The sequence below is a fragment of the Physeter macrocephalus genome, chromosome 9 (assembly GCF_002837175.3).
Source record: "Physeter macrocephalus isolate SW-GA chromosome 9, ASM283717v5, whole genome shotgun sequence".
Lineage (NCBI taxonomy): Eukaryota > Metazoa > Chordata > Mammalia > Artiodactyla > Physeteridae > Physeter > Physeter macrocephalus.
Genome location: NC_041222.1, coordinates 28,945,141 through 29,012,407, shown reverse-complemented (window position 1 = coordinate 29,012,407; position 67,267 = coordinate 28,945,141). Strand labels below are relative to the sequence as shown.

The 67,267-nt window shown below is 50.1% G+C and overlaps 5 protein-coding genes across 29 annotated transcripts in view; 2 read left to right on the top strand and 3 right to left on the bottom strand.

Moving 5' to 3' along the window:
• Positions 1–12,100: 12,100 nt before the first annotated feature.
• On the top strand, positions 12,101–30,013 carry NPR2 (natriuretic peptide receptor 2). 4 transcript variants are annotated; one of them, XM_007108566.4, is made up of 22 exons: positions 12,101–13,550; positions 14,376–14,581; positions 20,399–20,512; positions 20,816–20,951; positions 21,196–21,290; positions 21,518–21,650; positions 21,875–21,959; positions 22,200–22,320; positions 22,483–22,557; positions 22,769–22,846; positions 23,075–23,179; positions 23,297–23,368; positions 25,132–25,291; positions 25,473–25,628; positions 25,706–25,874; positions 26,034–26,180; positions 26,680–26,803; positions 26,993–27,061; positions 28,835–29,009; positions 29,081–29,179; positions 29,447–29,538; positions 29,672–30,013. In XM_007108566.4, exons 1-22 carry the CDS (start codon positions 12,884–12,886, stop codon positions 29,735–29,737), a joined length of 3,144 nt encoding a protein of 1,047 aa, XP_007108628.1. In that variant the 5' UTR covers positions 12,101–12,883; the 3' UTR covers positions 29,738–30,013. The 4 variants fall into 4 exon arrangements, with proteins under 4 accessions (XP_007108628.1, XP_007108629.2, XP_023982059.1 ...); XM_007108567.4 differs by lacking the exon at positions 29,672–30,013 and having other exon boundaries at positions 12,101–13,331; positions 29,447–29,656; XM_024126291.3 differs by lacking the exon at positions 29,672–30,013 and having other exon boundaries at positions 29,447–29,656.
• A 78-nt stretch (positions 30,014–30,091) lies between these two features.
• Positions 30,092–33,077, bottom strand: SPAG8 (sperm associated antigen 8). Of its 2 annotated transcripts, XM_028493828.2 has the most exons (7): positions 32,322–33,077; positions 31,418–32,219; positions 31,141–31,315; positions 30,927–30,972; positions 30,728–30,842; positions 30,543–30,605; positions 30,092–30,433 (listed from the first exon to the last, which is right to left on the bottom strand). In XM_028493828.2, exons 1-7 carry the CDS (start codon positions 32,357–32,359, stop codon positions 30,236–30,238), a joined length of 1,437 nt encoding a protein of 478 aa, XP_028349629.1. In that variant the 5' UTR covers positions 32,360–33,077; the 3' UTR covers positions 30,092–30,235. The 2 variants fall into 2 exon arrangements, with proteins under 2 accessions (XP_028349629.1, XP_028349628.1); XM_028493827.1 differs by lacking the exon at positions 30,728–30,842 and having other exon boundaries at positions 30,261–30,433.
• Positions 33,078–33,147: 70 nt separating this feature from the next.
• On the bottom strand, positions 33,148–35,328 carry HINT2 (histidine triad nucleotide binding protein 2). 5 transcript variants are annotated; one of them, XM_028493829.2, is made up of 7 exons: positions 35,197–35,316; positions 34,905–34,976; positions 34,118–34,162; positions 33,834–33,974; positions 33,632–33,736; positions 33,455–33,527; positions 33,148–33,334 (listed from the first exon to the last, which is right to left on the bottom strand). In XM_028493829.2, exons 1-7 carry the CDS (start codon positions 35,275–35,277, stop codon positions 33,243–33,245), a joined length of 609 nt encoding a protein of 202 aa, XP_028349630.1. In that variant the 5' UTR covers positions 35,278–35,316; the 3' UTR covers positions 33,148–33,242. The 5 variants fall into 5 exon arrangements, with proteins under 5 accessions (XP_028349630.1, XP_028349632.1, XP_023982173.1 ...); XM_028493830.2 differs by having other exon boundaries at positions 33,256–33,345; positions 35,197–35,319; XM_028493831.2 differs by lacking the exon at positions 33,632–33,736 and having other exon boundaries at positions 35,197–35,328.
• Positions 35,329–38,621: 3,293 nt separating this feature from the next.
• Positions 38,622–46,696, bottom strand: FAM221B (family with sequence similarity 221 member B). The gene is made up of 7 exons (XM_007108569.3): positions 46,014–46,696; positions 43,823–44,444; positions 43,501–43,644; positions 41,113–41,223; positions 39,328–39,525; positions 39,017–39,136; positions 38,622–38,659 (listed from the first exon to the last, which is right to left on the bottom strand). The coding sequence occupies exons 2-7, from the start codon at positions 44,442–44,444 to the stop codon at positions 38,622–38,624; spliced, it is 1,233 nt and encodes a 410-aa protein (XP_007108631.2). The 5' UTR covers positions 46,014–46,696.
• A 144-nt stretch (positions 46,697–46,840) lies between these two features.
• TMEM8B (transmembrane protein 8B) overlaps positions 46,841–67,267 on the top strand; it is a 61,616-nt gene continuing 41,189 nt past the window's right edge. For 11 of the 17 annotated variants that reach the window (XR_008618206.1, XR_008618207.1, XR_003681209.2 and 8 more), the window contains exons 1-11: positions 46,841–47,577; positions 51,984–52,173; positions 52,552–52,759; positions 58,671–58,804; positions 59,096–59,364; positions 59,971–60,293; positions 62,977–63,099; positions 63,273–63,366; positions 63,524–63,647; positions 63,726–63,868; positions 64,082–64,260. Coding sequence is in view for 12 of the 17 variants with exons in the window: in XM_028493822.2 (XP_028349623.1) it covers positions 47,052–47,577; positions 51,984–52,173; positions 52,552–52,759; positions 58,671–58,804; positions 59,096–59,364; positions 59,971–60,293; positions 62,977–63,099; positions 63,273–63,366; positions 63,524–63,647; positions 63,726–63,868; positions 64,082–64,260 (2,313 nt within the window). In the remaining 5 variants the exon portion in view is untranslated. Of the gene's footprint in view, positions 47,578–51,983; positions 52,174–52,551; positions 52,760–55,653; positions 55,702–56,565; positions 56,941–57,075; positions 57,435–58,670; positions 58,805–59,095; positions 59,365–59,970; positions 60,297–62,976; positions 63,100–63,272; positions 63,367–63,523; positions 63,648–63,725; positions 63,869–64,081; positions 64,261–67,267 lie in introns of those variants that run through there. The other 6 variants (XM_028493818.2, XM_024126404.3, XM_055087097.1 and 3 more) reach the window with 4 other exon arrangements.

Genomic DNA, 67,267 nt, shown 5'->3' with positions numbered 1-67,267 from the left:
CCTTCACTCAGTATGAAAATCCCTAGGTCCATCCATGTTGCTGCAAAGGGCATTATTTCGTTCTTTTTTATGGCTGAGTACCAATAGCTGGTTCTAAGACGATGATGGCCAGTGGTGGTTTTGATGGGTGGTGCATAAATAACTCCTTAGAGACACATCCACTGTCTACCTCACCACCAGCAGGTGAACCCTGCACATCCTCTTGCTCTTTCAGAGACTCTTAAGGTTGGCACTCCAGCTCACGTTCCCTTCTAAAGCCTACAGTTCCCTCTGGGCCCATATGAATTTAAGAATCCCTTCTCTCCACTCCTGGGTCCTTAGGAGACTCAGCCTTCCAGCATCCTGCACCCCCCATAATAGTACATGCACCATCCCTGAGAGGCTGGCCACTGGAGCTCTGGACAAGGCAGGCTGCCCGGGTCCATCACTGGATGATCCAATGGGTAGACTAGATGTGTGCTTAGGGCACCAGCAAAGCAGGGCCACAAAATAGATTTGGAGGAAAAGATTTGGATATATTTTTTTTAATGTGAAAGTAGTTACTGTGGGAAAAAAATCAAATTTATTGTACTTCTTTATATTTACATTGTATTATATTGTAAGTGTAAAGGACTGATTTTATTTTTATTAATTTTTTTTTGGCGGGTGGAATACCATAATCTTTCAGTGTTTGGGGTTTCTAAAGACCCTAATTTGGCCCTGTGCAGGTCTAGTCTCCTCTTTGACTCATCCGAATTTTAAGGGGGGGATTGTCCTTGCTCTTGTCAGTGGCCCCTTCCCCAAATTATCCTGAGGACAGGGAAGTAGGAAGTCCATAATGCTCCTTTCTCTCTCTTTTCCCCCACTCTTTTGCTCTCCTGATTTCCTGTGTTCTTTTGGAAGAAGAGGAAAATCAATTCTGTCTCTTCATTCCTCTGTGTAACTCAGTCTGAACCCACACCAATAGCAGTGAGCTTTGAATTTAGCAATGTGGGAATCGGGGTCTTTGCTCTCAATAGCAGTCAGTTCATTTTTGGCTTAGCCGCCACATTTCGAGTCCAGCCAGGGAAACAGAAATCACTCTAAGTATTTAAATCAGAGGGAATTTCAACCAGAAAATTAGCTATAAAAGTGAAGGAAGAGGAGCTGGGAAGCCATTCAAGGGAAGGCGAGGCAACCCAGAGATTAGCAACAGCAGGAATCGTTTTATCATCCCTGGGCTGAAGGAACAAGGATGAGTTAGAAGCTGGAACTTGGGAGCGCCTGCCTGAGGGCGGCTGCAGCCACAGGGGACACACAGCTTCTGCGGGAGATGCTGGCCAAGGCAGAGGGAGAAGGGGAGGAAACACTGGCTCCGGCTTCCTTCTGACATTCTTCTCTCAGTGCCCCTCGCTGACGGCATTCAGCAGGGATCCGGGAGCCAAGGGCTCAGTCTGTGAATGTCAGCCTCGCTGGAGAGGGAGCGGCATGGATCTGATAAGAAACAGGCCAAGGACTGAATGGGTGGGTTGGGCCAGTGGGCGCAGGAAGGAGCACGTCACCACTTTGCCACATAAACTGGCTTTTGTCCCTTCCTAGTTAGTACACTTCTTCAGGGTGGGTGAGGCAGGGAACTATATTCTGACTTATTTTTGTGTCCTCTGAAGTCCTTTCAATAAATATTTGTTATATTGAACCGAATTTAACCGAATTTCTAAACTCTCTTTTGGTCATGTATCACTGATTGGCTCCTCTTCTTAGACTTTTCAGTGAGGAGATGAAAATTTTGAAGACCTTTGCACAGTTGCTATGAAAACAAGCAGACTCATTCTCTTCAGACATTTCACCTTTCCAGACTGTGACCTCAAACTGCTCATGGTGGGGTCTAGTTCCTTTTTGGGTAGGAAATATCCGTAATAATTACCATAATAATTAACATTTATATAATGCCTTACAACTTACAAAGTACTTTTACATTTATTTTCATCATAAGTAGGTTTTAATCTGGGGATCCTGGAATCCGTTTATTTGTCCTCTGTCAGACTAGCGTAAAGCTTAGATTTGAAAGAAAAACATCAGGGTTCTTTTCTTGTTCTCTTCTGAATCGCAGATAGTGGGCAATCTTCTCGGCCCTTTTTGTTAGACAGTTTAGTTACTTTCAGTAGCTGATGGACATGTTCTCAGCTGCCGTTTGTTGGGAGAGACTGGCATCACATTACTGCTCCATTTTTCTCTCTCAGGGACCTAGCAGGTGTTTGAAGACAGTGACCATCTCATCTACTCACATGGGGTCTTTGCAGTCATATGTAGCACACCTGTTGTTTTTAGAGCCCTATTCTCATCCAAATATGTATATATGTACAGTTGACCCTTGAGTAATATGGGGTTTAGGGGCACCAACCCTCCAGGCAGTCTAAAATTCATGTATAATTGTAGAGGTGGCCCTCCATATGTGGTTCCTCATCTGCGGATTCAACCAACCATGTAGTACTGTAGTACCTATTTAATTGAAAAAAAAATCTGTGTATAAGTGGGTATCATGGCATGATATGGAAAAATAAGTTGAACAGTGTTAACCAATCAGAATAGTTTGGACTAAACATGTCCTTTAGAAAACTGGCATCTGGTGTGGACTGCTTCTGGGTGTATGCACGTCCCTAAATGTCTGACCTTTCAGGATTTGCCTTATCTGCATAAATACCACTCCTTCCCCTTGCACAGAGAACACTGGACTCTCACCTCCTGCTTGCTTTCTCTTAGCCTAAGACTTGTTAATCTGGGGTCCTTTGGCCTTCAAGGGTCTTAGAAGATCCTGGGTCCATGTGTCCCCAAAATGATATGCAAACTTTTGTGTGTAATATATATATATGTGCCTTTTGGGGGTGGGGGGTAGGGAGAGAACGTGTCCATGGCTTTCATTCAGTGTTCTACCCCCAGCCTGTCTCTGTCTTCTTTCTTTATTCTGCCTGAACCTTCAACTCCTAGTTCTTTCCCTCACTCAGAAGATGATTTTGCATCTTCATTTAGGCATGCAGTGGAGCCCCTTATTTCATAGAGCTTTTCCTTCACTTCAGCATATTGTAGAAGATATTGAGTCGAATTTTTCCTGTTGCCCTGGAATTGGTGACTAGGGTCTAAAAATTGGGACAAAGAAACACTAAGCACCACACATTCTGTAGAGAGCTGATAATGGCTGGGGTCAGTCACCCTCTCGAGGGCTTACAAAGAGATAGCAGAACTGGCCCTGGTACCTCTAACCACTAATCCCACCCATCCCTCATCACCTCACCTTGTTCCCAGTCTGTGTGAGGTGTAAGAAGACTCAAGGGAGGGAGTCATGAGCCTACCAGGGAGTACCTCCCCCTCCTTTTGCCCCCCAAACCAAGCAGGAGGGTATCAAAGAGAGTCTACATGAAAGAGAGACTGATTTCTCATTCCCTGGCTAGACTCTGTGTTTGGACAGTGGACTTGTTTAGCTCTGCATTTATCTGAGAAGAAGAAAGGCAATTAGGTGTGAAAGACAGGGGCTTAGCGGTAGAATAGCCTGTATTCCTTCTGTGTGGCTTAGCAAGGACATGTGAGTTTCTCGTGGTTCCGGGTATACTGAGGAAGATAGCTGGGCTTGAGCCATCTTGCTGGTAGTCCATGCAAGAGGCTGCCTGCTGGACAGAAGCTAGGAGGGTTAAAGGAGGTGACCTAGAGCGGGATTGTTTCGATTAGGGCACAGCTCAGTGGAGAGACCTCACAAGTGCCCTATAAGAGAGCTGGCATTTTGACATCTGTCAAACAACAGGCTCGGGTGGTCTGTCATCCACAGCCAACAGTGGTTTGTGATGACAACTACCTTATTAAGTGAGGAGACAGTTATCTCTTCGCTCTCTGCTCTCCTCCTGGTTCCCAACCCCTGTAGAGCTAGACCCCTTGTAGAGAACCTTCTAGAGAAGTGGAAGAGGAGGAGAAGCCACAGGAGGGAGCATGCTCTCCTCCCCAGTTCAGGTTCCTTCAGCCATGGCTCAGGCTTGGGCTGGAAGAGGGGAGGAGATGAGTTCTGTGTTGGACCTGAGATTGGAGTTTAAATCAATTGGATTGGACTGAATTGTCACATAACTAAAAAGGAGCGGAGAGCTGTGGAATCTGTCTGTGCTATTGTGAGGAGTGGGAAGGAGACATGTCAAGGCACAGATGAAGACTGTGATGGGGTGGGTGGCAATGTTTATACCTAGCTGAGTTCAGTGCTCAACCAGTAGTTCCATTTATCTATCACTAAATCCATCCCTGAATTCATTGTTCCATCTTCCCCTGCAGTCTAAGAGGATATATTTCTTTTTCTGTAAAGTGAATCCCTTCATCTGTACTCTTGTTTGTTCATTGAGAAAACATTTATTTGACACCTTAAATGTATTGCCCCTGTTGAGGTACAAAGATTAAACATGAAAGAATTTTTTCCCTTGTAGAATACACAAACTAGCTGGGTAGGGTAGAAAGTAACTACCTGCTTTAAAAACAACATCTTAAGGGTTATAAAAAGTGGCCTGGGGCTTCCCTGGTGGCACAGTGGTTGAGAGTCCGTCTGCCGATGCAGGGGACACAGGTTCGTGCCCCGGTCCGGGAAGATCCCACATGCCGCGGAGTGGCTGGGCCTGTGAGCCATGGGCGCTGAGCCTGCGCGTCCGGAGACTGTGCTCCGCAACGGGAGAGGCCACAACAGTGAGAGGCCCGGGTACCGCAAAAAAAAAAAAAAAAAAAAAAAAGTGGCCTGGAAGGCTTCAAAGAAGAGTAGTAGGTGGAAGGCAAAAGAAGGGAAGACATTTCAGGTTGATGGAAAAGCAGTGGGCATGGACTAATGTGGCCCACTTAGGGTACTACAGATAGTTCTGTATGTTTGGAAGGCAGATGTGGCAGCAGAGGAAGCTGGAGAGAAAGGTAGGAGCCAGATCCTGATGGGCTAATGTGCTTGTTCTCTATTCTGTAGGCGAGTGGTTCTTCACAGCAGTGGTACTGCCCCTGGAGGGGCATTTTGGACATTTGTGGGGCATTTTTCATTGCGATAGTGATTGAAGGTGGGTGCTACTGGCGTTTCAGTAGTTAGGGGCCACAGGTGCTAGACTCTGCAATGTGAGAACAGTTCCACATAATTAAGAATATATTGTTTTAGGGCTTCCCTGGTGGCACAGTGGTTAAGAATCCACCTGCCAATGCAGGGGACACAGGTTCGAACCCTGGTCCGGGAAGATCCCACATGCCGCGGAGCAACTAAGCTCTAGAGCCCGCGAGCCACAACTACTGAGCCCATGCACCACAACTACTGAAGCCCACGCACCTAGAGCCCTGCTCTGCAACAAAGGACGCCACCACAATGAGACGCCTGCGCACCGCAATGAAGAGTAGTCCCCGCTCGCTGCAACTAGAGAAAGCCTGTGCAGAAATGAAGACCCAACACAGCCAAAGATAAATAAATAAAATAAATTAAAAAAAAAAGAATATATTGTCTTTAAGTAGATACCTGCCTACCCCACTAAGTCATGTATTTTATGAGAGAAGGCCCTTTTTTTTTTTTTTTTTTTTTTTTTTGGCTGCACTGCACAGCACGCGGGATCTTAGTTCCCTGACCAGAGATTGAACCCGTGCCCCCTGCAGTGGAAGTGCAGAGTCTTAACCACTGGACCACCAAGGGAAGTCTGAGAAGGACTTTTTATCTTGTTAATCTTTGTACTTCAACACTGGCAATACATTTTGGATGTAAAATGACTTGAGTTCTGCATGATTTTTGAATGTTCCACCAAACATTTGTATAGGGTGTCATATATAAATAAATCTGGTCTGTTGTTACTTATCCTAACACTGGTGTTTAATCTGTTTTGTTTTTTTTTTTAATGGAATGGCTTCTCATCTTACTTCTCTTAAATCCTAACTTACTCATTCCTTACAATTAGGTGCAGGAATCTGAGTGCTTCGGTAAGTCTTCTATGATGGTCATGTCCAATCATTTATGTATTGAAATACCTATTATTTTATTATAAGTTATTGGTTTTTATTTCTCTTTTATATTAGATTTAGGACATTTTATTGGTGTTTTGAAATTATGTGTATAGATAGCTTGAATTATCTATGAATTTCATTTTAGGTTAGTAAAGGTGCTGTTATTTAAAATATTTATTAGAAGAAGGGAGACTTAGGTCTGATAGGATCGAGAGCCACTATGTAGCCATTGGTTTCCAAAGTGTTGTTCGGAGCCACAGAGCTCAGATGTTTTGCTCATGAGCTCCCTAAAATAACAATAACCCCCTCACACAGTTTTAAGTTGAAACCTAACATTTATTATCCAAGTTTACATTTATATATTGTTAACAGGAGATAGAAAATATTAATCATTTTATAAGATGAAATAAGCTGAAGATTGACTGTAATCATAAAAAATATTTCATGATGATTTGACAAAGTAGACTTTGAACTATCTTATTGAATAGAGCACGCCAAATACAAAATACGTTACTGAATCTTTTATCCATGGGTTTTTCAGTGTATCTGAATATTTTCATGGCCCGTAAGACTTTCCAATTACATTTTTTTTGAAGTCAGGTTATTGAGGTATAATTTATATATGGTAAAATTCAAATGTGTACTCCAGTTACTTTTAGAAGAAAGTGTGTCACTAATGTATTTTCCTTTGGCTGTGCCAATTGTAGAGAATCCCAGCATGGGCTAAACAACCCCATTTCCAATGCCAAGTTTTACCCTTAACAGAAGTGTGTATATGGTAAGGAAGGCAGGAAGCCCCATTAGTTTAAGGCCCCTTGATTAATCTTTAAACATTTCCCTAGACCAATATCTTCATTTATATATCCCTTTGTTGGGTGCCCCAGTATTTACACTCTAGAACAATTCATCATAGTAAGGTTTGGCGGCAAGGGACATGCCTTTCTTTTGTAAAGTGGGGGAAGGACTATGTGAGCCCAAGTTCATAATCCAGAAGATGAATTTTAGGAAAGAGTACATGTGGAAGACTAGGGTCTGGAAATGGATTCCCTTGAAACGATCTGTATATACATAGCCCTTGGAAAATCTTTCTGTACTCCCCTTGCTTGAAGGCTACCACCCAGAGGTTCAGGGCTCAGAAGCTCTCTCTGAGAGAGCACGAAGGGCAGAGGATGTGGATTTCTGGGCTCACTTCTACTACTTCTCCTGGAGCACCTGGGCTTCTTTTCTGTTTTACATTTAAACTTTTGTTTGAAGGAAGGGTTTTGCTGCTAAAAATATCACTTTGAAAAGCACAGCTTCCATGGGGAACCATTGAAGAAGTTCAAGCAGAGAAGTGACATAATTAGGTTTTTGTTTCAAAAGGGTCATTCTGGCATCTGAACATGTCATCGCAGAGGATGGATTAGAGAGAGTGAGACGGGAGTTCCAGAGACCTGTCGCAGAGGCATTGAAACAGTCCAAAGGAAAAACTGTAAGAACTGGCGACTCTGGGCGTGGCAGCATCCACTTTAGATGGAGCAGGGCCTTCATGATTTGTAAATCCCCATCCAGCTGCCTCTCACATTTACACTTCCTGTGTGGCCCTGGAGGGCCTGTGCCTTTGTGACCCCAGCCTTAGAGGAATCTTCGACTCTTTCCTCTTCACCTGTGGATCCAGTCTGCCACCAAGTCCTGTTGTTTCTTCCTTCAAATCATCTTGTATTTGTTTCTCTCTCTCCATTACTATTCCGTCATCTTAGACCAGCTGCTTAGCATTTCATGCTTAGATTTCTCCAGGAGCCTCTTAACTTATCTTCTTGCTTTCGGTCTGTCTACCAACCAATCCTACATTGCCACTGTAGCTACTCTTTTTGTTTTCTATGACATAATTCAGCCATGTAAAGAGAGTATAGTTTTGTCAAATCTTGCTTCAGATTTCTCCTCCTGTCCCAGTCTTTGGCTTCTCTAGAAAATTCTAAGCAGAGCAGAAGATTAAAATAGGGATTAATACATTTCCATTCTCTAGAAGCTGGTGTTTAGATCTAGAAGATTATGTTTCCTTTGCTTCTTTTTATGTGAGATATTTGTAAATTGAGCAGGACTTAAAAGGTGAGGGAACACATGCCACTTTTTCTCAGTGAAAGATTTTGCAAAGAAAGTATAATTTTAAGTAGAGAAGGAAATATAACCGAGAATATTATATTTAAGACTTTATGGCATCCGATGCTCCCAAGGGGTGGTAAGTCATTACTGGGGATGTTAACAATGGTGAAGGGTGGGAACAGGAACATAGGGAAACAGTATATAAACCTGGGAGAACAGGCCAAGCGTGGAAGAGCAATGGGAACCACTGGGACCTTCTTGGACACTCACAGAGGTGCTGGTCCAGGCTTGGAGGGAGCAGATGGGTGAAAAAATGGGTTCACCTGGAGCTTGAATCATCCTGGAGATAAATGTATATGGTGGCTTCTCCTGACAATTCTTAAATTGCTTCTTAGGAATCGTTGGCTCTCCATGAAGCATTTTCCATGGAAAAAACTGCTCTTCTGGACCTTCTTTTCACAAAACTGATATTTGTGGCCCTCACAGTATGTATCATTTCAACTTTTAGAATACATATCCAGACAGGTAAGTTAGAAACTGGGATTTGATTTGAAAATATTTAAAATTTTAAAACTTTTAAAAATTATCCAAGAAAACTGTGTGTGAATTCAAAGTAAAAACCCTTGACCCTGTAAACAATAATAGCAGCTCTTTGGGGATATTGAATAAGATGAGAAGGTGAACCCAAGGTCTAGAACCACACTGTGTGCTGCTGTGTGGAAGGGGAGGGGAGTCGGGAGGGGGAGGGGCGTGGGCCACATGAGCAATAATGGGGGTTTGACCTGTTTTCAGGAGTCTCTCTTTCCCTCACTAGGGCTAAAAGAAATAATGCAGAATTTTAGTAAGGTCTTTTTTTGCCTTTAATATGTTTCAGTATGTTGTTTTTTTGTTTTTGTTTTAAAAATTTTTTTTGGCTGCAGCCAGTGGCTTGTGGGATCTTGTGGGATCTTAGTTTCCTCACCAGGGATTGAACCTGCGCCCTCTGCAGTGAAAGTGAGGAGTGGACCACTGGACCACTGGACCGCCAAGGAATTCCCACTGTTTCTTTTTTATACTGCCTCTCCCTCTCCCTTACTGAAATGCTGCATTTGAAAATGTATCTTTTCTGCCTTATTTTGTCTTACTTTCCGCGGCTGCTCTCTGCCCTCTGTTGGCAAGTTCTCTTGGACCTGTCTTGTGTTCAGGAGACAATCACATATAAGTCAAAACCTTTTTCTGCAAGTCAGGTTGGTTAAGCAGAGAGAAGACTGGAAGGTGTTTTGTTTCTCTGGAATCCTATAGGCTTGGAGGCACAGTCTTGGTGTAGAGCAAACCGGAGGGTCCAGAGTTAGCTGTGAAATCAGGGAGGTTACAAGTTCAGTACTGAACTGGGAGTTTGTTTGGAGCATCAAGGCTTGACATGGAGATTGGCATGAGCCTGAATCCTATGTCAATCTCAGAACTCAGCAAGTGTCTTGAGGCTCCTTTGGCCTGAGTGTGACAGGCCTCAGGACTTCTTTGCACTAAGAAAGAGGGCAACTTGGAAACTACCATAGCTTCTAGCAGCTAGCTAATTGATGCTCTACAGTTTAGTTCTGGATCAGATATGAGGTGTTTGGGCTGTCCCTGTCCCAGAAGAAATTATAGATGGTGTCTGTGAAGTAGTGGGAGGCATTACCAACTCTACAGAGATAAAGTTGGCTCCTAGCTGGGTGCTGCTCAGGCCAGCAGGACCTTTAGGCTTCCCAGGCTTTGTATGGGTAGCAGTAGGGCCACCAAATACAGACAAAATCTTATTGTCCATATCAGTGAGGACATAATTAGATAGTTGGAATATATAGATAATCAATCTCATTTATCTAATATTTTCAGCCTCTCCCTACAAATAAAACAACAAAACAAAAAACTTTCATTGGATGTTAATAAGAAACAGCATTAAGTGATTAACCTTTACTTCCCTGACCTTTCCCACTTTCTAGTCTTAGTGGCCAGTTGGAAGGAAGAGGGAAGGGGCAAGATGCTTGAAATGACATGTCATGCATTTAAACTTGTCTGGGGAGTCTGGGCAACAGTGGTGTCTGGTCCTCACTTGGGTCTGCAGGTGTTCCAGAGAGACTCTTCTGGGTCTTTAGTGACCATTACCCTGTAAGCACAGCCTCACATGGTAAATTCCTTGAGTCAGCAGAATATCTGTACAGAGCCCCACCTTAGAGACCAGGAAACCTGGATTCTAGTCTCTGCTCTGCTATTAAAAAGCCATGTAGGACTGGGGGAGAGGGGCGGGGGAGGAAGCTATGGGACTTCCCTCTCTGAGACTCAGTTTTCAATTATCTTTAAATGAGGGGAGTGAACAATATTACTTATAAGATTCCTCCTAGCCGTGAAATTCTGTGATTCTGGCAGAGATTGTGTCATTTGGATTTGCTTCTCTCATTAAACTGTGTGTAGTTGCTTGAAAAGTATCATTTGGTGGATTGGGTCTGAAGTTAGAGCCATGTCTTTTTCAGGTTGTCCCGTCACCCTTTTGACTGGTCTATATCCTTCTTTTCCTTGCTCAGATAGGATGAAATTTCTTTACACTAACAGTCTCAGGAGCTGGAACTGGAGTTAATCCATCTGTGTTAAAGAAAGAGCTGCCCTAAGGTTTCCATTTCTACCAGGCTGAGGGCAAGAGACGTTGTTGGGGGGCTTGCCTTTGGCCTCTGTGCCCCAGGGATTCCAATTGTATGCTCCTCAAAGGTAAGTCTGTATCATTCAGCTTTTTGTATTCACCCCCATAGCTTGTGCAAGGCAGCCAGTGTTCAATAAAGAAGTATCGTACCTCAGAATAAAATGGCATTGTCCTTAATTTCCCCCCAAACCACTAGGTGTCGCCTTCATCTCAGAGAAATTACGCCCCTCCACTCCCTGCCCGCCCACCCTCCTCTCTCTACTCCAGCTTTCTCAGCTTCTTGGCACTCTGATTTCTGGAGAAGTGGCTTGAAGCAGGAGACAAACTGTGGCTCTTGGCAGGGGGAGGAGAATGGGTTTATGTGCATCTCCTTTATGACACTTTGAGGAAAACTCCCTAAGGTCCCATGCAGCCCCTCCCAGCAACCATGATATCATCCCTCACAAGCTGTTCCTTGGGATCAGATCAGCACTCCAGATATGGGGTGTCTGGGGTGAGCCTTCTAGGATGGAAGCTTGGGAGTGGGGTGGAACCCAAGGGGGGCACAATGGGCTTCCACTGCTGGGGAAACGTTTTGCTTAATTAGTCTCTGAGCCTTTATCAGGTGCAAGCCCAGGCTGTGCAGGAAGACAAAAGAGAGAAGAGGCTGCTCTGGGCTCCCACCCTGGAGCAGATGGTGTGGTGGGAGCCCAGTGGGCTATGGTGGCCTCTGAGGACACGGGAGGGCACAGAGGGGGCGTGGGGACAGGAAGAGGGAGATTGGAGGGTTGAGTCCTAAGGAAGAAGGAGACTCATGGACTTCGTAAGGACTCAGGAAAAATCGGTCACCGCGGAGCGCCTTGGTCCCGGAGGGGCTTATCTTCCAGGGAGCAGGCATGTCTTACTGGTGAAGGAGGGACAGGTTCCCGTCAATGAGAGGGGTGCTATCGTCTACTAGGTGGAGGACAAGTGAGGATACCAAATATGTGGGGATCCCTGACTGTTTTCTGGAGGCTGGAGTGTTTGAGGGACTCAGGGGAGTTAAGAAAGGAGACCCTAAGAAGAGCGGGTTAAGCGAGGTGTGGGTAGGGAGGCCCTGGGCTCGTGGGAGTGTGTGAGATTGAGAGCGCGCGGCGGGGTGGCCCAGGGGCCTGGGGGAGACGGGGTAGGCCTTCAAGTGAGGGGACGCCCGGAACCTCGCCGGCCTGAGAGGCCCTTGCGCGGAGCCCCCGGGCTGTCGCCGGGTGGGTTGGAGACCTGGGAGGTCCCCGGGCGCCCGGGTAGGAGTGCGGAGTCGGGAGGCGGGGGAGACAGCAGGCGCCGGAGGGTGGGGCCGGGCGGGGGAGGAGGAGGGGCCGCGGGGCGGGGGCGGGGAAGGCGCGGGGCGGGGGCGGGGGCGGGCGGCCTGCCCGGGGAGTCACACTCTGCAGCCGCCGGCGCAGCGAGCGGAGACGGCCGGGCCGCGGCAACCTGACCTGGACAAGCAGCGCGCCCGGGGGCCCAGGCGGGGGGCGGGAGGAAGCGCGGGGCAGCGCCGGCCGCCCGGGCCCAGGAGAAGCGGAGCAGAGGAGCGGGGACACGGGCGGGGCCGCCGCAGCTCCGGATGGGACCAGCGCCCTGGGCCCGTTAGTCCAAGCAGGAGCTTCGGGAGAAGCCTTCACAGGGAGATTTACCCCTGCCTTTCCTTCTCCTCCGGCCCAGGCCTCGCTTCGCTGCCCGCCTGCCCATGGTCCCAGTCCTTCCGCCGCGCCGGCCCCCTCCCACCTTATCCCCTTGGTCCTTCTTTTCGCAGCTCTCTGCCCTCCTAGCCCTTTCAGCGGTGAGGTTCCCCCAGGCCTTCTCTTTGTACCAGCCTCCCCCCCAACCTCCACCCCATACCAGTCTCGGATCCCCTTTTCCTTCTCAGCTTTAGATTCATCAGACGACTTCACCTCTCACTCTCCCCATCCCAGTCACAGGCCCCCTTGGTCCCTCCCTCCTCCTGCCACCCTACTCTTAGCCCTCCTCCGTCCCTGCCCTAGGCTGGTGGACCCACTCCTTGCCCACTCCCCGGGGCTTCCTCCCACCTCCTCCTCCCCGATTCCTGCCACTTTCTGTATCCCAGCCTACCTAGCTTATCCTCACTTCTCTCCCTGGCTGCCTTCCCCAGGTTCCAGGCTGGGCGGTGCTTGTGGCTCCCCTGTAGGCCAGAGTGGCCCCAGGTTCTGGGGGGGGTGGGGCCGCTGCTTTCTCCCCATGGCACTGCCATCACTCCTGCTGGTGGTGGCGGCCCTGGCAGGTGGGGTGCGTCCTCCAGGGGCGCGGAACCTGACGCTGGCGGTGGTGCTGCCAGAACACAACCTGAGCTATGCCTGGGCCTGGCCACGGGTGGGTCCCGCTGTGGCACTCGCTGTGGAGGCGCTGGGCCGGGCGCTGCCCGTGGACCTACGGTTCGTCAGCTCTGAACTAGATGGCGCCTGCTCTGAGTACCTGGCCCCGCTGCGCGCTGTGGACCTCAAGCTGTACCACGATCCCGACCTTCTGTTGGGCCCCGGTTGCGTGTACCCCGCTGCCTCTGTGGCCCGCTTTGCCTCACATTGGCGCCTTCCCCTGCTGACTGCGGGTGCTGTGGCCTCTGGTTTTGCGGCTAAGAATGAGCATTATCGTACCCTGGTGCGCACTGGTCCCTCCGCTCCCAAGCTGGGTGAGTTTGTAGTGACGCTACATGGGCACTTCAATTGGACTGCCCGTGCTGCCTTGCTGTATCTGGATGCTCGCACAGATGACCGGCCTCACTACTTCACCATCGAGGGCGTCTTTGAGGCCCTGCAGGGCAGCAACCTCAGTGTGCAGCACCAGGTGTATGCCCGTGAGCCGGGGGGCCCTGAGCAGGCCACCCACTTCATCCGGGCCAACGGGCGCAGTGAGTGTGGCCCGGGCTACTTAGGGTCAGGGGAGGAGGGTCGCTGTGTCCCTGGAGCTGAGCGCTGGGGAGCTGTAGATGGAGGTAGCCGTGGAGGAGCCGAATGTGGTGGTTGGGATCAAGAAACACGTGTGGATGGAGCCCCTGGGAGGGGCTAAGGCGTTCTGTTTTGGGACTTGTGGATGTCACAGACAGATGTGAAGAAGGAGTGAGATGGCCTGAGGGGAGAAGCTTGTGTCGGGGAGAGTGTGGGATTGGGGGAAGTTGAATTTGGGGAGCAGTGAGAGTTCCCTGGAGTAGTGAATGTGGTTGATGGTCACTCCAAAATATGTGCCTGTCTGTGAGCAGAGACTTCTCAGACTGGGCCGCCAGTACCCCTTGGTGGCATAAAAAGCGTGAAGACTCCATAAATGGGCTTTGCGGTGCAGCTCATTAGGTTGGGAAAGACAGGTAAAGCTCACACGGAGAGAAATTCTGAGCAGTCAGTGCCTTTGAGCCTAGGGAAAGACAGGGCAGAGTGGGGGAGTGAGGAGGGCTCGCGGGGAGCAGCAGGCAGGGCTCTGGGAAGAGGAGGGTCTTGAAGGATAGCTCCCTTTCTCTGGGGTCTGGAGTCAGGCTCTGACCTCTGCCAGATGGTCCATACGGTCCCAGGGTACTTATGACATAGACTCCAAGGGGGGAGGGATGGGGAACATCTGCTGGGTGGTTGATAGATTAGGGCCTCTCTTCCTCGCTAAAGATGGAAATGCAGATGGTCAGAGAGGGGGCTGTTTAGGGTCCTGGATGCTTTCTCAGAGTGCCCCTCTGTCATGTACCTGCTCCCAGTTGTGTATATCTGTGGCCCTCTGGAGATGCTGCATGAGATCCTGCTTCAGGCCCAGAGGGAGAACCTGACCAACGGAGATTATGTCTTCTTTTACCTGGATGTCTTTGGGGAGAGTCTGCGTGCGGGCCCCACGCGCTCCACAGGCCGGCCCTGGCAGGACAATCGCACCTGGGAACAGGCTGAGGCCCTCAGAGAAGCTTTTCAGGTATCATTTGAGCCAAACTTGAAGGGAGGGGGGAGAGGAGCTTTTTGGGGGATTCTCTGTCTCTCACAAGACCCCACAGAAACCCCAGCAAGAGGGCAAGAATTCTGAACCACAGGGGTGAAATGGACGGAGGCTTTCCTAGTCTAGTCTCACCTTTGTGGCTCTTTCTCAGTGTGTCTTCCAAGGCTACCTCCCAAGATCCTGGAACACTGACTTTCCTAAGTACCAATGGTAGATATACCGTGGGGTGGGGGGGAAGTTCAGGAAAAGGTCTAGACCCCGCCCCTGGGAGGGCTTCCACCCTTTTTGGAGAGGCAAGGCATGATTGTGGTGCAGTTAGATACAAGTACAAGAAAGGATGTGATGATGTGTCCTGGAACAGACACTAAGAACTTGAGTGGTTCAGAGGAGAGAGTCACTGTGGGCTGGGTTTAGGGAAAGCTTTTATAAAGGAAGCAAGACTCTATGGTGACTTTAAAGATAGATGTCAGATTCCTCATCAGAGTGGCAGAGAGGATGCAGGCAGCTGGAGCAAAGAAAAAAAGATGGGGATGGACATGTTTGGGGATCCAAGAAGATACTGACCTGACAAGAAAGAATGGTTCACTTGGAGCAGATTATAGGAAATAATGCTGCAGAGGTAGATTCAGATTAAGGAGAGCTCTGAACCTAAGACTGAGGTGCTTGGACTTGAATGGTGGAGTGTTTGAGGGTTTTTTGTGACGAGAAATATACTGACAGAACTCAGGTTGGATTAGAAGAGGAGGAGACAGTGAGGCCACCTGCAATAGGTTAGAATGCGGTATGGAGGTATGGGCTTGAACTATGGTGATGATAGCAGGAATGAAAAGAGATGGATATGAGAAACAGTTTGTAGGGAAAATTGACATGACTGTCTTCACTTCTCTGCTCAAAACTTTCAATGACTTATTTCCTACAGAATAAAGTCCTGACTCCTTATCATGACATTTAAGATTTTATACAGTCCTCAACCCACTTTTAAAATCTTACCTCCCAGTACTGCTGAGTACTCCAACCGGCTAGACCTCGCTCAGACCTGCTACCTCGGGCCTCCCTGCCCCGCTGCCTTTGGGCTCTTTGCTGCTTTTGTCCACAGTGGTCTTCCTCCCCTTACCCCAAATCTCTCCCTCTCAAAATCATAGCCATGAATTGCTCCCCGATTCTCCCACCAACTTTTCACTTACTTATGTACATAAGTACTTTTTTTAAATTTATTTATGCATACCCCCTTCTTATCCCAAAAAGGATTTGAGGTGGCGTATAGGATAACCTTAAGGTCTTTTCAACCCTGAGATTCTTTGACTCTAAGTAGATGCGTATAAGGGCTGGACTTGGGTGGCCACCTTCTCCAATGAGTAAGGTTTTATGTGGCTGTGATTATATATTTGGTAGTGTCTGACTGTGAATGACATATCTGTTTGCATGCCTGAGTATGAGTCTGTGACCGTCACGCTTGAACACGGGCAGTGGCAGGACAGGTTTTGTTACTGCTGAACTTTGGCCTAAAATGACCTTCTCACCTTTGTGTGTCTGGATAATGCTTGTGTATTCTATAATACTCAGATCAGTTATTTTCCCTTCTAGGAAACAATCCCTGAATCCTCAGGTTGGACTGACTTTCCCACTCTTATGCCTATCTCTATCTCCTCTAGAACTTACAACATTATTCAGTCAATGTTTGATTCATCTGAAGACTGACTCATTCTGTTAGTGTTTACTGAGCACCTGTTATGTCCTAGTCACTGTGCGAGGTGCTAGTATACAGCAGAGAACATAACAGATGTCCCTGCCTTTTGGAGCCTACATTCAGTAGAACAGACAGACATAAACAAGCAATAGATACAACATAGAACAAACTGTGATGTGTTACTTAAAAAAAAAAAAAAAAGCATAGCGTGGTATGAGAGGAGAGTATCAGGGGGATTGTGCTTTAGCTAGTGTGGTCACGGAAGGTCTCTCTAACCCTCCCAGATGGGAAGACTCCACAGCCTTCTGGGCCATACTCTCTTTGTGGAGGGAACACCTCTCTTCTTGTGGGAGAATTCCTACCAGCCAAGGGGCCCCAGCACTTAGGGTAGGAGGAGGAGGGATCTAGTCTGCTAACAGTTAGTTTACATACAGTTGACTCTTGAACACTGTGGGGGTTAGGGGCACCCACCCTCCGTGCAATTGAAAATCTGAGTATAACTTTACAGTCAGGCTTCCCTCTTGGAGGTTCCATCCACATCTTTGGATTCAACCAACCGTAGATCATGTGGTACCATGGTCTGTGCTTATTGAAAAAAATCTGCATATCAGTGGACCCGTGCAGTTCAAACCCAAGTTTTTCAAGGGCAAACTGTAAATTAATTCTCAGCTCTCCCACTCACTGTAGGCATTATTCAGACAGAAAAACAAAGAGAGAGATTTTGTTACAATATAAGAGAAGGGGCAGTCAAGAATATGCTGAGGGGAAAATCAAAGTGGTGGGGTGGGGTGAGGGGGTGATGAGGTATCCTCTGACAAAGCTACTCTTATCCTTTTCCAATCCGGGAAGGACAAGAGTAGCTTATCCTTACCCTGGGCAGGGGGTTAGGGAAGTTGTGTGGTCAGCTCCAGACAAGGACGAAAGAGCAGAGAGCCCACACCCCAGAGATACCTGGCCCACTGGGGTCCCAGACCAGGCCAGCCTGGAAAAGGTGGCAACAGAGGTGAGGAGTCCCTGATATAGATGCCCACAGCCTTTCCAGGAGGGTGTCATGCCCAAGGAAGGGGTCCCAGCTCATGCTGGATACTAGCTATTGGGGGAGAGGACTCTGAAATTAAGTATGTTGCTATGATTTTTCTCCCTTATTGAACCATAGCTGCTTGAGAGCAGGGATCATGCTTGTCTTTGTATTCTGTGTGCCTAGCACGTTTGCTGAATTGAATCAAGGTGTGTGTTGGGAAGAGGGGGGATGGGGTTAGGAATTCATTTAGACAGGAGTAGAGCTGGCAGGTACTGTAAACCAAGATGATCAACCAGGAAAGGGAAGAATAAGTAGATATGGTGGAACTAACCAAATGACTACGCTCTAAGGATCCAGAGGCTCTGTCTGGACATTTGAGGACATTCTACAGGGTCAGAAACCCAGGCAGAAGCCACAACCTAGGTGACCAGCATGAGACTGGGTTACAGATGGGGCACACCAGTGGCTAGAATGGAAGTAAGCAGTAAACCAAGGGCCGTGTAAGGCAGCATCTCTTATGGAGACCATTCTGTTAATTTAGGCCACTGTTGACAGCGCCTCCTGCGGCAGCCAGAGTGGGTCTGGGTGTGGGTGGGCCCACAGGCGGAGCCAGGCATCCGCTGCCCTTGCACATTTCCCAGGTGCCCTCCTGGCTTCCACCCACCGCTGTACCCATTTTGGCAGCCTTTGCTTTTTTTTTTTTTTTTTTCCCTGCCTGGGGTCCCCTGTGGAATGGGACACGGTTACCTACCTTTACCTTCTCTCTAGCCCCTGAGCAAGAACAGAAATTCTTTGGAAGTTCTTTTGCTTCTCTCTCTCTTTTTTTAGTAGCTAGTAACCACAGCAAAACAGAGTCGAGCATAGCAGTTCTCAAAGTGTGGTCTTGGGATCCTGGGGGCCCCTGGAATCCTTTTAGGGGGACCACGAGGGCAAAACTATTTAAAAAATAATACTAAGGTGTTATTTGCCTCCGTGACTCTCATTCTTCCATGATTGTACAGTGGAGTTTTCCAGAGGTTATGTGACGTGATGATGTCATCATTCTGGCAGCTATAGGAGGTGTGCTTGTATATTCTTGTGTTTTAAAACTTTGTCAGTTTTAATTTCTAATACAGTAAATATTGATAGATATAATCCAAACAAATAAAAGCTCCTTGGGGTCCTCAGTAATTTCTAGTAGCGTAAAGGGTCATGAGACCAAAAAGATGGAGAACTGCTAGTCTAGGAAAGAAACAAACCTAGGCAATTACTTTTTAAAAAGCATGGAAAACTTATTATCAACCTTTATAATGAAATAGAAATTGTGTGAAGCCTGATCTTTTCAAGTTTTTTAACTAACTTTGTACATTTTTTGTCAACCATATCCTACCCTCCTATTTTTCTTTTATTCTTTGAGTAGGTGTTACTGAACGAACCTTTCCAGCCCCACCCTCAGTCTCCCTCTCCTTTTTAATTCTGCCTGACAGTGGGAGAGTATTAGCAGTGTGTGATCAAGCATCCAAACGCTCCAGTAAGAATAATTACATCATGAAGTAGACTCCAGTCTAATATAATCAATGTGTATTAGAAACTGACTTCATTATTTCCTACCTGGAATGAATTGATCTATAATAGATCGTAAGTGATATATCTAGTATCACTATGGTACTTTCTATGACAGGAATTAACACAACTGGTAGAAACAACTAGTTTTATTTTTTTTTAATTTTTTATTTTTTTAAAGAATCAATTTTATTTATTACATTTATTTTTTGGTTGCGTTGGGCCTTCGTTGCTGCACATGGGCTTTCTGTAGTTGTGGTGAGGGGGGGTTCTCCTCGTTGCGGTGCACGGGTTTCTCACTGTGGTGGCTTCTCTTGTTGCGGAGCATGGGCTCTAGGCACGTGGGCTTCAGTAGTTGTGGCACGCGGGCTCAGTAGTTGTGGCTCGCGGGATCTAGAACACAAGCTCAGTAGTTGTGGCGCACGGGCTTAGTTGCTCCGCGGCATGTGGGATCTTCCCCGACCAGGGATCGAACCTGTGTCCCCTGCCTTGGCAGGTGGATTCCTAACCACTGCGCCACGAGGGAAGTCCCAAAATGACTAGTTTTAATCTCTCATTTCACCATGTCACGTTTCACAAAATATATTGATCTGAAGTCTTTCCCCAAAGTTGCAGTGCCAGTTTCCTGATGAAGGCAGAGGCTGGTCTCAGTGACTGTGGAGGCCTGAGGTGGAGGCAGAGGCCAAGAAGCGGGAAGTGTGTGAGGCCAGTGGGAGCCAGGCAGGCATCCCAGTGAAAGACAGAGACATGCTGACTGTGGCCAGTGAGAAGTGTGCGTGACTGAGAGCATGTGTGCCACCGGCTTATCTATGAGATGTGTGTGGGCATGTGACTGTGTGTTTTCCTTGTGACTCATGATGTGTGGGACTATGCCAGTATGCAAGACAGTGCTGCATATGGTGGGTGTTCCACGCACATTAAAGGAGCCGGCTCATGGCTTTTTACAGATGGAATCACTCTCTCAAAGTATTTCCCCCAGTTGTCATAGGACCTGAAATCTCTCATTCACTGGGTGGAGGCACTGTGCTCAGTGGCCCAAATGAAAATGTAAACATTTTACTGATAACATTAGCAGTAATTAACACCAGGGAGAGGAGCTGTTGCTCAGTGTTGTCCTTGCCAGTAAACAGGTACCCAGAAAGGATGGGACAGAGGAGTTGTGAGTGTTATGGCAGCCCTGCTGGGAGGCCTGGGTGGTAGTAGGGGCTTCAGGACGATGAGGAGCCCAGTTTGGGGGATGGAGTTGACTTCATCTATTTCCCAGTCTCCACCTTCCCAGAACCATCCTATCTATCTATCTTGCATGGAGGAGTGCCACCTGCTCTCCCCAGAGTATTAAACATACACACACACACACACACACTCACACACACACACACACACACACACACACACACACACACAGTTTAGTATCCTCTCGGCCTTCAAAATCACCCATGTACATTTTATATCATGTATATTTCAGCAAGTTTCCCTGTCCTGCTTCCTCTCTTCCCCTAATACCCATCTTGAATCATTTCCACTCTCCCATGTGCTGTTGGTACAGATGGTATTGGTCATCACATATCGAGAACCCCCAAATCCTGAGTATCAGGAATTCCAGAATCGTCTTCTGATAAGAGCTCGGGAAGATTTTGGTGTGGAGCTGGCCCCTTCCCTCGTAAGTAGATCTCTCTTTCCCCGAGAATCAGGCCAAGCTTTGAGGAAAGCCTCTTCTCCCTAACTCAGAATCAAGCCTTGGCCATGGAGCCAGCCCTACTTTGGGGGCTGTCCACTTCCATTCAGGATTTTCTCTCCTGCCTTAGTGTTCAGTGAGGTAGGGATGGCACCTTAGGAATGAGAGGAGGGAAGAAAGCAAACCAGAAAGAGGACAGGTAGAAGGAGACCCCAGAGATGGAAAAGGGGGCTGGGGAAGGGGCCTGGCAGGACCTTTGGAGAGCACTGCTGAAGTTACCACCCCCAGATGAACCTCATTGCTGGCTGCTTCTACGATGGGATCCTGCTATATGCTGAAGTTCTGAATGAGACAATACAGGAAGGAGGCACCCGGGAAGATGGACTTCGAATTGTCGAGAAGATGCAAGGAAGAAGATACCATGGTAATGGAGAGGGTCAGTTGGAGGCCAGAGTGCTGCTGTCACGCTCAGGAGTGGAGTGGGCAGAAGAAAACACAGACACCAGGGGCAGGTGGGAGAGTTAGTAGGGGTCGGAGAACATGGCAGAGGTTGGACATATATTAAGAATGGGGGCAGGGATAGACTGTGAGGTGATTGGAGGGATTGGGAGGATAGGAGAGGGGCCTAGGGTAGCTCTCAAAGTAAGGGGTACTCTTTTCTGTCTTAGGTGTAACTGGACTGGTTGTTATGGACAAGAACAATGACCGGGAGACTGATTTTGTCCTGTGGGCCATGGGAGACCTGGATTCTGGGGACTTTCAGGTGATGGGGGACGAGGCAGGGAGGAGAGTGGGGGGCCTGCAAACCCAGCTTTCAGGGGGTCAACGGGGGCAGAATCACAGGTTCTAGAGGCAGGGACTTATTTCCTCTGCTGGAGCCGCATGGTGGGTGGACGGTAGGATGGGGAGAAAAGCACCCAAATAGCTGGGTTTCGGGGGAGGAGGCTGGTGGGAGCAGGCCTGTGGGCCCTGTTTTCTCCTTCCTCACAGCCTGCAGCCCACTACTCGGGAGCCGAAAAGCAGATTTGGTGGACAGGACGGCCCATCCCCTGGGTGAAGGGGGCCCCCCCCTTGGACAATCCCCCCTGTGCCTTTGACTTGGACGACCCATCCTGTGATAAAAGTGGGTGTGTGCAGGGACTGGGAGCAATCCTTCCTCCCTTGGCTTTCCATTCTTTTACCTCCTCACGGGCTCCCCCACCCTTAGCTCTATATCACCTCTTCTCCTATGCCCCCTGCCTACTTCTTTACCTCTAGAGATCTGTCTGCTCCCTGCACCTAAGAGCATGCCCCCTCCCCGTTCACAGCACCACACACAGTCTTTCTCAGGGCCCCCTCTCCCTTCAGCCCCACTTTCCACCCTGGCAATTGTGGCGCTGGGCACAGGAATCACCTTCATCATGTTTGGCGTTTCCAGCTTCCTCATTTTCCGGTGAGTTCTGGGCTTTCCGCTGACCTACTCCCTCCCTCCCATTTCCACACAGCCTTCTGGCTGAGGCCAGGAGGTCCCTAGGACACGGGGGAGGGAATGCATCCCTCTCTCTCAGTCCTGTGTCTGGGGTGTGACAACTGCAGCTTCAGGAGCTGCCGAGAAGTCTCTGCAACCCCGCTGTTGGCTTCGGGGGTGGTAGGATTGGGCTTGCCAGTCAACTGAGGTGTGCAGTCCTTACAGAAAACTGATGCTGGAGAAAGAGCTGGCTAGCATGTTGTGGCGCATTCGCTGGGAGGAGCTGCAATTTGGCAATTCAGAGCGATACCATAAAGGTGCAGGCAGTCGCCTCACACTGTCGCTGGTGAGCCCTCGTCTCAGCTGTCCCTCTGCTTCCCTCTGAGTGCCTGTCCTTTCGTACCCTGGACCTTTCCCAGCACATCAGCCTGTAATGATAGCACCTGCACTACCACCACCATCTAATGTGCCTTTCATCCTTCCGCCTCCATGTTGCCCTTGGCCCCAGCGGGGATCCAGTTACGGCTCGCTCATGACAGCCCATGGGAAATACCAGATCTTTGCCAACACCGGTCACTTCAAGGTGAACAGTCGTCCACTTGTTCTGGTCCCCACCATTTCATCCTGTCTCATCCACATCTGTCACCTCTTCCCGTGACCCTCTGCTCCTCATAACCCTCCTCTCTCTGTCCAGCTGAGCTCCTGGATGCTCCCACAGTTCTCCATCCTTTCCCAGCACCCAGAGACCCTTTCTGATATTAACGTCCCTTTTCCCCTTTCACTCCCACCATCAGGGAAATGTTGTTGCCATCAAACATGTGAATAAGAAGCGCATTGAGCTGACCCGGCAGGTTCTGTTTGAACTCAAACATGTAAGTCATGGTGTATGGGTTGAGGGCCAGGGGTAAATAAGAATGGGGGAGGGGAAGGGGAGGACTAGGGAATAGTAAAATTGGCTAGGAGGGCAATGGGTTTATTTATAAATGATTTCAAGTTGTAAAGACAATTAAGAGAAAGGTCCTCTCATGTAGTGGTAGATTTCCATATCTAATTTTTAGCTCTTTCAATTCTCTTTTTCTTCCTTTTTTTTTTTTTCCTAGATGAGAGATGTTCAGTTCAACCATCTCACTCGCTTCATTGGCGCCTGCATAGACCCTCCCAACATTTGCATCGTCACCGAGTATTGTCCTCGTGGGAGTTTACAGGTGAGGGATATAGGTGGGGATTATAGGGGCAGGGGAGATAGGCCCAGAGTTACACTGACTGTGCAGGTAATAGTGGGGCTAGGAAAGTCACATAATCTATTCCATGTCACTTACCAGGATATTCTGGAAAATGATAGCATCAACTTGGATTGGATGTTTCGTTATTCACTCATTAATGACCTTGTCAAGGTGAGTTTTCCCCCACTCCTCCTTGAGTTCATCTACTTTAAAATGCCTCTCTCTTTCTATCTTTGCTTATGATTTCTCTTCCTAGTCTAAAAATTCCATCTCTCCATTTCCCCTTATTCTTAAGGTTGGGTAACAATGGGTAAACAATGGATTTGGGGCTTTTAATTGGGGGGAATGAGTTTTATCTGCCACAGAGAGTCCTGTACTTGTAGAGAACTTTTGTCTTCCTGCCCTATCTCAAATCTCAGATCTCAAATATCTAAAATCTCTCTCCATCATCTTTTCTTTTTCCTCCAAGAATTTATATTAAAGTCTCTTAGCAGGGAAAAATTAATGGGGTCTCCAAACATATTTATTTTCTGTTTTTTTTCTCATCATTTACTCTCTAACCAATATTTGGCGTATCTGCTCTTTTGTTCAGAAAAACTGAAATTCGAAATGAACATTTATTAGTAAAACTAAGAGAAGCCAAGGAAAATTATACTAAATGTTTGGTATCTTCTAATATACTAGGTTTCAGCTATTTTCAAGTGACCCGGAGGTCCGTGGATTTGTGGAGGCATAAATTTGAATCTTGCACAGGTGGGACAGGTGTTTAGAAGCAAGTCCCCTAGCCAGTGAGCTAGCCTAGCGGATCACCTGTACCACACCTGGAGCTGGCTTTGGTTTTTCTGCATAGTTTTCAAGAGGTTATTTAAAAAATTGTGTGTATGTGTGTTAAAGTTTGCCATCAAATGAGAGATAAAATATTAGGTAAAGTTGATGTGGTGCTCAGCCAGAGGTGTGATGATAAATATAAGAAAAACATGACTCTTGAGAGAAGAGTGATTTGATGGAAAGGTGATTTAGAACAAAGCCAGAAGGCTAATATCTGTATTCACGAGTTTGGAGATTCCCAAAGGTTTGTTGATATCAAGATGAAACGAATAAAAAGGAAGAGTTCACAGAGACTAGAGTTTTGAGTTGTTTAAGCCCAGAGCTAAACATTTAAAGGAGGTTAGCATACAGGACACTGTATCCTTTTTCTGTTCCACCGGAACTGACTTCCCAGGGGAAGCACCACTCTGCCTTCTTAGGACCTGCCTTAGAGTCCCTCACAGGCAAACTTTCTCTCCTCTCTGGCCCCACGGGGGCCAGAAGTTTCAGGCTTCTGCATTGGCTCGGTAGCTACCTCCTACCTTTGTCCATTTCCCAGGTTTTTCTAATTTACTATTTTCTCCACTTTTTCTCTCTGGCCCGACATCCCCTGTAGTAGATCGCTTTCCTCCTCCATCTCGACTTGCCTGCCTATACATGGTTATATGTTAAAGTTTACAACTGGCTAGTCTTCCTTGGTGCATCCAGGTACTCTTGATACCTGGATCTCAAGCCACGTCTTCCTGAGTAGTGGCCAAGTGTTTGAGGCCACCATGGGTGTTGTATTCTTGGAGTTCACCCTCAGAGTTCTGATCTCTTCATTACTCAGAAGACAGACCGCCCTTTCCAGGGTAATAACTGATAGCTCCCCTTGTCCTTCCTCTTAAGCATGTCTCCTATCCCTGGTGCCTGGGTGCCGATATACTGCTTAAGGTACCAGGAAGAGACGACTCTCCTATTTTGCCTGCTTCCTGGGGTGGAAACTGTACAAAGGATGCATTCCAAAATTAGCTTATTGTTTTTATGGTCCCAAGATCTTTAGACAGCTAGCTAATGCCCATCTCACGGAGAGGGGGTATCCCAAGCCAGATATGATCCAATCCCATGACTTGATCTGTATCCTGCAGGGCATGGCCTTTCTCCATAACAGCATTATTGCATCCCATGGGAGTCTCAAGTCCTCCAACTGCGTGGTGGATAGTCGTTTTGTGCTCAAAATCACAGACTATGGCCTGGCCAGCTTCCGATCAACTGCTGAACCTGATGACAACCACGCCCTCTATGCCAGTGAGGCCTTCCCCCACAACCTGCTTTTACATTGCCCCCCCCGGCCCTGATCATTTCCACCTAGAGAGGGTGGGAGAGGGAGACGGAGTGACAGTAATACGGCGAGCATTATGGGAATGAGGCCAGGTGGGCTTGGGGATTCCCTTTTTGAGGATCTGGCCAGCCTGTTCCCTCTTTTCAGAGAAGCTGTGGACTGCCCCAGAACTGCTCAGTGGGAACCCCTTGCCAACCACAGGCATGCAGAAGGCCGATGTCTATAGCTTTGGGATCATCTTACAGGAGATAGCACTTCGCAGTGGTCCTTTCTACTTGGAGGGCCTGGACCTCAGCCCCAAAGGTGAGAGTCAGTCTACTACCCAGAGCCTCCTCTACCTGGGGGACCTGTTCTTCATCCAAACCCTTTATCACCCTCAGAGATTGTCCAGAAGGTCCGAAATGGTCAGCGGCCTTATTTCCGGCCGAGCATTGACCGGACCCAACTGAACGAAGAGCTGGTTTTGCTGATGGAGCGGTGTTGGGCCCAGGACGCAGCTGAGCGACCAGACTTTGGACAGATTAAGGGCTTCATTCGCCGCTTTAACAAGTGAGAGGGCACGATGGTGCAGGAGCTCCCCAGGGCTAGAAGCCTCATCAGTCTTAGTGGATGAGGTGGGGTTGGTGGGGCCGAGAGGGTGGGTTGGGTAGAAAGCCCTGGGAGTCTTGCGCATCTTGGAGCAGGTACCCTATCCTGGCCTCCTTCCAGGGAGGGTGGCACCAGCATACTGGACAACCTCCTATTGCGCATGGAGCAGTATGCCAACAACCTGGAGAAGCTGGTGGAGGAACGCACACAGGCCTACCTGGAGGAGAAACGCAAGGCTGAGGCTCTGCTCTACCAAATTCTACCCCAGTGAGACTTCTGTCCCCCTTCCTGAATTTTCCTTTGGTATTCTTCTGTTGGTTTCTGCCTAATCAAGCTCCTGAGAACTCACTTCCCAACCCTTAGAATGCTGCTTTGTTACATCTTGCTACCATGAGCCCATTCTGGCTCTAGACCGTGTGTTTTCATTCTGTCTCCAAGTGAGTTGTGCTGCCTTCTTCCTGGCTTCCCATCCCTTCTTCTTAGGACACTGCTCTACCAGACCTTTGCTCCAGCAAGTGTATTTAGAACAATCCCAACTTGAGACGTTCAGCCCGCATCCCCAGGGATCCCCTTCCAACCCCACACCACTTGTACACCTTACCTTGCCCTGGACTCTAACGTCTTCGCAGCCACCTTCCTTCTCCTCCACCAGGCTCAGCTTTCATGTTAGAACTCATCTCTGCTCCAGCCATACACTCCTTTCCTCTCTCTCACCCTCCCACCCTCTTTCTCTGAGTTTGGCTCAAACTGTACCTTTGCTTCCTAGTTCAGTGGCAGAGCAGTTAAAACGGGGAGAGACCGTACAGGCCGAGGCCTTTGACAGCGTTACCATCTACTTCAGTGACATCGTTGGCTTCACAGCTTTGTCAGCAGAGAGCACCCCCATGCAGGTGAGAGCCAGGTGAGGGGCAGAGGGTGGGGTAGAGACCTGCGGGAGCTTCACTGGGGCACAGAGATCCTGGATAATAGGGAAGATTAGCTTGGTCTGTAGTTTCCATATCTTGTTATGGCTTGTGTGTTAAGAATGCTTAGAAGGTTGGACACAAGTCTTAAGGCCTCTACTTTCCCATCCCTGTTAGGTGGTGACACTTCTTAATGATCTGTATACCTGCTTTGATGCCATAATTGACAACTTTGACGTCTACAAGGTGAGAGCTGGGGCTGCCCTTACACTGACACTCTTTTTTTTTTTTTTTTTTGTGGGACGGGGGCCTCTCACTGTCGTGGCCTCTCCCATTGCGGAGCACAGGCTCCAGACGCGCAGGCCCAGCGGCCATGGCTCACAGGCCCAGCCGCTCCGCGGCACGTGGGATCTTCCCGGACCAGGGCACAAACCCGCATCCCCTGCATCAGCAGGTGGACTCTCAACCACTGTGCCACCAGGGAAGCCCTAGACTGACACTCTTTTAAAACCTGGTCTCCCCGAATCCCACATGCCTTACCTGCTCCAGGGTCAGTTTTCCTGCCTGGTCTCCAGCATCCTAGTGCTAGAGTACCCTTTGTAGACAAATGAGGCTCTGGCATTGTAATTGTACATTCCCGTCTAATCTCTTGTGAATCCTTAAGGCTTCCCTAATCAGAACCATCACAAGATCTAGCCCCCGTCTGCGACTTTTTGCCTGAGGGTATAGGCATAGCCTAGTCATCTTTTCTCTTCTCTTCATCCCCTCCAGACATGGAGGAATCATACAGGATTTGGGTATAGAATGATTTACTGGGGTGAGGGACAAGCTATGTAGTGAATGCTTTTTGTTGAAGTCATTGAGTTGGCACAGGATAGGCTTTATTGTGCTTGGGAGTAAAAATGATCGGGCTTTGTGACCAACCGTGTGGCCTTGGGCAAGTAACAGAAGCTCCCTGAGCCTCAGATGTTTTATCTGTATGATGGGAATAATAAATTTATTGTGGAAAATGCCTAATATTGTGCAGAGAATATTTATTACCCACTCCTGTCCCTTCCCTTTGGACTTACTCTGCCATCTCTGTTATTACTGTAACAAAGAACTCCCGTAAACCCTTCACTTGCATTCACCAATTGTTTATATTTTCCCCCATTTGCTTTATTAAAAAAAATCTATCCATATATTATTTTCTGAACCTTTTGCAAGTAAGTTTCAGACACAGTGTCCCCTTTTTAAAAAAAAATAAATGTATTTATTTTATTTTTAGCTGCGTTGGGTCTTTCTTTGTTGCACGCGGGCTTTCTCTAGTTGTGGTGAGCGGGGGCTGCTCTTTGTTGTGGTGCACGTTGCAGTGGCTTCTCTTGTTGCAGAGCAGGGGCTCTAGGCGCGCGGGCTTCAGTAGTTGTGGCGCACGGGCTTAGTTGCTTCCCGGCATGTGGGATCTTCCTGGATCAGGGCTCGAACCCATGTGCCCTGCATTGGCAGGCGGATTCTTAACCACTAGGCCACCAGGGAAGCCCCACAGTGCCTCTTTATCCCTAAACAGGTCAGTGTGTAGTTCCTAAAAACAAGGACCTTCTCTTACACAGCTTCAGTACAATTAACGAAGCCAAGTGCCTGCTTTCTCACCTTTGACGCTTTAGGCTGTCTGAGGCTCATTTCATTGGGCCTCGTTGACCTCCCCGCCAGCTTCTGTGCTCTTCAGGGCAGCCCTGTTGTCTTGCTTCCCATTTCCTGACAGCAGAGCCTATCTGACCATGTCCTGTTGCAGACAGGGTGTCCATTCAGCAGACATTTGTAGAGTATTCGCCAGGTGCTGGGGTGGGCAGGAGTATTTACAGACTCCCTTGACTTCCCCGTCTCCCAGATTCTCAGGACCATGGCACTTCTTTTCTAGTCAATGTTGTGGCCTCCAGGCTGTCAGGATGAGTCATAGTGGCACCCAGCTTGTCTCCTTCTGCTCTTCCCCATCCCCACTGATACAGATAGAGGTGACCTTGTCATCCCCCTCTCAATCAGGTAGAGACGATTGGAGATGCCTACATGGTGGTATCTGGTCTCCCAGGCAGAAATGGTCAGCGCCATGCCCCGGAAATTGCTCGTATGGCCCTGGCATTACTGGATGCAGTTTCTTCCTTCCGCATCCGCCACCGACCCCATGACCAGCTGAGGCTACGCATAGGGGTCCACACGGGTAAGGCTGACTCTCACTACTGTCCTCATATCGACTTTTCCCAGGCTCTCCCAACCTATTTCTTCTCATAGGGCCCGTCTGTGCTGGGGTCGTTGGCCTGAAGATGCCCCGCTACTGTCTTTTTGGAGACACAGTGAACACTGCTTCCCGAATGGAGTCTAATGGTCAAGGTGAAACATTAGCCCTCAACCCCAGCTTCAGCCTCAACCTGTGCTGGCCTTTTCTTCTTTTCAGAGTTCCTCCAAATCTCATTCTGAGAGACCACAGTTCCTGAATGCCCCATCCTTGGACATATTTTGGTTCTAGTGCATGTGCCCTGGGAAGACTGAGACCCTCCTGAGGGATGGTGGCTGGGTAAAGCTCTCTCCGATACTGCCAGTTCTTTGGTTGCCTTTTCTTTGATTCTTCTTTCCATCATTTCCCCTATCCTACCCCAGCCCTTAAGATTCATGTCTCCTCTACCACCAAGGATGCCCTGGATGAGCTAGGATGCTTCCAGCTAGAGCTTCGAGGGGATGTGGAGATGAAGGTGATGGCAGGCCATGGGGAGGGAGTCATGGAAAGGGAGGATGAACACAATTACGGGGTTTGTGGGGGGAAGGGAGGGAGATACGAGGAATAACATAGAAGAATCTGAATTATCTCTACTTCTTCGCTTCCAGGGAAAAGGAAAGATGCGAACTTACTGGCTCCTAGGAGAGCAGAAAGGACCTGCTGGGCTCCTGTAAACCCCACTTCTTCCCAAGTCAGACAATCCCCTGCTGCTGGTACCTGGGTGGGCAGTGGCCATCATCTCTCCACATAGCAGAAGTGGACATTGTCACATGAGATGGAAACCAATATGCACAAAACCCCCACCTTATATGGAAGTTGCTGCCCTTTGCAGCCCAGCCTTGTACATATACCTGTCCCTCTCTGGCCTGGTTCCCTTCCTCCCTACCTTCTGTAAATATCTGTATCTAAACCAGAATATTTTGGCCAAATATAAAACAAACAAAAACAGTCATGGTGACATAGTCTGTGTTAGGGGCAACTCCAAGGAAAGGTTATGGGGTATGGACACGGTAACTCACAGAATCACTGAATGAGCAGTCTCAGGATGAGAGAGAACCCTTTTTATCTAAAGAGCCCCTTCACCAAGTACAGACCGAATTCACTTCCTCCCCATCTCTTCAGTACAGACAGAAGGAGATTCCATATTCCACATCTACTTCCCTCCTCGACCCTTAGACAGGAGTAGTTCTACCCCTCCCTCCACCACCCTGCCCTCCTCCCTGACGGCCAAGGGAAGATATTTTTCCCAATTGGTGGGAATAATTCTCGGGTTCATAGGGCAAGGGCTGCCCTAGAGACAAAGGCAATGGTGTTGAGAAGCTGCAGTTCTTCCGGAATGGCGTGTCCAGAGTCCTGATGTTACTGACACCCTGGAGGAGTGCCAGAATGAGGACAGAGCCCTCTCTCCACCAAGCCGGGACAGAACAGCCTCTTCCCATCCTTTTCCCCCACTCCCAACACCTGGGCACCCTCACACACCTGTAGCTGTGGCGCCCTCTGTAGCCAGAAGGTTTCAGGCTGTTCCTTACGGTAGTCGTGAGGCTGTGAGGGAGAGATACTGAATAACTCTTGGCCTGAAGCTCCCTCTCTCAACCTCTGGGCCTGCTGCTTTCCCACAGCCTGTCAGGGCCCAGCTGTACAAGTGGGGTGGGATGGGTTCTTACCTTTGTTGGTGCAGGAGGCCCTGATTGCACCAGCTCCTTTCCATAGTCGTGGTGTGTCACAGACTCGACCTCAGAGTCCTTCCTTGTGGGTTCCTGCTCTGCCTGCACCTCTTTACTACATTGGCCTGGGGGGCATCAAGGCCATTCTCCCCTGATTTTTGTCCTCCCCCTCCCCTTTCCCCTTCACCCAGCCTCTCACCAGATCTGGTGGTGCAAGAACATCTCCAGCATGGCTTCACGCTTCCCTGTGGGAGGTCAGGGAATGGACAGAGTGGGGGAGTCTGGTTAAGATACAGGCCCAGAAGAAAAAAATGGGGGAAAAGGAAGAAAAACTGAGCTTTGCCCTTACACTCATCAGACATTCCTCTTTTTTTCTCTGCTAGACTCACTCTGGCCCATTCTCTGTTTCATACCTCGAATTGGCTGAGAGTGGTTTCCTGGGGGCTGGTATGAGTCTTTCTGGGTGGTGTTGGAGCACATGGGTGACTGTGGCTCCAGGGTCAGCAGTCCCCGGTGTCCGTGTCGGAAAAAGAAACTCTCAGAGCCATCCTGCATGCTTGGGACTTGATCCAGGTGGTTGGTGGCTCTCTGTGGGCCCCAAGTTGAGTGACCATGATATCCTTTCTGGTACCCACCCTCATCAACTGGGGGCAGCCTTCAAGAAAAGGGAGCAGGTTAAAACCTTAATACCTCCTCCTCCCAGTTGTAGAGAAGGCACTGGCCCCGTGGCAGTGTTTCACTGAGAACCTTACTTGTCCCTTCAACCTCAGGGGGCTTCCACAGCCCTCGGGCACCAGGTTCTGAGACTTGCAAAAATTTCCAGGGTTGTTTCTGAGGCTCCCAGTGGCTGTGGTGACTCCAGGAGGCATAATTAGGGAGCAGATCTGCCCTGGGTTTTCTGAAGCCTGAAGGAGCAGAGGAGCTGAAACCAGGGCCCTGGCCAGAGCCTGGCCTATGCCTAGAATCAGCAGCAGGACCAGGACCAGTGACTCGACCAGAGCCGTCGCCAGGACCTTGACTAGAGCCACTGTCAGGACCAGAACTGGAGCCAGGACCAGGGTCAGAGCTGAAGCCAAGACCAGGGCTAGAGCTGGAGCCAGGAACAGGGCCAGAGCTGGAGCCAGGAACAGGACCACGGCTAGAACTAAGGTCATTTGCAGTATAGGGATTCCAAGCAATATGGGAAACAGAGACAGGCTCAAAGCCAAGTCCCCCGTGGCCTATCTTGTGCGTAAATCTGGGTCCAGTGTAGCGCTCCCGGAGAAGACTTTCAGAGGAGGGCTCCATGAGAAGGCTCCGTTCAGAGTAGGGCGCTGGGGTCTTTGTAGATAATGCAGCTGCTTTGGTAGTGGAGGCGGCTGCAGTGGCTGCAGCAGCTGCTGAAGCTTCTGCGGTTGCAGCTTCCAGGGCTGACCTATGACAGCCATCCCAAGAAGGAAAGGGATCCGAAATAGACCCTAGTCCTTCGGAGCTGGGCTGTACGTCTAAAGATCTGAAAAAAAGTGAAAGCGGCAAAGTTGTCAGAAGCGCAGCAAAACGAGTCTATTAACCTTCCTTGTCCCCTTAAGCCTGCAGCCAGCGCTGTGCCTCTCACCGCGACTGTGATCCCTCGGTAGACTCAGTGGTCTCCATCTTCAGACGCCAGCTACCGGGTTGCCATAGAGACGGCAAATCATTCCAGGAGACTGCGCGGAACCAGAGCTGGGCTGACGGGGAGGGTGGGGGTGGAGGCAAGGTCTCTGCGAGGCGGAAGTCTTGCACCTGGCGTAGTTTGGGAAGTCTGCCTTCCGTCCGGCCTCCCTTCCGCCTCAGCCCGGCTTTTAAGGTTCCGCTGGCCTAAGGCCTCGCCCTCCATACCTAAGCAGGACTTACTGAGGCTTTCTAAGGTGGTTCTTTGCGTTGAACAGACACAGAGCTGTTATATCAGATGAAAGCCTACTTGGTGTGTTTATGTAGGGGCAACAGTAGTTCATTCTCAAAAGTGGGGGCATCTTTTCAAAAATTTTAAGGATGAAAAGACATCAGACAACAGCTTAAAAGCAAAATGCTGAGACATGGGAATTAGTCAAAGGGTAGTGACTTTGTTGGTGTGATTACTTCTCTTTCAATAAAAGGCCTTCACATTGACAATCCTCCTTCCAGCCCCCCTTTAGAACATGGCTTGGCATCTGAATTGAGCAAGTCTTGGGATTCAGTCTCTTCCTACTCATTCAGGCTTATTCCTACTGCTACTTTTCTAGAGGCCTGACCCAGGTAGACATGAGTCCTGAGCTCACAGATATATAGGCAAATGCTCCTTTAACTACAGGATGGGCCTCCTTAGTGTCTCAGACCATAGTCAAGGGGGATCATAGTCTTGAATCAGTTTTCTTTCCTATTTGTGGTATAAATCTTTATATATTTAAGACAGGGATCCAGGATTGAGGGAGAGCAAGTTTATTAGCATTACAGGGTGCCGTTTTTCCCCACCCCCATGCAAGCATCCAAGTCTGAGGTCCTTGGTCATTTGGTAGGTTCAACCTGGAGGCCACTGGAGCTGTCGGCCCCCAAGTACGTGAATGTGCAGGTGATACACAGATTGTGCACCCAGCTTCCCATCGTTGATCACTGAAATGGAGCTTGGGTTAGGGGGTCAGGATCATGGGAAAGGTCAAAGAATGAAGATCATACTGAGGGGTAGGTATGAGAATTCATAGGTGAGGCGCTCAAGGGCCAAACGTCACTCACCAAGTCGGTATCCATCTCCCAGCCCCTCAGCCTTTGCTGTCTTCTTGGCCACAAGGAGAAGGTGTCCTAGAAGCTACAGGGAAAGGGGAAGGAGACATGTGGCTTCATTTGCAGGGAGCAAAATTTCTAGCTGAGTACAGGGCTCCCCCAGCCAAACCCTGGCCCTTTTCTTCCCACCTGCTGGTCTTCTTCTTCAGCCTGGCTAATGCGAGGAATGGGCTTCTTAGGAATGACCAGAAAGTGCACAGGAGCCTGAGGGGCCACATCACGGAATACGAGACACTGGGAGCAGTGACAGGCCAGAGGCCACCATGTTATTTCAACAGGCTGGATGGTATTTATGAAATTCCTAAGGGGATGGGACCTAAGGGCACCCCACCTGCTGGTCCTCATACAGAATGTCAGCTGGGAGGCTTCGATCCAGGATCCGGGAGAAGATGGTTGGGGCTGCCCCCCCAGGAGCTGCCTGCTGGGCCTTGGCCACTTCATTCCCATCAGTCACAGCTGAAGCTCCTCGGACCTGAAGGTGGATCAGACACACCCAAGGGAGGAAGCTGGCAATACCTGTCTCATGTACTTAGTTGGGGCTGGCAGAGGCTGGCCATTAACTTCACCCTTCTAAGAACCTATTAGTGGTTCCCACTCAAAGGGAAAGCTCCTCACTTTCAGAGCATCAGCAGCAGAGAGTAGCGCCAGATAGTGCTGGGCCTGGTTAGATAACAGGCAGATTTCACTGCAGGATTCAGCAGTGCAATTGATTCCTGCTCCTAAAGGGTTGAGCAAATCTAACACCGTTCAGGGGAAAGGATCCAGAATGAGAACCTGGAGGCTTAGGTCCAAGTTCCTATTTTACTACTGAATTACCTTAGATAAATCCGTTCTCTCAGCTTCAAATATAAAGGGGGTGGTTTGCATCATCTCTTAAGACTACTTGGAGCTCTTTCCATTTACTCTCACCTTGTTAATGTTTCTATTTACTTCCATTACTTGTTTTCTGATCTTTAAGCCGTGTTAACTATCTTATCCAGGTTTTAATACAATTGCCCTGTTTGACACAAAGGTGTCTGGGTGTCACATCTGACCTCTTACTGTGAATTTTCACTCCAGTCCCCTGAATCGGTGGAGGGAGGAGTTCAGTTGAGTACACAACCCCAGCCCTTGGGGATTGAGGGGTAGGGAAGTCCCAGTTTCCCAGGGACTGAGAGAAGGCTGAAGTCAGAGATGTCACATTGTGGGGGAAAGGGACGGGATGAATCTGAGCCCTTGAGTCGCTCTGGCAAACAGGAAGAAGAAGGGGAGTTAGTATTAGTGCTCAATAGAAAACCAGGAGTCTGACGGGGCAGAAGACTGGCTCCCAGGAGAAAAAGCTCACGTCCCGCAGGGGGCACTGAGGAGCTGCCCAGAGTAGGCGTTCGGTCGGCTGGGAGATGGCAGCAGACGCTGCACTGACCCTGTGTCGACCTCGGTGCCCGGGCCTGTGCAGGGCGTCGTTCATCGCCGGTTCGTTTCCCTCGCGGCGACGCTTTAAGAGAGGCTGCCGTGACCACCAGTCCGACCTCACCGCACAGCCCTGGAGCCTGCACCTCGAGAGGGGCAAGGTTCCCGGCCGGGCTCTCGGGCTCCGGCCCCGCGAGGCCGCAGGGCTGCGCAGGCCGAGGGGAGCCGGGGAGGAACGCGCCCCCCGGCCCTGGAGGGCGTCAGAGCCCGCGGGACCCCTTCCTCGCCCCACGGCCACCTCTCACCTGCGCCCCCCGCGGCCCCGCTACTGCCACCGCCCGGCGCGCCACGCAGAGCCCGGCGACCAGCACCGTAGCTGCTGCCATCTTCCCCTCGGCCGCGGGAACCTCCCACCCCGGCCAGCGCTCGGGCTCTGTGGCCAGCAGAGGTGGGGAGGCGGGGAGCCGGCGAGCGGCGGCCATTGGCTCCGCCCGCGGCCGGGAGCGAACCCCATCATCCCATTGGGTCACGCTCCTGGGCCCGGCACGCCACTGGCTCCGCCGCCATGGTAGAGGCGGGATCTTTTCATCCTGCGGGCTTCTTGTGCCAACTCGAGGGCGAATTTTCTACTCCTTTGGCTTCGTCCTCTAGTCAGAGTGAAAGTTTCTTTACGATTGGATCCCCTCGCTAGTTGCGCTGTGAGATAGTTTCTCACTCCATTGGAAGGACTGAGAGACCTGAAGGTGGGATTTTCCTCCAATTGGCTCACAAGACAAGGCCGGCCCAGCTTAGGTTGCGGCTTGAGGGGCGGGGGGTAGTGGGGCTTTTAACGTATTGGCTCCTCCTATTCGGGTCGGGCCCCTACTGGTGCGCTGGGAGGAAGGGGGCGGTGCTCCGTCACCTGCCGTGCAGAGGCTCAGAGGTTGTGGACTCTTTCATTGCCTTGGCCAGGAGGAGGGCGGGGGAGCGGGGCCGCTCCGCGCTTATTGGCCCCAGGAACCACCACTACCCCTGGAATTCCAGGCAATAGGAGTCCCGGAAGAAAGAGGCGGGTGGAGGTCGCCGGGCGGGTGGGCCTGAAGGTGAATGGGGACGGGTTTTGTTTTTTTTTTTAACTGGTGGGATAGATACCCAGCATTTTCCCCACAAGGACAGTTTCAGCCCCTTGACCATTTCAAAGATGTTAATAACTTACTCATCTGAGGGAAGTTCCTCCTTAGTTTATGTGCTTGTTAAAATATTCCAAGACTAAAGATTCTGCAGTTTGTTTTCGGGGCGGTTTTTGCATTTTTCTTTTCCTTTTTTTTTTTTAACGGGCGGGGACAGGAGTGTCCTGTCTTTGCTGCACGACTAATAAGCAAAGGAACATGTATCCAATGTTCTTTCCTAATCAGAAAAAGTATGGGATACGGTTAGCTCCGTGCCTGGCATTTTCAGTGAGCCGGGCGAGTTTGAAGGACAAGGGAAATGTATTACGGCTAGGTTAGAAGTATATTTCGTTCTGCTGGAATATATATTTTTTGACATCAGAAACATGGGGTCACAAAATGCTAATGTACTCACACCAGGAAAGTTTTAGTCTGAGGTTTAACACAGGAGAAAAGTCACCACCGTATCGTTAGTTTTTTTGGTGTTTTTTTTTTTTAGCACATGGCCTGACATATATAGGTGCTCAATAATTATTTGTGGAATGAATAACATTTGGTGTTTTCTTTCACTTCCTTTTCCATAATATATGATATGTATTACATATTATATTCTTATTCTTCCATTTACGGTCAATTTCCCATATTATTACATAGTCTATGTAAATATACTTTGTAATGGCTGCATAATACTTTCTTGAATAAGTTTATCACAGTAACCATTCCTTTATTGTTGACTATTAGCTGAGTTGGTTTTAGTGAGTGGTCATCATGGTGCTAATTGCATAATAACCAGTAATGGGGAATTCTACTTCTGGAGATAGTAATGATTTCTTTTGAATAGCCATATTATTGTTAGAGAGTCCTTTCTCCTCCGAAGGACAGACATTTGACCCTGTGATTTCCCCCAGGAGTTCTAGCAGTCAAAGTTGCATACCTTTCGTTGGAATAATAGAGGGCCTCCCTAAACGTGAGGAGATGTACACTGGCCTTTTCTGTGCCCTGGAGGCTGCCGTTGTCCGTGTGCCTCTGGGACAGCAGCAGCCCCTAGAGCTGCTCTGGAGAAGGGCAAGAGATAAAAGGTGCTGGGAAGAGGAAACCAGCCAGGAGCGGTAGGTGAGTACAGAACACTTTGAAACTGGTTATTTCTTTGGATTCTCATAGAGGCAGGTAGCACAGAGGTTATCCTATTTTATAGATCCAGGAACAGAGGCCCCGAGAGGGAAAGTGACTTGTCTAAGATCACAGAGCTAGCTCATTAGTGTCAGAAACTCCTATTCCCCATAAGAATCACCAATGGGCTTCCTAGTCACTCCCCAACACTCTGATTCTGGCCCCTAGCCCACAGTCTTCTCCACTCCAGGCTCTTGTGATCACTTGCAGCTGCTCTCATCTGAAAGCTGCAGCGCTCTGCGGGTTCTGGCCACTGTCTCCTGTACTTTGATCCCTACCACTACATCTGCTACTGGACCTCATGAGACTTCTGTTCCTTTGACTGTTCCCTTTTTTAATCTGTCAATTGCTTCCTGGCTTCACTTTCCTTTCCTATCTGTATGGTCAGCTCCCTCCACATCCTCAAGCCTCCTTTTGCATTATTTTCCTGATCATCCTCCCTGATACCCTTCCCATCACCACCCATTAATCTAAATATTTTGCTTCTCTGCTTCTCTAACTAGGTTCCTGCTTCCAACTATACCTGAATCCCTGATTGCCCACCGATCAGGTTTTTCTCCAGTTTCCCTCATTAGCCTTCCCAAACCTTCACCTCTCTTCCTGTCTCCTATGCCCCCACTCTTATCCTTCTCCTCCCCTACCAGCAACTGACCTTGTCTCCTACTTCACAGGGGAACTTCCATCAGATCCTACTCCCTGCAGCTCAGTGAAGGCCCCATCCTTCCTTCCATCCTTTCTTCCGTCCTCCTTCCCCCTCCTCCTGGTCTCAAGAAGTGGTGTTTCTCCTGTCCAGAGTGAATCCCTTCACTTCCGCCTTGACCCCATCCTCTCCTTCCATCTTTGGGATGTGGCTTCACCAGGCATCTCTCTTTCTCTTCTGTACCCTTCAAGGTCTTTTTCTCTACTGGCCCCTCCCTTTATCCTAAATACAAAATGCTTCCTTGACCCCACATCCCCCTGTAGATATTGTCTGACTTCTTCCCTGCTCTTTTCATCTAAGTTTCTTAAATTCCTTCACACTCACTGCTGTTTGGTCCACTGCACCACTGAAGCTGCACCCTCTGAAGTCACCAAAGACCTTCTGATTGCAAAATCCAATGGACACTCTTCAGTCTTTGTCTTACTGGAGCCCCTACCTGTGTCTAACATCACTGCTCCTTCTTGAAATGCCCCCCCCTTGGCTTCCTTGAAGCCACCCTCTCCTCCTGATGCCAGAGCTAGCAGTTTGAACGTGGGTGCAGTGGAGGCAGATGGCTGGATCCAGCCTCTCTCCTGCCTGGTGCTCTCTCTCACCCCCTGTAGGTGCCAACTCCAAGGTCCTAGGGTGTCTACCCCGGGCCGGGCTCTATCTGCCTCATACAGAGCCAACCAGATTCCAGTGGCTTTCCCTTTATTGCTGATCTGGGCCAGGCTCACAGAGGCCTGCACCAGGTGTTGACAGTGTCTGTCCCTGGAGGAGGGAAGAGCAGAGGTGAAAGGGTCAGGTACAGGGGTCAGATATGGGGCCAGGCTGGACAGTGCATGGGCTAGGGAGCCCAGGGGGACTAGGGTGGGAGCTGGGACGGCCAGAGGGCCCCTTCTTCTGAAGGGCCTCGAAGTCAGAGTTGTTGATGATGGCTTCTCGGAGGGTAGGCATCCTCGCAAAAGGCACATAATCTGCTCCTGGGGGTGGAAACCAGTGCGGGTATGGGATGCAGGAGGGAGGGGTGAAGTCCTGGATGGGATGGTTGAGGGCAGGAGTGCCTTCCTGCCTGGCCTTCTGATTACAGACCCTGGAGTGGGCCCCTACCCCAGGTTGCCCCCTCACCGTGAGGCCTCCCTCCTCGCTGCCAGGTCTCCTCAGTCTCAAAGAAAGTCTCATGTTCTTCCCAGCGCCAGTCACAGGCCGCACAGAGGAAATTAGACTCAAAGCAGTTGCACCAACAGCCTGGGGCAAGGGGGCAGCCAAGAAAAGTATAGGGTATTGGGGCTTCCCCAGGGGCTGACTACATTCTCATCTCTTCCTCACCAACCGCAAGCCCAAGTCTCTCCTCCCAGCTCCCCATCTGCATCCCCAAACTATTTGCAACCTATCCCAACCCATGCCCACCCCTGCACTCCCCTTGCTCTGGAAGGTACCTTTGACCCTGCAGGAATGGGACCTGGTAGCTGCGTGGTCTTCACGGCTGTGTTTGCAGCGACATTGGGCTCTCCAAGCCCTGGGGTCAAAGGTGGCTCGTCTCTTGAGCCAGAACTTACCCACCTCCTCTGGGCGTGATGGGATAAAGCAGAACATGAGGCAGCGGCACTGGCCTACATTGCAGGGCACGGATATGTCTGTGAGGAGGGGGATGGATGGTAGGGTTAGACCAGCACCTGACAGGGCCTGGCTTTCCCATGTCAACCCCCTCCCCCAAACCAACACACGCACACACACACACTTGCTCTCATACATCCCAACACATGACAGAGGACAGTTATCACTCCACACCTGAGATGATCTGGTGCTGTCTCAACAAGTGTCCACAAAAGCACTTGGAGTCATCCCCAATCCGGAAACAGTCCCATAGATAATGGAGGCAGCGCCAGCCAATATAGAGACCTGGGTGTGGGGGGATTGAGTAATAAGGAAAAGTAAGAAGAAAAAATAGCCTAAGCTCCCCGCAAGGTGTTCTCACCTCTACCCACGAGTCCTCATCCCTACCCCTTTAGACTTTTTTCTTCAAGGTTTGCTCATCACCCCACAAGTGTCTTCAGATCCCTCCCCACCCTAGGATCCATTCCATCTGTGTCAGCCTGTCAGAGGGCACTGAAGACGGCCTTCAATGCCGAGCAGGAAGATTATATGTGAAATTTTGACGATGAACATGTATCTCGCTGAGTTCTCTGTGACTGTGGGATTCTCATCTCCTCCCCTCCCAACATTAGAGTCCACCTTTGTTCTGTTTCCTTGAAGTGTCTAAGGTGAGGGAAAGGGAAGATGATGGGCCAGGTGCAGAGTAGATGGTAGGGACTGGCTCCTAAGGAGCGAAGTATTGAAGGGACCTGAAGAGGAGGAGGAGGTTGGGCAGCCCTGGTGCCAGGAGGTAGGAGGAGGGCTTCTCTCACTTCTCCACGTTGGCACCTTCATACTTCCCTTCTGCGTTCCTGGTGTTACTGAACTAATACCCTCTGTGAACTTGAGAAGGGCTGCCTATGGCTCTCCAAGGGTCAGGAGAAAGGGGGAGGCGAGAAGTCATGAGTGGTGAAAAGCAAAAATATAAGCTTGTGAGGCTAAGAAAGGAGGCTTGGAAAGGAAGGTGAGGCTAAGACGTATCCCTGAGAGCAGGCACCAGCAAGAGGCCACCACCCTTGAGATCTGAAACTGTCTGGCTTCACGGTCAGTCTCACCACAAGGCAAGGGTGGTGCTGAGTAAATGTGGGAGGAGAACCAGAGCATTTGCCACTCAAGAGTTTCTCATCCTCTGTGAGAGCTGAGAGTACCCCAACTTCGAGCCAAGGATCCTGAGTCCCCAGGGAGTGGGGCCTTTAGGACTCTTATTCCCATTTAAAGTTTCCAGTGAACTGTCACCTCCACCAGAAAGTTGTCTCTGACTTCCCCTGTCTGTCTAGGTCACGGCTGTGTTTGCAGCGACATTGGGCTCTCCAAGCCCTGGGGTCAAAGGTGGCTCGTCTCTTGAGCCAGAACTTACCCACCTCCTCTGGGCGTGATGGGATAAAGCAGAACATGAGGCAGCGGCACTGGCCTACATTGCAGGGCACGGATATGTCTGTGAGGAGGGGGATGGATGGTAGGGTTAGACCAGCACCTGACAGGGCCTGGCTTTCCCATGTCAACCCCCTCCCCCAAACCAACACACGCACACACACACACTTGCTCTCATACATCCCAACACATGACAGAGGACAGTTATCACTCCACACCTGAGATGATCTGGTGCTGTCTCAACAAGTGTCCACAAAAGCACTTGGAGTCATCCCCAATCCGGAAACAGTCCCATAGATAATGGAGGCAGCGCCAGCCAATATAGAGACCTGGGTGTGGGGGGATTGAGTAATAAGGAAAAGTAAGAAGAAAAAATAGCCTAAGCTCCCCGCAAGGTGTTCTCACCTCTACCCACGAGTCCTCATCCCTACCCCTTTAGACTTTTTTCTTCAAGGTTTGCTCATCACCCCACAAGTGTCTTCAGATCCCTCCCCACCCTAGGATCCATTCCATCTGTGTCAGCCTGTCAGAGGGCACTGAAGACGGCCTTCAATGCCGAGCAGGAAGATTATATGTGAAATTTTGACGATGAACATGTATCTCGCTGAGTTCTCTGTGACTGTGGGATTCTCATCTCCTCCCCTCCCAACATTAGAGTCCACCTTTGTTCTGTTTCCTTGAAGTGTCTAAGGTGAGGGAAAGGGAAGATGATGGGCCAGGTGCAGAGTAGATGGTAGGGACTGGCTCCTAAGGAGCGAAGTATTGAAGGGACCTGAAGAGGAGGAGGAGGTTGGGCAGCCCTGGTGCCAGGAGGTAGGAGGAGGGCTTCTCTCACTTCTCCACGTTGGCACCTTCATACTTCCCTTCTGCGTTCCTGGTGTTACTGAACTAATACCCTCTGTGAACTTGAGAAGGGCTGCCTATGGCTCTCCAAGGGTCAGGAGAAAGGGGGAGGCGAGAAGTCATGAGTGGTGAAAAGCAAAAATATAAGCTTGTGAGGCTAAGAAAGGAGGCTTGGAAAGGAAGGTGAGGCTAAGACGTATCCCTGAGAGCAGGCACCAGCAAGAGGCCACCACCCTTGAGATCTGAAACTGTCTGGCTTCACGGTCAGTCTCACCACAAGGCAAGGGTGGTGCTGAGTAAATGTGGGAGGAGAACCAGAGCATTTGCCACTCAAGAGTTTCTCATCCTCTGTGAGAGCTGAGAGTACCCCAACTTCGAGCCAAGGATCCTGAGTCCCCAGGGAGTGGGGCCTTTAGGACTCTTATTCCCATTTAAAGTTTCCAGTGAACTGTCACCTCCACCAGAAAGTTGTCTCTGACTTCCCCTGTCTGTCTAGGGGCCCTTCCTCTTGCCTCCTGTGGCTCTCATGCTACTCCTATCACAGTACAATGCATTATAATGGACTGTTCACTTGTATTCTCGTTAGACTGTGAGTTCCTCCAAGGAAGGGTCAGTCTTTTCATCGATGTCCTAACACAGGACCTGGCACAAAATAGGTGCTCAGAGAATATAGATGCTTGACTGAATAAGTGAGTGAGCAAATTCCTTTAGGAGGAAGAGAGACTCCATATTCCAGGCAAAGCCCTGAAATTCCATAAGGAGAATGAGAAAGAGTTGGTGTCCTCTGGTCTTTGACTCTGGCCAGGACCACAATCCACAATTCTGTGCCTGTCAAACTAGATTTTCTTGTCTTTCCCCTGGTCTCTTAGGATCTTAAGCCTGTCCAGATGTGGCTTTTGGCTTTGATGCTTCCGACTTGATACTGCCAGCCTGTGGTATAAGTGCCCCATTACAACAGGGAAGCTTGGTTGAAAGGGCAGATTTTAGGCCGAGTCACAATGCGGGTGGGCAGGGGCCAGGATTCCACTAGAGGAATTCTGAACTGTGTTCAGAGTAGCAGGATACAGTGCAGGAACGGGTGAGGTGCAGAGGTGAACAAGTGTTAGTGCCCATAGATCAAGGCCTAGCCTGAGGGCCTGGGAGAGTCAAATTCAAGCACTGATGTGGGAGTCATTGCCCACCTTTCAGATGAAGAAGACTGGAGTTTGAACCAGGGGGATGGCAATTATACCTCAGACTCTACTTGAGGGGCTGCAGTGATGACAGCCTTTTTTTTTTTAAACTTTTGGCCACACCATGCAGCATGCGGGATCTTAGTTCCCTGACCAGGGATTGAACCCGTGCCCCCTGCAGTGGAAGTGCAGAGTCTTAACCACTGGACCACCAGGGAATTCCCCATGACAGCCTTTTAATGGAGTTCCACCAAGGGGACTAAGGCCTTTTGCCATATCAGAGCAACATGTCACCTGGAAACTGTCCAGGGTCCTGGGCCATCTCTGCCTTAGGATCTGTTTGGTGCAGGCTATCTGAGCCTTCATTCAGCCACCTGTTCCTGCCTGGCTTTATATGAATATCCCCACTTTTTGTCTGCATCCACCCTCATCTACCTTGGCCTACCTGCCCGCTCCCCTCTCAGATTCCAGGCAGGTGGCACTGCCATTTCCACAAGGGCTATCCATTGAACGGGCAGGTTCCTAGATCCTGTTGGATGGGAGGATGGCCATGGGCCTGTCACCAGCCCCTGAAAGGCTGCCTGGGCTCACCTGTTTGGATGGCATTCAGGGCTGCCTCCTTCTCCCACTGGAAAAGATAATTCACCTGAGCACCAAACTTCCCTTTGTGCATTGCCTTAGTCACTTCCACCAGGTCTGCCTGCTCAGCAGGGACCACTGGGTGGATGGTGTAACCTGGGGAGGAAGGGGCTGAGTAATTAAGGGGAAGTGAGGAGGCCCTAAAACTAAGAGAAGGGGCCAGGTCAGAGAGTAACTCAATCTCCTCCTCCTGGGGCAGGTCAAAGACAGTGATGAGAAAGGGGGAAAGGGCAGGAGCAATTATGGCTGACTCCTTTCTTCCCCTTCTTCTTGCCCAGCTGGTGTTCAGGCTGAGCTGCGTGAGCGGTGCTGTCAATGGTATCCACCCCTTTCTCTCCCTCTTCTTCCTCTTCCCCATCTTTTGCAGATGTGTCCAGGTGGACCTGGGCTGGAAGGCCTGAAAGGGAGTGCTTTGGAACACTCTCAGATTCAGAGGTCTGGATAGACCTCCTTGTCCATGAGCCCTCACTGGAGGAAGACTCAGAGAAGGCTTCCTTCAGATAATCAGAGGAAGACACAGAGACACAGCTTAGTGATGAGGTCTGAAAAGTAAGGTGTTTCTCTGGGACATTGGAGATGTGAGTCTCCAACTGGGTCTCAGGGGTAGGGGTCTCCAAAGGGACCTCAGAGGCAGAGTGTTCTAAAGGAATCTCAGAGATGGAAGGCTCCAAAGGGGTTTCAGAGGTGTGGGTCTCTAAAGGGATCTGGGAAATGGATGGCACCATAGGAGATTCAGAGGCAAGGGGCTCTAAAGGGGTTTCAGAGAGGGCAGGCTCTAAGGGGATTTCAGGGATAGGGGGCTCCTGTGAGTCCTCAGCAGAGGGGTCCTTTGAAGAAAGGCTCTCTTCCGTAAACATGGTGGTATGAGGCTCTTCTGTGACCTTGTCTGCTTCCATCTAGTGGTAGAATAGGGTACACGTTTCATTAGGTTGGGATTGGAGGGTCTGCAAGTCAGGATTCGCAGGGGGCTATGGAATTAGGATAAAGTTTTCAGTGTACCTGAGATATAAGGGGGAAGTCAGATGAGCTCTGGGCCAGGGTATGGTGCTAGGAGCTTCACCCATGTGCCTAGACCCCATATCGCATACTGAAAGGCTGAAGCAGTCAGAATCCCATCAGTAGATGGTAGCAGAGGAGGGGGTCCTAACATAGCATCCTGGCTAGTCCAAGAGCAGGGTTCTGGGCATAACTTAGGACCATGGAGGTCAGGCTGTGGAGTTCTAGAGACTGGGAAGACCAAGCCAAAGTGGGGGTTTGCTCCCAAGAGTGCAGGAGGATGCCATGACCACAGTCTAGTTTTGTCTAGGGACCCCTCCCCCACCCCTTGGTGATGTCATTCATGTTCAAGGCTTCAGCTACTTCCAGCTGTATGCTGATGACACCTGATGACTCCTAAATCCATATTTCCAGCTCAGACCTTTTTAAACCCCTGTACTTCACAGTCATAGCCAACTGTCTGCTGGACATTGCTAAATGGATGTCCCACAGGGCATCAAAACTGAACTGAGAATTATCCTAGAATTCTCCTTTCCCCTCATCCTACATCTTAAAATGGGCACCAAGGACTATATTTCCTATCTTCTAAATATCCCCCAAATCCATTCTCTCCTCTCCTTTCTCTCCAATTTTGTTCAAGTTCTCATCATTTTCTACCTGGATTTTGTAATAACTTTGCCCCTCTGCTGCCTTCCCCAGCATATTAATCCACTTTCCCATTCTTTCATTGATTTAGGTAACTTTTACAAAGAGCCTAATCTTAACGCTTTTACTCAGGTACTGGACTCAGTTGAAAGAATCTGGGAAGAAGACAGGTTAACCAAAATGACAATACCAACGAGTTGGTGTTGTGCTGGGGTAAGCCCAGGATGCTGTGGGGAGTAGGGTGTGCCTAATTTGTCTTGGAAGGATGTCCAAAAGGGGTCAGTCTACCTTAATGACCCAGGCGAGAACTTTCTAAAATGCAAACCCAACAACGGCATTCCCTTGCTTAAAAATTAACACTCAGTGACTCAGCCTAAGTATTAGGTCCAAATTTCTTGGCCCTGACATTCAAGGCCTGTCATCATTTGCAACACTGCCTAAGGATTCCAGCCTTACCTTCCCCTGGTCTCTACCTTTGTCCATGCTTCAGAAATACTATATTTATCATTTCTTAAACTCATCAGGGCCTTTCCAAAGGGGAAGTTTGTGTCAGAAAGCAGGGGGAGAGTAGGATGATGGGGAGGAAGATGGCCAGACATTCAGCAAGAGGATAAAGGGGCCTGAGGGTGAAGAACCAGAGGATGAGAGGAGAGGAAAGGGAAAAGGGGAGGACGGAACTGAGTGGAGAAACATGGGGGAGGGAGAGGATAAGGATGAAAAGTAGAGAATGGGAGGGGGTTGGACTGAGGTGGGAAGGGACAGGAAGGTATTAGGAGGGAATGGAACGAGGATTTGGAAGAGGGGCCTTTTGAGAGACTACATACCTCTGGGCTTTGTCTCGGCTGTTACAAGTCCTTAGGTCAGGATCTTGTCTGAAGCCGGGAAGGGGAAGTATTGGCCCCGAGGGAGAGAAGGCGCTTGTGGTTGTGGACGAGCCCTGGCTGCAGGCGCTGTGTGCTGAGAGGCCTTGCCTGCAAGTCACAACTTGAGAAGGGGACTAGGACACCTGCAGAAAATCGCAAAGGAGCTCTGGCCAGTTCTGAAGAAGGGTGGGAGAGGGAGGGACGAGAGGATCCAGGGCCGATGAGGAAGGGGCTTGACTGAAGCCTCTGGAACCCTGGCCGGGAGTGGAGGATCCGTCACCAGGGCAACCGGAACGCCTAGTAGTCTCCGTGGCAACAGCAGTCTGGTCACCTCCTCGGTGAGTGAGGTCTCCTGAGGGGTCTGCATTTGACCCGGAGGGGACAAACCTAGAGGGTCACTTCTTTTAATGGGGTTTTGCCGGATCTCTGTGAGTGGTTTTGCGGGATCTTTGTAAGACTCTGTGAGGGTCTCTGGGTAGGGTCTGCAGATATCTGTGGGGACGTCCGTGGGTGTCTGGGTTTATGAAGGCCTCTGGAGGGTTCCTATGAGATGTCTGTGGGGTGGTCAGTGGGGGCTGTGAGAATCTGATGGGGGCATCTGGGCTCCGCGGTTGGGGAGAGAAAGGCGGGGATTCTGGTAGCTGGAGTTGGGGCGGAGTCTGTCGTCGAGCCCAGCAGGGCCAAGTTAGAGACCAATAGAATAGGGTCGGAGGCGGGCTTTAGTGAGAAGGACCAATCGAACTAATCGGGGGGCGGAGCGTCATACGACGTCAGGCTGAGGCCGCCGCCGCGGGGCCTGGTTATCGCCCGTCCAGCGCAGCCCGGAGTCGCCGAGACCTGAATTCCTACCCAGGTCCCCGGCCTGGCCCCAGCAGGCTCGACCCCGGCCCCGGGCCCGCGAGGACACCGGAGGTCACCCCCCGGGGGTGGGAGCGGAGCCGCGGGTCAGCTCTGCGAGCGCCCGCGCTGGCCTGTCCGGCCCCGCCCCTGCCCCGGGCCATGGCCCAGCCCTTGTCCCGGCCCCTTTTCCTATCCCGATTCGGGCCTTCGCCCCCGACCCCGCCCTCGTCCCGCTTCCCACATAAGTTCCGGCTCCGGCCTGGGTCCCAGCGAATGCCCAGATCCGGGTCCCAGCTCAGGCCCCCACTCCAGTCCCTGGCCTGGTCCCCATCCCAGCGCCTGCCCCTGTTTCACCTCCTTTCCCAAATTCCAGCCCAGCCCTTGTCCCAGACCCATTCTCAAAATTTGCTTAAGCCCGGGGCCCAACCCCTGCCCTTCCTCCAGTCCCCATCACAGTGCCTCCTTCCATCACATCCCCTACCCTTGCATAAGTCCCAATGCCCAGCCCAGCCCAACTCTTTATCCCAGTCTTTGCCCTCATCTCTGTGTTTACCCAGGTCTCTCCCACTACCCAGCCCTCTCTTTCATACCCTGCCCCTCTCCCAGCCTCGACTCAGGTCTGGGCTCCAGCTGCCATCAGCCTTACTGCTGCTGTTGCTGTTGTCTGTCCTTGGCCCAGGGGCTGGTGAGTGCAGAAGCAGGAAAGACCGAGGCAGGGATGGGGTTCTGGCAGGGAGGGGTGGACTGGAGGGATTCAGGAGAGGTGGGACCTGGGCAACTAGATCACTGGGGAAGAAATGGAGAGAAATAAGAAGTCTTACATAATTGAGAGGAATTGGCAGGGTCAGAAGAGTGGTAGCTGTGGGCTTGAGGCTCAGCAGGTGGCTGACAGACTGCAATGTTTCCTTTCTTGGGGTCCATCTGGACTCCACTCTGACTCTTGCTTTTCCAAGAAAGTCTTGAGTGCTTTGCACCTGCTCATTAAGTTTGGTGGGGGAGACATAGTCCCCCAGCAGAGAGCCTCTAGTCCAGTGTGGGAAGATCTGGCCTAAACCTTTGAGGAACTGGGCATGCCTTAAAACAGGGTTAAGAAAGCAGTTTTGAAAATAGCATGTAGCAAATAACAAAAAAACATGGACATGGGTTAGTTGCCATTATAATGAGTTTTCTTCTTGTAATGAGTTTCATTCCAAATAAGCTTGATTTGCTTAGGAATAATTCCTGACACTTTTAAAGCAGGGTTGAAACTTGGAGACTGTTTTACAGATGGGGAAACTGAGGCTCAGCAAGAGATCAATTTGCCCAAGATCATACAGCTTGTCAGTGGCAGTGTGGGGCTAGAAAAAGATTTCCTAATTCCTACCCTATACTGGTGTTTTTTGTTTTTGTTTCTTTTTTTTTTTTTTTTTCATTGCAGTATATGCCCAATAGGAAAACAGATCCAAGTGCAGAAAGGCTCAAAGCACAACCTGTCCTCTCCCCTGTCTTCCCACAAGGGGGCTTCATCCACAAACTATCCTCACTTGTCAGTTGTCAGCTCAGGGCCACCATCCAGTGAGGAAGTGACTCGGACAGGAGAGGGAGATACCCAACGTCCTAATGGGTGGAATGTGGGAGGATGAGGGGGTCCTGGCCATAGGATATGTGCTGTAAAGATGGCCCCATAATAAAGAGTCATCATGGCCCCAACCCCCAGCCATCTCTGGCAGGTGGCACTCTAGAGGTGATGGGGATATGCCTGAGGAGGTCTTTGGCAATAACAAGTAGCAGAGCAGCTGGGGGTGGAGAGGCTGCGTTTCAATGAGCTCTGGGGCCCTGGTTCAGTGTACAAGCTTGAGGAGATCAATGCACGCCAAAGGTCACTGCCCCTGCAGAGATGTGCGAGCTCTATGTGGATGCTCACTGGTATCTGGGCACTTATGTGTCTGTGTGTGTACCTGAGGGATCTGTGGGAATGCTGGGCGTGTGCAGTGTGTGTATAGACTTGTGTGTTGGTAAGTGTAGGTGCATGTGTGTTGTGTATATGTGAGCCTGTGTGTCCTTACAGCCTATGTTACTGTGTGAGGGGGAGGTACATGTTGTGGCCCATGCATGTTCCTCTTTAGCTCTTCTTGCCCCTCCTGCAGACAGATCACTGAAGCGTCACCTCTAAGTGGATAGTTCCCGGTTGGAGGCCGTGTTGGGTGCCTCCCACAACATACATGAGTAATCCATCTGCCCCCAGCCAGATGCCTTGAGGGGCTCAGTGTTGGTTACTGCTCAGTGTTGATTACTGCTGCTGGCAGATCGGGCACTCAACAGAGGCAGAAGGCAGGTCAGTTTTTCAGTTTGGGTGAGGGGGAGTCCATTCTGTCAAGCCCAATTCATAGCTTCTTTCCCTGCCACCCCAGCATCTTTGTTCATAAGCCCATTGAGCAGACACTGGGCTGACTAAGAGAGGAGGGTGATTGACAGCCACGGAGCTGTAGAAAGTTGAAAGATGTGGATTAAAGCATGATTGCCCAGAAGCAGTTTCAGGTGCTTTGGGAGGATTATAATGAGGTTAGAAATGAGCACTGACTAGGTCCCACAGCAGGCAGGGCTGCCCTGAGTGCTGTTACTAGTCACTGGCCTGCAGGGGTGCTCTGGGACCTGGTGGTGATGAGAGGTTTCACCTGAGGAGAGACTAGCAGTGTCACAGGACCATGATGGCACAGTTGGTCTCAACAGATCCTTGGGTCTTTTCCTTGGGCTTGTCTGACTGCAGTTGCATAACCCAGGCATGCCTTGCCATTACAGGAAATGGCCTTTTGTTCTACTGAGTGCTGTCACTAGAAGGGCCAGCCTCAGCCTGTGTGTATGCATGCATGCGTGTGTGTGTGTGTTTCAGGTGGTGATGGAGAATCACTCTAGCCTCATCTGGAAGCACTGGCGCATCCAAGGCAGGTTCATCTGAGCTTGGCTAGGGCCTTACTTGTGCTTCCTCTGGGACACAGCTCTGTAGGTCCTGGTGAAACCCAAACCAAAGCTTGGAGTGAATGGGGCTGTGGATGCTTTCTCAAACATCTGCCCTCTAGGCTCCTCCCAGCATCCCCAGCTTCCTTTTACTCCCTTTTCCCACCAGGCTATTCTGTGACCTGTGTAGCCCCTAGCCACTTCAAGGTGGCTTAACTAGTCCCCCAGTTCTCCAGGCCATGCCATGTTCCTTTATCACAGGGCTCTTTGTGCACGTCTGTCTATTGTTTCCTAAAGGTCATTAGCTGCTTTCATCACCAGCTCTCTGAGAATCTGTACTGGGGGCCTGGGCAGCATTGCTTCTAACAGTAGCAATGACCCATCTGATGACCCATACCTGGTACCAGCTTTGAGGAGGAGGAGCCCTTCTCTAATTCCAGCAGGGGGTGCTCCAGTGCTCTGCTTTCCTGTAACAATAGTATCCAGGCCATTCAGCTCTTAGCTTTCTGCCTCCCAGTTGTCACAGCCAGGGCTCCTAGGAAACCTTTCTTCCCTATCCCTTGGTTCATTTCCTTTCATCCCTCTCTGATGCATCACCACTGCCCTGTGAGTGCTGCTCTGTGAGCCTCTCTGGTTCCTGAGCAGTGCTCAGCTTGCAAGGTAGCAGGTCTTCCTTGTTGACAGATGAGAGTGACCATGTGGCCTGAACTGCACAGACTAGTCCTTGGGTATAACCGTGGCTTTTGAAGAGCACAGGCCAGTCTAGGGCTAGTGACCTCCACCTATATAGGACGGCTCTCTGCAGGGTGACTCAAGGTTGCTGAAGTTCAGTAGGGCCAACCTTGATCCGTGTTCCCTCCTTCAGCAGCCTCCTTTTCCAGATGCTTCTTTGTCTGTTATTTCAAATGCCTCATTTTTGGAGTTACATCTCCCATCTCCAGAAGGGGAAACTGTCAGAATAGGCAAGGCCTGTGGGCATTTCCTACTGGGCTGAAAACTCTGCTTCAAGGTCTCCCCTACCCACTGCCCCTACTCTTGTTCTGAAGCTGCTTGAGTTCCCAACCTTCTTATCTGTCCTGGGGGCATCCTTCTGGGCTTTGCTGGGGCTGGTCTAAAGTCTCCAAAACAGTCAGATTCCCCAGAGCTTTGCCTGTCATTTGGGGCCCTCTTCTATCCAGCTGAGCCGCTGGGTTCTTTTCATTGTTACAGCAGTCCTGGTCCCTATGTGTTTGCTTGGTAGCTGCTTAACACCAGACTTTCCTGCTCACTGGGCTCTGCTCCTAACAGCCATGATCAGGTATCTTGGCATTTCGGCTACAGAGGGCCACTTTCTCCCCACCTTCCACCCCAGCCTCGTCTGGATGTGAATATTCCTAAGTGGTTTGAGATTCCACTGGCTTACCAGTTGACTGCCTCACTGGGCCTCCCTCCAGGAAGTGCCCCAGCCCCTCCTTCTGAATCCCAGAGGCCCTGCTGGCTCTCCTTTCCTCCTCTCCCTGGGACTCTTGTGGTGGCTTGCCAGCTCCTGTCCTTACCTCTGCCACCCAAGCAGGCCCCTTGCAGCCTCACCACATTTTCCCCTCCCCTCTGCCACCCTGAGCCAGTATACAGACAGCTCTTGTGAAGCTTCTGAGAGTTTTTATTGCTCCTGACCACAGGGGAACAGAAAGGGGAAGAAAATAAACAAGGCAGTTTCACAGTTCCATGCTGACTCCCAAGCCCACAGGTGGAGTTCCAGGCTGCTCAGTAGCCTAAGAGTTCATGCCAGCGCGCGCACACACACACACGCGCGCACGCATGTGCACCATTCACAGCTGTTTTGTTAGGCTTGGTAAGAGGAGAACAATGGCTCCTAAGAGGGGCAGCTGTGGGGTCCTCAAAAGGGTCCTGGTTTTGCATTTAGACAGATCAAGGTTTGAATCCTCAGTTTGGTCTAGCGTTAAGCCTCAGTTTCCTTATCCGTAAAGAGAGGTCATTTTTCCCAAGGTCACTGTAAGGTTTAAAGCGAATGATGGCGAGGGCAGCATGAGACCCAGTTCCCGGCCAGAGGAGAGCCTTTGTTGAGTCGGTGCTGTGGGTGAGGCAGCTTGGTGTGCCTGGGGCTTGCTGGAAATGGCCTGTCCTACTTTGCTCCTTTCTCTTCCGCCTGCTCCCCAGGAGGCCTCTTCCTGACTGACTACTCCACCTGCTCACCCCGCAAGCTGAGTCCCTTCCGCTCCTTTGCCAGCACCGAGCTCTTCCACTTCCATGTTCCCGAAGACACATTCCTGGCCGTGTGGAACCTCATCATCTTCAAAGAGCAGGGGGGAACCTTTGGGGACCACTGCCCAGACCAAAGTGTGACTGTGTGAGCGTCTGAGTTAACCTCCTGACCCCCGCTTCCAACCCCAGGCCACTTTCCAAACGAAAATGCGAGTTTATGAGTATCTAAGCCGACCTCCTGACCCTGACCCCTGACCCTTGTCCGGATTGAAGTGTGACTGGCTGAGGGCCGAGACCTCTGTCTCCTGACCATTCCTGGCTACTGTATGACTGTGTGAGCGCCCGAGCTGATCTTTTGCCCGTTATGTTCTGACCCCTGACCTGGAGCCACTTTGTTGTGTGGGTCGGTATAGGGAATCCACTTGTTTTACTGGCGATAAATGACAGTTTTCCTTTCTTTCCCCCATTTTCCATGTCCCACCCCATTGCCTCCTTTCCTCTTCTCTTCATTCTGGTCCCCCAGGTATTTCCGTTCTGGGGCACCCCCCGTCATCAATCCCCTGCACACACACTTCCCAGGGGACACGGCTGTGCCTGGGGTTTTCTCACTGACTCTCAGCTGGACACTGCCCAACCGCACCTCTGGCATCTTTAACGTCAGCAGCCCCTTACCTGGGGACTGGTTCTTGGCTGCCCACCTGCCCCGGACCCACGGCCACATCTCTGTCAAGGTGGGTTGATACTGTCCAGGGCAGGAGGGGCCAGAGCTGCTTCTCCATCTCTGGGCTACCTGGCGCACCAGCCTTGTGCCAGGGTGGGCAACAGCATAAGGGTGGCTGGTGTGGGGCATAGCTAGAGGTCAGCAGGTCACCTGGCGGGTCAAGACTAGTCTTGTTCTACGTCTTGGTTGGTGATAGCCCCGCAGACTCTCGTAGGCTTTAGCCCAGTCGTTAGTCCATTTGGGAGTATACGTTCCTCTTCTATCATAATTTTAGCTCCTGACACCTTATGGAAGATGGTAAGAGAATACTCTGGGGCAGGGAAGCCCTTTCCTGTTAAGAGGCAGCTTTGGGCGACTGGCGTCCAACCTGATTGTTGGCGCTCTTTCCCCCAAACATCGGCAGTGATTTCATAGAGCAGAGTTTGTTAAAGTCTCCAGTGTTGTAGGGTTGAGGTCAGGCTGCTTCTCCATTCTGGTTTGGAGGGGAAGGAAGTGCTGCAGAGTTTTCCTGCCGCTCCCAGGTACTGGGCAGGCTAGACCTCTTCATTACTGTGAGAGGACCTGAAGGTATCTTGCTCCTGTCCACTGGTGGGATGCGGTGGCCATGTCAGAGTGGCATGGCCACGGATGTGGGGTCAGTGGTAACGGCAAAGGGCCAAGCATGAGCTGAGCAGGATTTAAAGAACAGGACATGAAGAACAAGAAAGTGAGTCGGGTTTGGCCACTGAGAATTGGGAGGGGCAGAAATTCCCAGTCAGGTGAGGATTTGACCTGGCCATCTCTCTCCAGGGTGAGTTCCTTGAGGGCAGGGGCCCTGGACTGTGTCAGACTCCCCTCTCCTCCTCCTGCTGAGGCCCAGCGTTCAGAAGTGTTATAATGCTTTTGAATGAGCTGAGAATTACACAGGGACAAGTGTATGGGCACTGCTGTTGTCAGAGATGGGAACTCAGGCTGAGGGAGCATCTCGAGGCCTCAGTGATAGGCCAGTTTTTCCTGAGAGTGATGTACGGGAGAACCTCCTCTGCAGGCCTGAGAGCCCTCTGGGTGAGAGCATGTTGCGAACTTGCCCAGAAGTGGCTCTGGGTTCTAGGTTCTTGACTCCCATCAGAACCAAGGGTTCTTCTATTAGGAGGAATGTCTTCTTAGGTCTTTGGCCAAATCCCAGAGAGCCTGTTCCTGGTCCCAGCTCTGATTCTTGACTCTCTTCGTGAGAAGAGAAAATCTTTCTGAAGCCCTGCTGTAGTTATCCAACAACCTTTCTGACTGAGCAGGAGGAATCTGGCGCCTAAGCCTGGGCTGGGATTATGGGAGCTGAAGCCTGATTAGGAGAGGTCAGAACCAGGCTTGACGTGCCCATTTGCATCTAGATATAGTGAGTGGGGCCTGGGGAACTTGGTACTGCAAGCTGGAGCCCTACCCTGTAGAGACCCCTGGGGTGTGGTGAGATTAGAGAGAAGAGGGCGCAGTTACCCGTTGCCTGTGACTGGCAGCCGTGTGTGGACCCCATGAGAGACGGAGCTCTCCAGTCAGGCCTGTTCTAGAGGTTGGGGGGCAAGAGCTTCTTTGTGTTTCCTCTAAGAATTTGATTATCTTCTGGAATCTTATATGGGCCTGTAGGGATTCTTAAGTTCTCTGGTTAATTCCCTAGAATCAAGCCTATGGGTGGGTTGTCCAGAGCATTCCTCCAGGGCTCCGTCTTCCCTGCTTGCCTCCTCCTTGTCCCATCGTCCTGACTTCCCATAAGGCTTGGCCAACACAGGAAGTTATTGTGGGTTCAGGGATATCCTTGGGTGGGGACTGAACGGTCCCAGCGTAAGGCAGCACTGTTCCTCAGCTTTGGGGATGAGTTCAGGCCTCCCTTTTAGACCTTAGTCTTTGAGCACCTGCTTTGTCCCAGGCCTTGGGTTGGGTGCTAGGGACACAGATAAATAAGATGTATATTAGTGAGATACAGGAGGTATTTTAAGAGGACAAAGGAGAGGTGGATAACTCAGCTTGGTAGTGTGGTGGAGAGTTGGTTTTAGGAAACTGTTAGGAAGTGAGACCTGCTGTTGAGAAAGCAGGGACGGGCATTCCAGATGGTGGGAGTAGCATGGGCTAAAGCTTAGAAGGGAGAACTGAAGTGGTTCAGTGTGGGGCAGTCGTTGGGGTGAGTGAGGGAGCTGGAGGGGTGAACAGAGGCCAGATCAGGAAGGGCCTAGAAGTTTGAACTTTATCCCGAGAGTGATAGGGAGCCTTAAGAGGTTGTAAAAGAGAAGTGACTTATCTGGTCCAGGCCACTCTCCTGGGCTGTGGTCCCACACTTCTGCTGGCCTCTGCGTGTATTATTCACTACTATATTCCTAGCACCCAGCATAGAGCCTGGCACATGGTGGGGGCTTGGCAAATTTTTGTTGCCCTTCTGCCATCTTCTCAAACTCATGTTTCCAAAACTGATCTCATTTCTCCTCCTTTCCTTTTCTCCTTCTTTCTGTCAGCCTCTTCTGTCTTGACCTGTGCCCTCTATCTCCTTACCTTTCCTGTGTGGCGCATGTGTTCCTCCTGTGGTGTCCACAGCTGCCATTCTGCCCTGAAGGGCTGCCCTTTGGCTTGTGGGTAACATCTGGCACCCAAATGGCTTATTAGGGGAAGTTCCTCAAATGTCTGGGGCACAGTTCTCCTCAAATACTTCTTCTTCCCAGCTCCAAGATTTGAAAGTAAGTGAAAGCAGATAAAAGAATGAAAACAACAATAAGGAAAGGAAAGGAGCAGATTGTACAGAAGAAAGGATTCAGTTGAATCCACCCGCTGGGACCAAGTGTGGCTCAGTATCTCAACTGAAGTGGTTCAAATCTGCTAACAGTCTTCCTTCTGTTCTTCTTCCTCCTTCTAAATTATTTTATTTGTATTTCAAATAGGTAATATATGCACCCGGTACAACATTCGAAAGGTACAAAAGGCATACAGTGAAAAGTAAGTCTTCCTCTTCCCTTTGTCCCCTTTCAGTCCCCACGTTTCCTCTCCAGAGCTAACTAGTAACTAGCTGTTACCTAGTTCCTTATATTACTCTTTCCTTCTTGAAACATTGTCTCCTCTTGTCCTTTGTGACTTTACAGAACTGTCTGGTTTTCCTCCTGCCCACCGCCCACTCCTCTGACTCCCTTCCTGGCTTCTCCTCTGCTTGATCTCTTCACGTGTGGTACCCCAAAGCTTGGTCCTGGGACAGCTCCTTTTTATTTCTTCATTCTCTTGCTAGGTGTCTCCAGCACAACAGTTTTAAATACCACCTATAAGTTCATGTCTTCCAGGTGTATTAAGTGAGTCCAAATTTCTTTGAATCTCAGACTTTATATCCAGTGGCTTACTTGACATCTCTGATTGGATGTCTAAGACCAGTCTCAAATTTAGCAAGTACGTATCCAAACAAAGCCTCAAGTCAAAATCTCTTTAATCCCTATTTCACTTCTCCCAGTCTAAGCCTCTTTGTTCTCTAATCTTCTTCTCAGTAAATGGCACTGCCATTCACCAGTTGCTCAAGCCCCAAATTTAGGTGTCATACTTGATTCTTCTTTTTTCCCTTATTTCCCCACAACTAATCCATAAAGAAAAAGTATTGTTGACTCTACTTCTAAAGGATGCCCTGGATGCATCTGCTTCTGTTTCCACTCTTAGCACACCTTCCCTTAGCCGTCTGCTGGGCCACCACAGTAACCTCCCAAGTGGTCTCCCTGCTGCCGCTCTTGCCCCCTGCCGTCTCTCCAGTGCTCATCTACTTCTGTGTTGATTGATGCTAGCTAACTGTGGGCCGGGGCTGTGCTGAGTGCTGGAGTATTCTCACAGAGAAGGCCAAGATCTTTGGGCATCTTCAGTCTGCAGGCCTCACCCAGAGGCTCAGGCCTTACTAAAGAAACTCAGCCCACCTATACTAGAACAGTCTAGGAATCAATCTAAGCCCTTCCACTCCAGCTTCTTTCAGATTGCTTCTCATTCCACTTCTCACTTTTCGCCCTCCTGGTCCCTCCAGCTGCCTTGCTTTGGCTCTGTTCCTTCCAAGACCGCTGATGTTGACTGAGTTTGGATTTTCTCACTTGGCTTCTGCCTTGGCAGCTCTTGAGGACCTGACTTCTGGTGCCCTTTCTGTGGTTCCATTACAGGATGAAGGTCCCTGCTGCACCTTCCCTGGTCTCCACTGACTGAATGCTCCCGTCCACAGTAAGAGAGGTGTTAGACATGCACATTATACAGTTTAAGGAAGGAGCACATCTTTAATAGAGAGGTCATGTCCACTGATCTTTTAGTTAGGGCAACAGCAAGCAAAACATGGAAGAAAGTGTTTCTTCCCTCTGGACTGTGTAGTAAGGACAGGGGCCGTCTCCCAAGTGTGAGTCCTCTCCTTTAGGGCTCATTCACCACAAGATTACTGTGGTGGTGATTCCTACGTTAGGAAATGGGGTCGATGAAATAACTCGTGAGAGTATTTCTGGTCCTTAGGGCTTGACATGAAAGATGAGGGACATCTGCTTTGGATATCAGAGATGGAGGTCTCTGAGCAACGAGGTGGGTTCAGGAGCTCTCTGAAGGGACCTCTTTTTGACACCTGTTCTTTAACTCAACAGATATTTTCTAGCATCTAGTATGTGCCAGGTGGTGTGCTAGGTACTGGGTGTGCAGTGATGCAAAAGATACAGGAAAATTCCAAGCAGAGGGTAAGGAGATATTCCAGCCTGGCATCCATCAAGGCCCCCTTCCAACCTTGTGGAGCTTTGCTAGAAGTCAGCAAACAAACAGACAAAACAAAACAAAACAAAGTCAGCAAACAAGCCTTGGCTGGCTTTTTCCGTGGCATGGAACTCAGTGGGATGTCAAAGCCTGGAATTCTTGTCCCAGGTCAAGGCTAATGGTATGTCTCGGTCAGAATAACCACATAAGTGAACAGTTTATTGGGTCAGCATAAGACCATTTGTCCAGAAGATGAGATAAGCCTAATCAGGAGCCCCCCTCCCCTGAACTGCTAGGATCGAGGGCCCAGAGAGCTGCAAATGCCACAGAAGAGGAGCCGGAATTAATGGGCCCATCCTCAGTGGAGACGCTGCAGGGCCAGAGTGGTGTCCCCCCGAGTAGAGAAGTGTTAGGGATTTTATCCAGAAGAGTAGCTCGGGGAGATGTGGCGGTTCTCCTCCAGTGGCAGAGGAAACGCAGGCTGAGGCAGAAGGAACAGATGTATCTGTGGGCCCCTGAGGCAGAGCGGTGCTCGGGGGACAGAAGATAGGCTTTGGCTTCATACGGGTCAGAGCTGCCCCCAGCTGGGTTGATTCGCCTATTCATTCATTTATTCAGCAAACATTCGTCTGTGAGGGGTGCACTTTACTTTAGGCTCTGTGTCTGGGGGAACAAAATAAGACCAGGTTCCTGTTCTCAAGTTACCTGTAGTCTGGAGTTCCCTTGGGAGGCAGAGTGGCTCTTCCCTGGGGGTATTAAAGCAGAGGCTGGACAAGCACTTGGGAGGGGCAGGTGGAGAATAAAGGAAATTAAAGCGGATGGGGGAAGCGGGGAGGTTTGGACTGGAAGCCTTTAAGGGGCTTTCTAGTGCCCTTGGAGTGCTAGTGTTCTAAGTTCCTGAGGGCTTGGTGGGGGAATGAGGTGGTTTGAAATTACCTTGAGGGGCTGTCCAGGAATGCTCAGGAGGAGGGGTTACTGGAGGAGGGGCAGGGAAGGCCCGACTGTCAGGAGGGGCCCGGTTTTGAGTCCCTAAACCTCAGCCAATGCTGAGGATCCCAGCAGATCCTGCAGACCTAGGAGGGACTCAGAGCTTAGAGGACTGTGGTCACAGCCCCAGAAGCAGGAGGGCCAGAGGAGGTTTGTCCTCCGCCTTGGCAGGCTGTTCGCCTTCTTTTAGTAGCACCTCGCTGTCTCCCCTCCTGCCACCCCTGCTTGTGTCTCAGGGTCTCCAGGATGAGTGTCAGTACCTCCTTCAGCCGCAGCTGATTGTCCGGCGTTTGTTGGATGTGGCTGTGCTGGTGCCTGGGCGACCCTCCGAGCAGACCCTCTCCCTCCACAATCGCTCAGCCCTGTACAAGTAAGTCAAATACTGCCCCACACCGGGCCCTTCTCATGTTCCTTCCCCGGCCTCAGTCTACCTGCTGATCTTCCTCTCCCTCTGGCCAACCTGGACTGCTGAGCCACCCAGAGCCCCAGGGCGGCTCCCACCCCTGCTTCCCCCTCTCCCAGCACAGAGGGGAAGACCCGAAAAGGCCTCCGGTTCTTCTGTCCCCTACCCCTCCCTTCTTCCCAGTGTCTCCCTCATCCTGTGTCCCTCTCACCTCTCTGTACCCTGTCTTTTCTCACCTCCAACCTCCCCTCTGCCCAGGGTCTTTGTGCCCAGCTTCACTTACAGGGTTTCAGCGCAGCTCGTGTGCGTGGGGGGCCGCGGGGCATCCGCCTGCCCCCTGACGCTGCGCCTACGTCCCAAGGCCCCACCCCTGCACAACTCAAGCTCTGTGGCCTGTGGAGGTGCCTCGGTATGCCAGCTGGAGCTGGCACTGCCCCCCTGGGGGCACTGGGTCTACGTGCGTGTGGAGACACCATCCCGGGGCCCTGGCAGGACCGTCTGTTTCCAGCTGTGCGTGCGATTGCAAGGTCAGAAGCCCCCACCTGCGCCAGCCACCCAGCTTGTGCCGACTTCTGTGGCTGGGAGGAGGCAGGCACAGTGGCTGTGTTCACTGGTCCTCGGCCACGTCCCTACGGCCTCCCCGGCCCAGCCCAGGCTCCTTTACTCGCCAAAGCCCTCCCACTTGGAGCTACAAGTCATTGAAAGACCTTCAGATCTTTTCTTGGTACCTGACTTGGGGCTCACTAAGGGACCTCATTACTCTCCTTGATTTAATCTCTCAGTGTCCTGGAGTAGGCAGAGGACAGCTAGGACTTCTGGGACCTGGTCCTTGCCAAAGCCCTTGCAAGTCAGTGAGAGGGTCCATCACCTGTTTCAGCAGTGTCCTCACTGCCCTTGGGGCGGGAGAGATGACCTTGAGTCCCTCCAACATGACATTCCATTAGCTGTGACAACTAGGAAGCCCCTGGACCCTGTCCTGTGACCTTAGATGCCACACGCCAAAGGGACGTTCTGTTCCAGTTCTTAGCTTCCCCACCCTTTGTTATACCCTGCAGGGCTTAGATCCGGTGTGTGGTGGGGCTGCAGGGCTGTGAGGGCGGCAGGCCCCAGCTCTGATTTCCTCTGCCCCACAGAGTGCCCACAGCCCAGCCTGTCCCGTGCCCTGGTCCCTGGAGCTTCCATGAACATGCCCCAGTCACTGGGCAACCAGCCACTGCCCCCAGAGCCATCATCCCTCGGGGCCCCTGCCGAGGGGCCCGGGGCCACATCCCCACCTGAGCACTGCTGGCCAGTGCGCCCGACGCTGCGCAATGAGCTGGACACCTTCTCCGTCCACTTCTACGTCTTCTTTGGCCCCAGCGTGGCCCTCCCCCCAGAACGCCCAGCCGTGTTTGCCCTGAGGCTGCTGCCAGTGCTGGACAGCGGAGGCGTCCTCAGCCTGGAGCTCCAGCTCAACGTGGTACTATTTGTGGAGAGCGGGGAGGTCGCCCTTTGGGGGAACCCGAAGGGGAAGGTGTTGGGGTGAAGCGGCCCTTACCTCCTCCAGGAAGCCTATCTAGGTTTCTTTCGCCTTTCATGGTTAGAGACCATGCCTCAGCCCAATTCTAGTCAACAAACATGCCCTGAGTATTTACTACACATGGGCTGGGTCAGCCAGGGCAGCTGAGCGGTCTGGATTTTCCCAGTTTTATAGGCTTACCTGCCACTCACTAAGGGCCTCTCTCTATGGCAGGTGTTTACTTTTTCTCGCATATCTCCTGTGATGGGGAGCTCACCACCTCTTGAGGCCACTCTGATTGCTAGAGGCATTCTTGGCATTCCATCAAAGTCTGCCTCCCTGGATTTTTACCCACTGACCTTTGTTTTGCCCCAGAAGCTATATCCAGTAGTCTACCCCATCCTTTTTTTTTTTCTTTAATAGACATTTTTCAGAGCAGTTTTAGGCTTACAGAAAATTGAGGAAAGTACAGAGAGTTCCCCTCTTTCCCCACACAGTGTCCCCTATTACTCACGTCTTGCATTAGTGTAGTACATTTGTTGCATCCCTATCCAATTTTAACAGCCCTTCGGATGCCTCTCAGCCTCACCAAAGCCGAACAGCCTCAGCATCTTAGACTCCTCATCCTCTGCTGTCTCCTCTGGTCATACTTCTGGTCATCATGCCTCTGAAATAAGTGATCCAAGGTGGTCTGACCTGGGCGGCAGGCAGCGTTTGTGCAGCCTGAGATCAAGTTACCTCTTTCAGCTGCTGCCTCACGCTGTGGGATCATCCGAGGCTTGTGGTGGATTAAGACCTCTGGATCTTTTCCCTTTTCTTCCTTTTTTTGCTTCAAAACAATTGTATACATTTACTTTTTTATTATAAAAATAATAGGATCACATATAAAGGCTTTGGAAAATAGAGGAAGACACCTCCATAACACAACTGCTTAGCTTTTTGGTATATGTCCTCCTAGTCCTTATCCACATTAACTGATGTGTTTATCTAGTTGTAACCAAGGACCATGCACATTTTCATGCCCTGAGCTTGGTTCATGTGAACCGCTGCCAATTCCTATCTCATGTTTTTGCAGCACACTTTTTAACTTGAGTGGAAGAATTTATGTCCATCTTTGAGGCATTGCCTAACACTGGTTTGGACCTTGCGTCTTCACTGCTTTGTGTAATTCAGAAAGTTGAAAAGCTGGCCTTCTAAACCTTAGTCATTATTTTCAGCACTGAACAAGACTGGGCTGAGGGCAGAACCCTGTGTCAGGCCATTGGCAACTGTCTTGGGTTGGCGTTGATCTAATTATTTATCTACTGTTCCCTCAGCCAAAAATCCTTTTAACTTTACTATCCCTCAGCTCTGGGGCAGGGATCATTTTCCTATCACCCACCTGAGACCTGGTCTGTGTCTTGAGGTGGTATTTTATGGGACATGGCTCAGAACTTTCTAGTGATTCTGCTGGTCAGGACAGAGCTGACTCTTCAACCCCAAGATGTTCCTTATTTTCATACTCAAATTCTCTGACTGTGTTCTGGCTAAGACTGTATATGTTTTGTGTTTGCTTATTGCCATGCCTTTGGGCAATGACAGTGAAGTCTTGATTTGACCTTGAAACTATAGAGCCTATGTCAGAGACCAGCCCCACCCATACTGACTCTTCCTCAGTATCCTGAGAGGAGAGGCCCACCTCCCCTGCTGCTTTGCCCTGTCTCTCTCTGCATTCTTGTCTATTTTCTCTAAAAGGCATATCTGCTTACATTCCAGCCATCTGCATGCTATGACACTGGTGCACACCTCAGCCTGTTCTATTTATTCTGAAAGGTATATTGGCACACCTACTCTGATCTTTTCCTCAAGTATTTTGATGTTTTCCCTTGGATCACAAACTGGACATTTGGCTCAGAGAACTGCATACCTAGAGGACATTTTTTCTTTGGTTCCCACCAGAATGGCTTTTGCTGAAAAATACTTTGGCATATAGCCCTGGGCTTGCATTGAGGGAAGGTATGAACAAGTTGTATGAAATTCAATCTTGCGGCTAAGGATAGGAGGCGGGGCAGCACACAGTGCTTCTTTGATGTGAATTTAACTGAGAACCACCCCTTTGGGTGCAGTGCTTCTCCTGAGACTCTTTTATCTTGTGGACTCACAAATGTGGTAACTCACGTTTCCTTCTTTGCTTTGGTTGCTTGGAACTCAGCAAATATATGGCCCACATCTAGGAACAGATTTGTAAATTTCCCTCTTGTATTTATTTTATCCTGTTATATGTATTTAAAAAGCTGCCTCAAATCCTTCTTGAATGAGGCGAGCTTATGGCATCCTGTTACCTTTATTCTTGTAGACAACCCTTTCCGTTTACTCCTGTGGATATCCAGTTTCTTTTAATCCCAGCCAGCTTGCTACATTTAATCCCGTAGGCATTCTATTACCACTGCTCAGTACCTAGAATCATTTCACCTGAGGAAGAGTGCATTTCTTTACATGCCTCCCGCCTTCAAGGCCCAGGTGAAGATGTGAAGATGACTGACGAACCTTACAATCACCTTTGTTTACAACTAGTGTCTACATCCAGCAACATTGCTCTTCCCCTTCCCCCCATCAAGCTAGATAGGACTGAAAAAGTGGGTGTTGTCTCTTGCCTGGACAGAATTTAAACAATTCTTCCCAAAGAAAGGATTCAGAAGTGACCTTGCCTTCTCATCAGTCTTTGAAAGATCTCTGCTGTGGAAGATCTGGTGTTTCCCAGTTTTTCTGTTTTAAGAACGAGGAGGTGAGGGGTGGGGAGGGTGCTTCCGTATGGAGAGCACCTGCAGGAACGGGGTGTCCGGTGAGGGCCTGGAGGGGTTTCTGGGGAGGGGTTAAGAGGTGGAGGAGTCTGGCGGGGGTGCTGGTGGGAGGACCTGGAGGGTGTGGTCGCCTCATCTTTATACCCGCCCTGCCCAGAGCTCCCTGCGCCAGGAAAATGTGACAGTGTTCGGATGCCTGACTCACGAGGTGCCCTTGAGCCTGGGGGATGCAGCAATGACTTGTTCCAAAGGTGGAGTGAGGAACCGGGGAAGGAGGGGGGGCTGAAAGTAGGGGGCAGGGGGGTGGGTATGGAGGAAGGATGGGCTAGGGCGTCTGGGAACTGGGGGCAGGCGGGTGAGGGTTCTTTAGGTCCTAACCCCACAATGACTCCTCCCTTCTCCCCTCAGAGTCCCTGGCCGGCTTCCTCCTCACGGTCAGTGCCACCTCACGGGTGGCCAGGCTGCGAATCCCGTTCCCGCAGACGGGGACCTGGTTCCTGACCCTGCGCTCCCTGTGCGGGGTGGGGCCTCGGTGAGCGGGGCGGGGTGCGGCGGGGCAGGGCGGGGCGCGGCTGCGCCCGGCCCCGGTTGATTGGCAGTTTGTGCGCAGGTTCGTGCGGTGCCGGAACGCGACGGCCGAGGTGCGGCTGCGCACTTTCCTGTCCCCGTGTGTGGACGATTGCGGGCCCTACGGCCAGTGCAAGCTGCTGCGCACGCACAACTACCTGTACGCGGCCTGCGAGTGCAAGGCTGGTGAGCCGGCTGGGCTGGCGAGGGAGCCCACCCGGGGCGGTCGGGAGGGAGGCGGCAGCCTGAGTGGCCGGGTTTGAGGGGGCGCGGAGTCAGGGTGGGACCAGCCTCCTCTGGCATTGGCGTCGGGCTTGAGCTGAGGCCGCCAGCGGAAGTGTCCGCTGAAGCCTGGGGTGCCTTCTCACCTCTTCCACCCTGTGCCCCTCCCATCCGCAGGATGGCGGGGCTGGGGCTGCACCGACAGTGCGGATGCGCTCACCTACGGATTCCAGCTTCTGTCCACGTTACTGCTCTGCTTGAGCAACCTCATGTTTTTGCCCCCCGTGGTCCTGGCCATTCGGAGCCGATATGTGTTGGAAGCGGCTGTCTACACCTTCACCATGTTCTTCTCCACGGTATGCGGTGGCATCTGTGTCTTCACCGAGTCCTTATCCATGGTGGTGGGTGAGAGTCTACATTTCCACCACGGGGTTTGGGGATGTCTACACCTTCATGGTATGAGAATGTCTCCTCTTCATTGTACAGCAGTGCTTCCTGACCGCTTCCTGTCATGGCACGTGAACATGATAATTTTTATAAGGCACACTGGGATACATGAGCAAGGCTGTTTGCGACTTAAGACAACAGTCACTGGAGACAGTGTGGGGTCTCCAGCGACCCGCACCCTGCCTGCCCACTCTAAGGGCTGAGGGGACCTTTATCTCAACACACTGGCTGAGAAACTCTGACCTACAGTTTGGAATTGTGTCTACACACTTCCCCTGAGATGCTACATCTAGGGATCTTTTCATCTCATCCCTGGGCTCTTGGTATCTTGTGATGTACAATGCCTGCCTATGAGCACTGCAAACATCTTAGATGGATTCAGACTTTTCCACATGTCTTAGCAACAAGGATATCACAAAAACCAATACATGCCTCCCTATTGTCCAGTATTGATAGATCAGACATATATCCAAATTACAAAAATCTTACTTATCATCTAGGAGAAAGTGGGGGGCAAATGTCCTGAAACTGAGTCATGTTCTAGAGTCCTGGTTGTTTCTCCATAGGTGAGGAACAGTGGGCTGTAACCGAGCCATGTAGCAGGACCTTGGCCACTTAAGCTGCATGAGAACAGCACACCCCAGTTTTGCTTGACTGGTCCCCTTTTTAGACCTGCTCTGACAATGCCCCACTCTGTTTTTATATTCAACATTGTTTCTCTCTCTCTCTTTTTTAGTTTCCAGATCCTTTTTATATTGTTGCTCACCAAATCCTCTAGCAACAGCTCTTTCACCAGCGCACTCTTGGTTATGTGCAGATCTAATGTGGTTCGCAATTAGTAAGAACACCTAAGTGTGTCAGGAGCCTGGAGCGTGTGAGGAGAGCGTATCCATTCTCCTGCACTTCACAAAGCATCCTGGGCATTGGCTCCAGGGTATTCAGTATCAGATGACTTCTTATCTTCTGGATTTGATGGCCTATCATCCTGAAAAGAAAAGACCTTCCCCCAGTAGGAACACTGGGGGAGTTGAAAGTGCCTGGCACCACATACAGTGCTTTCACTTTCTTAAATAAGGCAGTAAGCAAATGATCAAGGAGAAGGTACTGGCTCTGAGGTGTTGCCTAAAGTCCTTCTCTAACTCCTGTTCTTTTTCCACACGTGCCAAAGTGTAGAGCTACTTGTGATTCATTTTTCCCAGGCAGGTTTCCTGTTGTCCCTCTTTCCTGTTCTTTATTTAGTTTAGACTTATTTCATTCCTCAGCAGTCTCCATTTAAGGACCCATCGGTCATATTGCAGGTATCAGCACCAGCGTAGTAGGCGACAGTCTTCTTCCTTGTCTTCAAATCCAGGACAGTCTACACCTGGGAGTAGTGTGTCAGTTCCTACCCAGGGCCTGGGAGCAGACAGTAGCTTTGTTCTTCAGAAGTTTAAAATGCAAAATGTAGATAAGTAAAAGAGCAAAACAAAGCAAGCCACAAACCCAGCACTTGATTTTGTATATAGCCGACAGTTCAGATTAACTATAACAGAAAAACAGCATCTACTGAATACATGCTGTGTGTCAGACTGCTCATCGAATCCTCCCCATAGCACTGTAATAATAGAGAGGTATTGCTATTATTATTATCCCTTTTTTGCAGATGAGGAAAATATAAATACTTTGCCTAAGGCCTGAGGTGAGTGGTAGAACCAAACTTCTCACTCAGCCTGCCTCCTGATCCCTTTAATGTAATCACTGAGCTGTAGTGTTCCCCTTGCATAGGGCAGTGAGCATGCATTGATACATTTCTAACCTGACTTCAGTTTCTCAGAAGTCCTGGAGTATGTAGAAATACTAACGACCTCACTTTAGTAGTTCTCAAATTCTTAAAAGATAAAAAGAGCCAATCGAAAGGTCAGGAAATATAACCAAACCAAATACAAGAAATCACAGGGAAAATATATCAGACATTGCGGTTGTGCACCTCTGACTCATACAGTTCAAGCCACATATCCTTCACAGTGCTGGAGGAGTCCTCATAATTGGATCCCAAAAGACCCAGACAGAGCTGACATCCTGGGGCCCCTGCAGCCTTCCTTGCTGATTGCTGAGATCCTGGCTGCAAGCCCACCTCCTCATTACCTCTTCTGTTCCTCACACCAGCACAAGTAATTCTCAGTGGCCCTTGGCAAAATCCCACGACTGTTTCCAAGAGGAAACGGAAGCAGAAAATAAGAGAACAGCAGGAAGTTTCATTCTATCCCGAGTACAAATATTCTAATCTTTGTATGGATTGAATATATTTGCATCTCCAATTTTAAATTCTGTAGTGCCAGGATACTCTGTTTTGGAATGTTAGACAAACTGTATAGTTATGTTATAAAAGTATAAAATTCCACAGAGAAAAACAATTTAGGATAATTTTCCAAAATTACCTTGTAGGTAAAGAAATGTCCAAAGCTGAGGAAGGTGTCAAATTAGATTATACTAATAGAAGCCAGTTAGTAGTCTGAATTTCTTTTCTTAAATCCCCCAATCTTTCTGTGTTATTTCTACCACTTCTTTTTATTGCTGATGACAAAAGGAACACTAATCTAAAAATTGGTCCACAATTTTCAGTGAGACAACAATAGTGCAATATATATATATATAAAATTTTTTTTTTGCATAAGGGAAAGTTTATTAGTGTGGGGATATTCTCCCATGAATATACATGGCATAAAGTATAAGATCACTATAAGGTGACTAAAATTTACTGGGCACATACTGTGTGCCAAACATATAGGAGAGTATTCCAGACTTTCAGGGTAGAGTTTCCCAGGTGCCACTATAACTCAGCCTTCAGTAGCCCACTTCAGCTTTCAGTTGAGCCAGTTGCTTCTAGGTGATGGGTAAATGGTTACACCAGTGAAATCTATGGTGGTGAGCAATTTG

Coding starts and splice junctions, on each gene's coding strand:
- HINT2 (XM_028493829.2), bottom strand. CDS start 35,277: ATGGCAGCAGCTACGGTGCTGGTCGCCGGGCTCTGCGTGGCGCGCCGG. Junction 34,163..34,904: donor GGCACCGAGGTCGACACAGG/GTCAGTGCAGCG, acceptor TTATCTAACCAG/GCCCAGCACTATCTGGCGCT. Junction 33,737..33,833: donor TTCTGTATGAGGACCAGCAG/GTGGGGTGCCCT, acceptor CACTGCTCCCAG/TGTCTCGTATTCCGTGATGT.
- SPAG8 (XM_028493828.2), bottom strand. CDS start 32,359: ATGGAGACCACTGAGTCTACCGAGGGATCACAGTCGCG. Junction 31,316..31,417: donor TCTACAACTGGGAGGAGGAG/GTATTAAGGTTT, acceptor TGGGGCCCACAG/AGAGCCACCAACCACCTGGA. Junction 30,434..30,542: donor AGAGGGCGCCACAGCTACAG/GTGTGTGAGGGT, acceptor GCACTCCTCCAG/GGTGTCAGTAACATCAGGAC.
- NPR2 (XM_024126291.3), top strand. CDS start 12,884: ATGGCACTGCCATCACTCCTGCTGGTGGTGGCGGCCCTGGCAGGTGGG. Junction 23,369..25,131: donor TCATTAATGACCTTGTCAAG/GTGAGTTTTCCC, acceptor TGTATCCTGCAG/GGCATGGCCTTTCTCCATAA. Junction 25,292..25,472: donor CAACCACGCCCTCTATGCCA/GTGAGGCCTTCC, acceptor CCCTCTTTTCAG/AGAAGCTGTGGACTGCCCCA.
- FAM221B (XM_007108569.3), bottom strand. CDS start 44,444: ATGGAAGCAGACAAGGTCACAGAAGAGCCTCATACCACCATGTTTACG. Junction 41,224..43,500: donor CCTGAATGCCATCCAAACAG/GTGAGCCCAGGC, acceptor CCCCACACCCAG/GTCTCTATATTGGCTGGCGC. Junction 39,137..39,327: donor CCATTCCTGCAGGGTCAAAG/GTACCTTCCAGA, acceptor CCCTTGCCCCAG/GCTGTTGGTGCAACTGCTTT.